General features: G+C 32.9%; 1 protein-coding gene across 1 annotated transcript; it reads right to left on the bottom strand.

The window, feature by feature from the left end:
• Positions 1 to 4,791: 4,791 nt before the first annotated feature.
• LOC127718111 (protein Wnt-9a-like) lies at positions 4,792 to 54,844 on the bottom strand. Its single transcript, XM_052224052.1, has 4 exons — positions 54,070 to 54,844; positions 38,991 to 39,262; positions 16,960 to 17,228; positions 4,792 to 5,682 (listed from the first exon to the last, which is right to left on the bottom strand). Exons 1-4 carry the CDS (start codon positions 54,147 to 54,149, stop codon positions 5,209 to 5,211), a joined length of 1,095 nt encoding a protein of 364 aa, XP_052080012.1. The 5' UTR covers positions 54,150 to 54,844; the 3' UTR covers positions 4,792 to 5,208.
• Between the last annotated feature and the right edge of the window lie 9,519 nt (positions 54,845 to 64,363).

Below are 64,363 nucleotides of genomic sequence, written 5' to 3'. Positions count from 1 at the left end.
ATTACGTTATTACGACGTTATCATAAACTAAACTAGTAATAACGGAAAATTGAACATTCGTTTTCGTGTTAACAGTTGTCTCCCGTGAAATCACCGAGACCACTCCTCCTCCGTTGTTTTTTATTTTTCTTTTTTTTTTTTTCTTTTTTTTTTTTAACTCGATGTAACAGTACTTAAATCATACACAGCATTATTTGTATGAAAATAATACATAGTTAATTTCGTGCGTTTTTCTGGATTTCCTTTCATCGGGAACGCTCAAACCAAAATTTTTAAAAACTAATGATGTATTCACATGTAAAGAGTAGAGACGTTTGGAGCTATTTGATCTAAAGGAACATTACAAAAACCCAAATTCATCTCAGGTCAACTGTGTCTGAGAGAGTTGGAATCTTTGTGTCTTAATGATATATCTTCATTATAATCAACGGAGAATTTTAGAAATTGCGTTATAAATCATATTGGTACCAAAGCTGACTATGTATGTGACGTTAATAACAATGATGAATTTCCCCTGTTTCTTATAGCTGCACACCTTGGAAATAACATTTAATTACGTAGTAACACGGGCTAATCGAACTGACTAATACATGACGAAACAATGTCGCTTGTAAATTAAGAATTTGTTCTGTTAATAAATCATGACTCAAAACAATCATATTGTCTGTGTAGAAGACGAATTCTTTTAATACAATGAACTTAAAAATGTGCGTTCATTACTCAACAACATATTTTATTTTTTCAAAGCTATGATTTTTCTATTAAAAATCATTTACTGAAATTCCGAAATGTCGAAGGTAATTCTCCATATTCATTCTGCTAATACGTGGTTATTTTTGTGCTTTGGTAGCAATAACGAACAAATTATCTGAACTATCCTTTAATAAGTTCAGTTAAGTTCCCTGATAATATGGACAAATTGTAGCAAAATACTGAAATTGCACAATTCGTAAACAGATAAATGGACTCATTACACGTGAAAATTTTCGAATCAGTGACTAGAAAATAAGTAACTGTGGTGTCGATCCAGCTGGAGTTATTTTATATACTAGTATATAAAATTGTTGCTGTTGTTAATTTTGAAAGTTTAATGGGACGCTTTCAACAGGGATACATTACCTTTTGTCTTTTTGGTAATTGTTTTTTGTGGTCATTACCGATCTGATGAGGCAAGCCTTTTCCAACTGATTTTTCACAATTATTTCTTGTTTTGTGCTTGTACACCACTGTCAAATGTTAAAGGGATGGTTAAGCGCTCAGAAGCATGGTTAACCCAGCCACGTTCTTTATATTCCTGTCACAATATCAGCAGCCTGTGATTTAATGATTGTCGTTGGTTGCATTCCAGAGCCTTTTATAACTGACTATACAGTTTGGTTTTTGCTCACTGCTGAAAGCCGTACGGTAACATATAAATGCTTACATCCACGCCTTAAGGTATCTGATGGATAGTTGTCTCATTGGCAATCATACCACATGTCCTTATTTTTATAAAGAAGAGACATATAACGCAAAAGAGAACACCTCATGGTTGAAGACAAATGAATCCTTTTTTTTAAAAGATCACAGTTGGCCACTGACGCTTTATAAGAAATTGTATATGTTATGTTATTTTAAGGAAAGACTGCAATATTTTTTCTGTCTATGAAGAAATAACATAAAAAATGTGGTTCACACTGAATAACCCGCGTAGCGGGTTATTTAAGGTGTGCAACACATTTTTCAGGTTGTTTCGAATAGACAGAAAAATATTACAGTCATTCCCTATAATTTAATTCTAAATTCCATTTTAAGGAGTACATTTTGAAAAAAACGTTGGTGACGTCACGGTCACATGACAAAATTATGTCTATGAGCTGATAGACAAAACACTTAGAGCCAATCAGAAGACGTGTTACATCCAAAATTAAATTATTGTAAAATGTGGCTAAATCGAAGCATTGAATACCTGAGGGATGATACAGATTACGTTTCGTTCGAAGCTCCTCTCTTTATTAATCTTCATTAAGAACGTTCAAGAAAACAATGCGAGTTAATGAAATACTTAAATCAAAATTAACTTTCAATTGTATTTTTCAACGCGGTGTTGCAAAACTGCGTATAACAATTACTATTACATATTTTCAATTCCAGGACATAACATTGTAGAACCTTTGTGTCTTAACAATGAATACAATGTATATCGTAATTAATCAACGGAGAATTTCAGAAATTACGTTATAAATCTTGTTGGTACCAAAGCGTTGACTATGTATGTGACGAATTTCCCCGATTTTTTAAAGCTGCACACCTTAAGTTTAACAAACTAATCGAACTGACTATTACATGACGAAACAAAGTCGCTTGTATTTTAAGAATTTGTTCGGGTAGGGAATGATCGGTTAGGGAATGACGCAAAACAAATATTATGTATGTCTGTGTATAATGACGATGAATTCTTTCAATACAATGAACTTTAATACGTGAGTTCATTAATCAGCAACATGGCTGTTCAATGTTATAGGGAGGGGTGATCGCTCATAAACATGGTCACCCAAGCCACATTCTTAATATGTTTGTTCGAAGTCAGGAGTCTGTAATTCAGTGTCTGTCGTTGGTTGAATACCGAGGCTGACTACACACTATGTGTTTAACTTATTGTTGAAAGTCATACGGTAACCCACAAATACTTACATCCACATCCTATGACCTTTGGCGGATAGTTTTCTCATTGGCAATCCTACAACGTGTCCTTATTTTTATAATGAAGACATATAACAAAAAATAAAAACCCTCAGAAGTCATCATTGTCAGAGACAAATGAACCCTTTTTTAAGATTACAATTGGTTACTGACGTTTAATAAAAATTGTGAATGTGTTATTGTACAATGTGGCTAAAATTGAAGCATTGAGGGATGATACAACAGGGGTCTTAAAAAGTACACAAACAGTAGTATCGACCAATAAACCTCTAACATCCAGATTTGTTTGTGTTCGAAGCTCCTCTCTGTAGTTATCTACGGAAGCGTATTAGTGCCACAAATTTTTTTTATTTCTTCCTATGTTTGCGTTATAACGCAAACCTTTGCGAAATAACACAAACCTTTGCGAAATAATGCAAACCTAGGCGAAATAACACAAACCTTTGCGAAAAAACACAAACCTTTGCGAAATAATGAAAACCTTTGCGAAATAACACAAACCTTTGCGAAAAAACACAAACCTTTGCGAAATAATGTAAAAATTAAGGACAGGACAGATAACACCATGTCAAACCCTTACCCCTGACTATGTTCGTGATATTCGCATCGAAGGACCGACAAAACATGATCGATAGAACATTCATTTGTATAAATGCTCTTATGAACTTCTAACAGAAATCAGGTCCGAGAACTTCAGTTTGGGAGAACATAATTTATTTGTTAGTTGTAATTGGCCTTGAACTAGCTTTCAGTACATGTAACTGCTAGTACTCTTATTTGGTGTTTATTGTTTTTATGTTAGTTGTTTTTGTGTCTTGTACTGATCTTTTGAGTTAAGCCAATTGCAACTGATTTTTACAGTTTGTTCTAATGTTGTGCTGTAACACCACTGTCCTAGGTTATTGGATGGTTGGGAGCTCACACAAATGTTTAACCTCGCCACATTCTTTATGTGTCTGTCTCAAGTAATGAGCCTGTAGTTCAGTGGTTGTTGTTGGTTCATGTCTGTCATATTTGATTTTCGTTAATTGTTTTGTTATGAATTAGGCCGTTAGATTTTTCAATTGAATTGTTTCACATGTGTTATTTCGGGGCCTTTTATAGCCTTTTATACGGTATGGGTTTTTCTCATGGTTGAAGGCCGTATGATTGCCTATAATTGCTAGCATCCAGTTCATTTGAACTTTGGCGGATAGTTTTCTTATTTTGGCAATCATACCACATATCCTTATTTATCTACGGATTTGAGACGACCTAAAGGGTATATAACTGTGTTAAGGAAGATAAACATTTGAATCTGTACGGCATTTGTATCAGTCAGTTTTATAATTGTATTTTAAACATTCACGCGAAATAGAATTAAAATAATCTGTGTTGCACAGAAGCGTAGAATATAATTAGGGAAAAGGTTGATACAAACGTTCAAGTGATTGTTTTAAAAAATTATTAACTTCACCTCTTTTATACAACCATGGGAACGTATGGGCACGAGTTTGTATTTTTCGTGGTAATGTATGTATTTCTAAGATACCAAAAAAGACAGGAGGGGTGAAGAACATTATGTTGTAGATAATAAAAAGCGAACAATATTTAAAAAAAAAATACATAGTAGCAACAACACGACCCTCGCTAAAATAAAACGGTAAACTTATATGCTCCGGAAGTTGGAACTTCCTTGTCCGTATATACCACCTGTCGTGTAACTAACGATTGAAGCAAATTTAACCAGTGTGTAACCAAATATATAGACTTTTGATATTCATGTGATATTACGCTGCAAGACATGATCAATGCTAACTCGAATAATTCAAGCCCTTTCCGTGTCCGATTTTCTCCCACACTTGTAGCCTTCGTAGATCAGCGGAATATAACGACTGAATTATTCGGGTTAGATCAATGCGAAAGTTTGAAATGGATATATTAGTGTCGATGGACAGACAAGTGAACTTCAGTGGGTCCGTCTTTAGAACCAGATTTGTTACGACTTGAATTGAGGAGAAATCAGGTTTTTTTCTGATTTTGTTATTCAAAAATAAGGATTTTTGTTTACAAATTAGCTTCCTGTATTTGAATAAGAGGCCGTTATATCAAAAGAACTAAAACATCATGTTAGTATGGATTTGTAAGCAAGATGAAACAATATCTGGTACAGACAATTAGTTATCCCAGATGACATGAAATATATACAAAATAATGCATCAATGTATAAATTAAAGTCTAAAATGTATAAAATAAATAAATACACTATATAAACATCTATAGATCTTTGGTTTTAAACGGAAGACAGTTTGTGTCATCAAAACTCGATACAACGCTTTGCCTTTTTCAATGTCAGTTTAAGGCTTTAGTCTGACAGGGTAAGTAACAGCTGCCTCAAACGTTTCGATGACTGAGACAATTTTGTCTGATCACAATTAGTAGCACCCATTAAAATGTAAAAAAGCTAACTTTTTATTATTATTTTTTTGTTCTAAGATTCTATTTGGACAACGATGAACATTTTGTTCCCATAATGCATCGCAAAGTTCATTTGCATGAATGTATTTCTTCATCAATAAGACACTGCTGACATCGGAATTGACAGCACCAAACCACTTCACATTTGCATGGCCTTGATACAGTCTTTGTCTGTACATTATAACCACGCCCACAACAAATGGAATTGCAATTACGATCTTTGATACATTCCCGCGCTTTTGTTCCTTCGGAATACCTACTTTGTCTGCAGAAGCTAGGCGAACTGTCTATGTGAATCATTTCCATACGCCTAGGTGGCATTTTGTTAGCCACAACACTCATTTTGGTCGAACGTCTTTTATGCGCTGTTTTCCTATTTGCATGATTATTGTCTATTTCAACTTGCTGTGAATTTTCGTATTTATTCTTCAATATTTCACCTATAATATTGAAGGGCGACAACTGTCTCCAACATGTTTGAACTGTACATGACCCGGAAACTCCATGACATTTACACTTTGTCTCTACATGATTTTTCACAACCTGAAATTTAGAAAAAAATAATATTTCAATTCATGTAAAACAAGGACGGATAATTAATAGTATTTCATAAGTGACGACGCAGTGACGTACGAATTAAATACTAAATCGGATACAAGTGATGCACTATGTATTAAATTCCATCCTCTTTTTAACAGTGATTCGGTTAATCGAGACTCCTATCTGTGGTGTTATTTTGCATGTTTTACATAGAAAAATGGTCTGTTGACCGAGTTCAGTGTTGTTTCTGTTAGTAAAGAGAATTTCATTCACAAAAAAATATAGTATTCAGTAGAACCCATAGTAAATGCATTCTAATTCTAATTTTTGAGGTACAGCGAAATAAAAAATATCAAAGTGATACCCCCCCCCCCCCTCCCCCCTTCTATGCAAAGTCCATGCGCTGATAAGGATAACACCAAAAATGATTCGATAAACAAAACAATAGATGCTCAATGCCATTGTAACGGAAAGAATTTGAGAAGGTTTTTTTTAAATTCTGGTAAAGGCTTTAGAATGAGAGAAGGATACACATGTGCACTGTTGTATCAGGATTTTAGGATGGGAAAAGGGTGCAAATGTATATTGTAGTGTTAGGATATGAGGCCATGTTATGCCAAAGTAAATTAATTGGATGACGATATGACATAGGAGGGATAAAAGTACATCATGTGAGTAAGGTAGCAATACACAGTTAGGAAAAAAACTGACAATTGACACTCATAATTTTTAACCCCCTCTTTCCCTTCCTTTCTAACAAATAAGGCTTTAAGTTTGTGTTATGTATGTGCATATGTATGGAAACAGCATCTTCCATAGATTTGATTTCCAATAGTTAAAATGGTCTAATATAATCTGTTTTTGGTGTAACCATGGCAACAATCTGCATTTATTTGATACAAAATATTGCAAAAAGGGGGGGGGGGGGCGAAAATGTCACAAAAGTCCCCAAAATTTGGTTCAAAGAATAATTTCAATTCATTACAGTGACACCTTTTCTGAAACCATTCACATTTATCTATCAAGAGGGGGAAAAAATCATATGCATTTCACCTCATTTTGTACGGGGTTCAAATTTATGTTGAAAAATACTACAATAATTTCTGGACCTATGGGCGGTACGTATGTGAAATACGGATTATCAAACAGAAAAATGGCCTATAAACATGCAAAAAACAACCTTGATGTTCATATAAACCCTTTTTGAAGGCTATATTATTCTTCAGCTATTAAAAAATCAATTTTATTGCACATGACAAAAAAGCGAAACTAAACTTCTAACTGTGTATTGCTATCTCTAAGATTCTGTAAACTGGTTTAGGAGAAGTAGCGAAAAATTGGGACGGAATGACGAACAGACGGATATTCATATAAACGTCCCCATCATTGTATTCAACAAACTTTTAAAACGGGGTTATAAAAATGCAGACTACTTAATTCAGTGCAATTAGGTTTCTACTACTATCTTTGTAGACAGCTATATTAATTACGTTATATTGTCAAGCTGACGTCACGTGACTCAAAACCACAATGAAACCCGAGAAGCAGGAATTTTTGTAGGATATTGTTTTATTTTTCCAGGAAAACATGAAAACTATTCATTTAACATCATTATACAAGGAAAAATTAATATCGTTGTGCGATATCAAATTCACTATATCCGTTGAAAAATGAAATAAACTCAAACTAAAAATGTTTTTGTGGTTAGCCACAGTAATCATTGCAAGTTTGAGACGTTCAAAACATAAAATTGTTAATAATTTTATAAATAAACATAAGAAAGTAACATTATAAAATATATTTTTCGAGTTTTAACATAAATCGTAAGTTGACGCCCTGACATATTTTGAAATTTTTTGGTCAATTTGGTTTTAATTTTAATTTTTCCCCTTCCCCATACCACATGTTAAACATACTAACTTTAATCCTTGACCAAGTCTGAACATAATTTAATACAAGAATATATAACCGACCAAGTCCCTTTCCGGAGCAAATGAGTTTACCGTTTTATTTTAGCGAGGTTCGTGCTTTTGCAAGTATGTATAAAAAATTGAAAGTTATTCGCCTTTTCTATATCTTAAACATATTGTTCCTTATCTATATTGTCTTTTTTTTTTGTATCTTCAAAATACATCATTTCTTAGAAAAGCTACATTTAATGACAATATTATTATCTCAGAACGAGGCTGTTGCGGGTTTGCCTCTTTCTGCAAGTACATCTTATGGATATGGGACAATGATTGATTGTTGGTTGCTTAACGTCCAGTGGCAAATATTTCATGCATGTTCAGGACGAGAACAAGTTATCAATAAATACAATAGGTAGGTCCTGTAATAGAGGCCGTCCGGGATGAAGGTCGGTGAAATTTGGACTGCCACGGGAAAATGAGGGTATATTCGATAAGGACAGAAATTTGGCCTTGCAACAGGCCACCTACGGACCCCTCAAAGAGTTGTTGCAAGGGTTCTTAACGTGCAAAGAACGTGGCACTCTCTTTACACGAGGCATCGGATTTAACGTCCCCATTCTGACCGGACGTGACTGCGAATTTGTACATCCCGCACAGACAAACGGACGCCCCACTTTAGCGAAGGTTTTACCGCCGGTCGGAGGAAGACCAATGGTGACCATATTTCTATTCCCCAGTCACCCTTGGGGGTGATATGGGACAATGAGAACTACCCTTAACAGGGCCATGTATAAAGTGTAAATATGGGATATATCAAAGTATCTGAGCAGATACTTCGAAAATTGTAAATATTTTAAAGGAAAAAGAATTCGATTTAAAAATACGTCAAATTATATTTAGCATTTTAAAAAAAACTGTGCTAACCGTATTTCCCAAGAGGATGTTTGTTACCGAATGAAATTAATTTCATTGTTTCTTCCGCATAAAAACTTATCTTATTAAACACTTTAACATCAAAAATTATATGTCAATTACAAATGTACACCAAATCCGTGAAAATTACATCTAGATATACATTTAAGCAAAAACTTTCCAGTCAGACTTTTTGGACATTAAAGTCACCAGAACAATTTTAAAATTTATAGCTGCAATTTTCAATGTATTTATATAAATTAACATAGATTATGAGTGTTTTCTCTACAATTACAGAATAGTAAAGTATAACTTACAAACGTCAGACTATCTTAATGGGTGTTTTTGGCCTTCGGCTTGTAGTTTATTTTCGGAAGTCCGACCCTAAGGGGCATTCGGAAACTTTTCGTTTCCATTACATGAACTACATTTTGTACATATAACGGACAATTACGTGAAATTGAACATCTTCTTTTTATGCTTGATATTTTTTTTCTGTAATTTTCCTTTTGGTCAATATCAATGACCAACCCTTGGGGGAATTCGGAATTTATACATGAACTAGATATAAAGGACAATAGAATAGGACAATGACTTGTAATAGTACAATTGCTTTTTAAGCCTGATTTTTTTCCCTAAATTTTCTTGATGTCAAAATTAACGGCATTTTCGGAAACAAATAACCTGTTTTCACTCTGAAAGTAAAATGCAATTTGATTTCAACCTCAACAACGTCTTTGATGTATTTCTTTAAAAATACAGTGTCCATCACCGAAAAGAAGAGAATTATTAGTGCAGTATTTTACTGATTTTTTTTAAGTTTCTCTTACAAAAAATCAATAAAATACTGCACGGAATTGTTATAAGGTTGACCAGTATGTAAATATCATAAAAATTCTCTCGATATTTAGATTCGCGATTATATCTGTTCATTCCTGTCTTATGATGGTTTGGCATTTAACTATATCATGCGCAAGCTTGGACGCGTGTCTGGTAGTTAGTTCTATACCATTCAGAATGCTAGGAAACAGTAATCGGTAACCAGACTGAGTTATACATCAGTTACTATATTTGAGAAAGTGTTGGTAGAATTGATATGATTTTTACGGCTTTATTGGAGTGATTCGATGGCTTGACCTTATTTCTCAAAGATTTGATTTCAGTCAGCAGATGGTAAAACTGTAAAAATGTACAGAATCAACGAAATGCGAAATATACGGAAACTTAGAAAATGCTTAAGATATAGTTTAGGCTTTTAGTCGGTCGCTTAGTGAAATGATAAGCATTTTCTTTTGTGCGTCCCCTAAGTTCTTACCCTTTTATTTTTTACTCTTCTTATAAAGTAAATTTTAACTTAAAGATTGAATGAGATTCCATATGCAGAAAATCACAAGTCGGTGACTGATTGGCCTGTTGCAAAAATAACAGTGCAGGGAATAATGATGGTGATTAATTAAGCAGTCCTGCAGCTAGCCAAATGGCGAAGATTGATTGGACAAGAAGTCGATTTAAGTACATTTTCATGATTCGGTTTGTTAACTTGATCCATTATACCTATTTATGTGTCAAAATATCTAAACAAACAAGTTTGACCGTAGCTGTAATGTGTTTTTAATGAATGATTGCAACGGCGTGTTTATTCTACACAAATATTGCACGATTTAGAGAAATCAATCTTGGTATTTACACAATGCTTTCAAATGCTCGTTCCGTATGATATAAACACTACAAAATGTTTATATGAAATAGTTTAAAGCTCATGTCCTTCAGATCTGCATTATATATGTTGAAACTGTAAACATTTGCCTATGTCTATATAATTTTGCTGCAGGTAAAAATTAATTCTTCACCATTAGTAAAAAAATGTTTAATTAGTTCCAAAATTTTATTTGACCAGACCTAGGTAGGTTTAAAGATAGTTGCTACTGATTTTCAAAACAACGTTACAATTAGATGAACAAACGATGAGTAAAAATAAATGATTTCGATATTGCTACTGTAAAATAACTAGTTGAGAGTCACAATATGAAGCTTTGTATTCGAGTGAGCATCTAGCGAACAATCACATTGTACCGATCATTTTATATTTCACAGTATCAATGTAATGAAAATCTTGCATTTGAATTATTGGATTGAATTCGGGTGTTGTTGCATGATAGCAACATGTGTTTATCTTTGGTTTACCAGCAAACCGGAGTAGCACTTGGGTCAAACTTATCAAAGTAGGGTCAAAAATTACGACGACGATTGATAAGACCGGGTCCAGCATACTAACGTCACAAAACCGTGATATGGAATTTTTTGGAAGAGTTGAGCAGAATGATACAAACAAAGAGAAGACCGATGCATAAAAAAACGCTTTGAATTCAGAGATTGAATTTTAGGATGTAATAGGTCAATAAAAATGGTTCTTACATATTTTTATTTTTTTATTATTAATCTTCATAACACAATTTGGGAAGATGATACAGAAATATTTTGTAAAAAAGTCCCTTTGATATCATTGACGACCAGAGCTTTAGCAAATAGGGTTGTACAAAAGAGCTGATTAGGAGTATTTGAGAACGTTTTAAGTTTCCATTCGTCCATTTGTGCTCCTACTATTTTTCTGAAACCATCAGTTTACTTGTTCTTTTCTGCTTGTTCCGATGTGCTCCTACTATTTTTCTGAAACCGTCAGTTTAATTGTTCTTTTCTATTTGTTCCGACTCCTATGATAACCGTGTTTTGCATCAACTTTGGTTTCTTTCATTATTTCCAACTTTCAACCAAAACTTTTTGACAGAGCTTTAAACCAACATAGATTCTCAAAAAGCAAGTGACTAATTCTTAAAGAAACATTCAATTATTATAAACATCGTTATTTCTTGACTGATTTTTTTCAAGACTTGAAAATCGATATTTCTGTGCATTTTTTCATATAATTTTGATAGTCATTTACTGACTATCTAGCATATATTTCATAATTGCAATCGGTTTATTTAAAATCAAAGTATATATCATCGCTAGAAAGAAAACGATAATTTATTGCAGCCATTTCTACGCACAAACCACACTCTTTCACGTAATTTTACGAATAATTGAAAATAATTGTTCAACGTACTGTCTATACATTTATTCAAGGAAATGCGTTTCTTTATGATAAACACTTGTATTTCTTTTATATAAAGTTGAACAAACCAATTAAATAAATTGCTTGTTTATTTCGACTTGGCATGTCGAAAATGTATTATAGTATCATTGTTGGTAAAATAATTCGCACAATAAATGTGCACCAAACACGTGCATTTTTCAATCACACGATGTACTAGCAAACATTGAAAGCCAGTTAGTTTTACTTATTTTTGATGTTGTGAAAAATCAACTCATGTTTGAAAAGATTATACATATACTATCAGAAATATTACCCTTTTAAGTTCACCTGATGGGAACAAACTAAAGTTATAGGATCTCGGAAAGGAAATACATATTTAAGTATAAGTAATATTGCTCTATTAAGTTTACTTAATCGGGTTACAGCTTAAATATGAAGGTAGTACACCTATATCCCTTCTTCAAATATTACAATCCTAGTTATATACAAACCATTATGTGAGTGAATCGCGTGATTCTAGAGTAGAGGCGATAGATACCAAAGGGATATCCAATCTCATAAGTCGAAAACAAACTGACAATGCCATCACAAAAAAAACAAAAAACGACCATAAAATAAACAACAGTACACAAAACACAACATAGAAAACAAAAGACAGAGCAACACGAACCCCACCAAAACCGGGGGTGATTTCAGGTGCTCCGGAAGTCAGTAAATCCTGCCCCACATGTGGCACCCGACATAGTTATATAAAACCAACATGTGAGTAACACTCATGATTCTAGAGGAGGGGAGACCAAGTCTACTGACAAGGTAAACGCCTGTTATGCATGCATTACCTATCATGTCATAATCAATAGCTAATGTTGCGACAAGGATACATATAATAAGAGGGAACCATGTCAGGTAGACGCTTGTTGGGATCTAAAATCTTTGACAAAATCAACCAGTGTCTGGGTTGGGGTCTTCCTTTCTGTATTCTTTAAATTTTAAGGCTGTTTTTCTCTATTCTTTACTTGTTTGTCCATTTTTCTCTATTCTTTATATTCAAGCACCTCGTTTGTAAACCCAATCTAGACCCTCATTAACTGTCTGTTTACAGATGAGACTGTAGTTGAAAGTAGAAACTATAATGGTCAACCAAAAATGATTAAAACACACATATTTTCGGATTAAAATTATTATTTAGGATTATAAAAATTATCATTCTTGCTATTCCAGTGGCCATAATAATGGCTCTTGTTTTACAACCTTTAAATGCCATTTTAAATATGGCAATCTTTATTGTATCGCAATGTGTCGTGAAAAACAGCATCGCATTAAATTCTGATGCTGCATAATGATTCCAAAATTGCAAAAAATACAAAACCAAATATGATCTTCTTATATAGTATGCACGTTTTTGATTTTCGGGTGCCGACCCCTTGTACAATGTATATAATTTACAATTCTATAAGGGTGCACGTACTTTTGCCAGATGTATTGAGCTGTCTGTATCTAGTTCACCTATATCTAGAAAGGCATGCGGTGTGATCAAAGTTCAAGGGGAGACAACCATATGGCAACTGACAAACAAATTGATAGAAGCTTAACACGTTTGTAGATTTGCCATTTTTTTCCTGATGGATCAAGAGGTTATAATATACACGCGCCTGATAAATAAACATTTCAAACTTAATGTGTTTGGTATATTTAAGAATGAATGCATAATACGTTTGAAATAACGATAATTTGATCACTCAAGATTCTCCACACTCAATCACACATTAATACACGTGAATGAGCTAAAAATACAAGAAAAGAGTATGTTTGTACCAATTCTGGCTGTTTGTTTTTAAATATACGGACTATTTCCTTAACAAGCTAACTTAAGGTGGTACATAAAACTACAGGGAAATAACTCTGTAAAAATCAGCTGAACGTTTTAATCACGTTCTATTGTTAAGGAAATATTAAGCTTCTCAATGATCAAAATTACTAGTGGTGTTTGTTAAACTGCTATAAGCCATTGAAATTTTTCCAATAAAGTGTGTGGTTCAAGTTTTTTGAAATATTTATATTTATGTCAAAAGGTCAAGTTTTGTCCAAATTTTATAAAAATTAAACGAGCCAAATTAATTTTAGGCAAGGTGTTTGGTACCACCTTAACAAAATAAGTTCTGTTTTTTCCTAGCTTTGTTAAAAAGAGGCAGATGATACCAACTGGACTTTCAAAGTCATAAATCGAGAAACTTGGGGTGATCTTTGGTGCTCCGGAACGGTAAACAGATTCTGTTCAATTAGTGGCACCCGTCGTGTTGCTTTATCATTAGCTATGATATAAAATAAAAAGAAGAAGATGTGGTAAAATAATAAATGAGACTACCATCCACCAGAGACCAAATGACGTAGAAGGCAGCAACTATTAGTCACTGTACGTCCTTCAACCAAGAGCAAAACATATACGGCTTAGCAGACTAAAGAAGGCCCCGACATGACAGATTTAAAACAATTCAAATGAGAAAAAAATGAATAACAAATATGATATACAACAACAAACGACAACCACCGAATCACTGGCTCCTGAATTAGGAAAGAAACATATAGAATGCTGTTGGGTTCCTATCTCCCCCTTGTTTACCCTAATTCTTCTTTCATTATACACACCACCAAATTATCCATATTTCGAACAGACATACACATTTATGGATTACAATAGGCAATTAGAGTCGATTGGCAAATATAAATTCAAAAGAAAATGGTGATGTTGGTTACTAGCGTTCGTCACTACTCGGCCGATTCCGTACCTCCATCGTACATATGATAGAAGGAGAGAAGCGGAGTCACCCGAGGTTAGCCGATTGGGGATACTAGTATACGTCAATGAGACAGCAGCCAACGGCACTCACAAAACAAAAGACCATAGTTGCACCCTAAGTATCTTCCCCATCTTTCTCATGTTGATATATACTACTTCATAATTAATAATTTTCTTAGACCATGAGTCGGCTTTATGTGATGTTTGCTCGAAAGGTAACTGTTCGCAGTTTTATATGTTACCTTACTCGGTCACTTAATTCTGCCTCTTGCTACTACTCATATGTGCCGGTTAGTCGGGCAATAAATAGCATTTTACTTTTTCAAACACTTCTGGTTGACCCGGTTGGGAATTAAAACGACGACTTCTCATACTTATTGCGATCACGCTGCCCCGAATCGCCCCCGATACCACCGAGGGGTTTTAAAGTCACGCAAAAAGTGGGAGAGAAAAACGCGTTGCTGTTCATGATTGAGTCATGAAACCCATTACATTGATGAATCAATACTAATGTTAAATAAAAATGACTGATCGGAACGTATTCATTCAATACAAAACGTGGAAAATTTAAGAGAATATGCCCCAAAATCACTGTTAAAATATCCTAAAGACAAAACATTTGTGGTTCGCTTACATTTGTGGTTAGTCATTAATCAAATTCGATATATGCTACTGGCATTTATACTTTTCAATACACATTTTTTACATAAAAATCATTGTTATTTGTCTGATAAGATATATAAATCTGTCAAAGGCAATCACATAAAATGTTATCACGTGATAATATCTTTTTTAAGCAAAAGTGATTTACTAGAATGTAAAAACCACAATTAAAGAAAAATCATATGTATAGTATACTTGAAAAAAAAAGCAAATTGACTATATTCAAGCCCTGTCATAGACACATAATTGATTTTTAATTGCTTTAGATACCATATTTCGAAAAAAAATGTATGTTAAAAATTAACATGTACCCATTGCTTAATCTAAATGTATAGTATACTTGAAAAAAAGAAAAGTGTACTATATTTAAGCCCTGTCATACACAAATTATTGATTTCTAATTGCTATAGATGCACGAGAAAAAATTGTCACCCACTAAGCCATGTGGCCCGAGAACACAGTTATTTCGTAGTGCATTTCTTTTAGACAATAAATTCAAATTAAAAAAAATCGCAACTGCTCTATCTCAAAAAGATTTTTACAGTGTAGTGTACTACTATTGAGAAAAATAATATCAAAATTATAGAAACTTCTACCAGCTCTAACTCAAAATATTGACAATTCTGTGTTAAGGGGGTCTAAAATTCAGTTTGACAGCTTCAGACATACTAATTTTTGACCTTTTTTAACTGGACCAAATCACTACTAACATAAAGATATAGCACCCAAATTTTTTTAACATGTAACTGCATCCCCTAACTTAATATTTCATGCATAAAATATCAAGAAATAACATGGGAAAATGTATGAAAAAAATTGGCAAGTTATACACTGTTCACACACAGGGACTATATTTGTAAAGGACGATAACTGTGTCATCGGACCATGTTTTAAGAGTAGAATATCACCCAAACTAGGACAAACTAACAGATTGATCGACTGTATGTGTCTACCATAATTTCTGCTACTTAATCACTATCATCAATTACGAAATGTAATACGTAATTGTTGAATTTCCAAATCAGAATGAAAAATTAATAGTTTTCATTTTATCCTCTAGTTTGATCTTTCAATTGCATTATTTTTTTTTCCAAAAAAGGTTTGAAAAGAATTTTTATCATCAAATTCCAAAACTTAAAAATCCTGAAAATCGAAAATCAATTTCTATACCAATATAAGATATTAAATCTTTAAGAATTTGATAATAGGTAAGATGTTTCCTATTTTTTTATGGACGTTAAGCAAAGAACAATCAATAATAACTACATTTTGCTTCGACACTCGCTTTAGAAATGGAGCAGTTAGAAAAAACTGCTAAACCTCACTGCAATATAGGGCCATATCAAAGTTATTATCATACCATCTCCCTAGCAACAGAAACAAACTTACTTTCTTTAAGATGAAAAACAAATCAACTCACTTCTGCTTACCGTTCGACTTCACATATATGCAAATGTACAGCTAGCAAATGTTCAGACCATTAAAATAGAATAGAGAACGGAATTTAGTGTTTAAAACTCCAATAGACCTTCGATATGTTAACATAAAAAAGAGGCGAAAGATACCAAAGGGACATTCAAAATCAAAGTCAAAAATAAACTAACAACGTCATGGCAAAAAAAAACAAAAAAAAAAACAAAAAGACCAAAAGATAAACAATTGTATACAGAACACAACAAATAAAACAAAGGGCATAACTCTTTTAAAATAATTGATCGGCACTGATTTTCGAACTCGTCCAAGACATTGATGATATAAACCTATGATACAAGTTCCATAAAAATCTGGCAAGAATTGTACTCGTGAGACAGCTAACAAAACCGGACGGACGGACGCCCTATATTTCCATGTCCCCCGCATCGCGTTACGCGGGGGACAACTAAAGACGCAATAAGAATACATACCTTTATACCTAAATGGCTATTATGTCTGTTTACTCTAGCTAAAACATCCTTTCCATTTCGTTTCGCACGTTTTAAAAATCGTCTTGTAAATTTAAGTCCGAATTTTATATTATCTCCACAGCCACCCCACCGCCATGCTTCTTCGTTTTGTAAATTTTTCGACTCATCACACGTGCACCTATCCAGACGACCCGTGCTACATCCACGTGAAATCGAATGTACAAGTCCAGCAGACGACACAGCAAATAAAAATGACGTTTCTTTAAAACCTGAAAAAAGATAAATAAATTTATTCCAAATTAAAAGGGCAAAATTGTATAGGCAGTCATCTTCGATGTAATATTAGTATGAATATTTATCCAAGTCTGTTATAATGCATGAGGGTCTACATTGAGTTAGGGTCTAAATAAAGTGACGGTCTTTATTTCTGTATTGTTATTTTATTCAATATTTTCTATTCTGTATACTCTAGCACCCCATTACTCTTTTATCTTTTGCCCCATTTTACTATATTCATTATGTTTTGGTCTATAATCTTCTGTCCTGTAAACCCCATTTTAGTACTTCTTCTCATCCATTCTCTCATGCATAACAACTTGTGTTTGCGAATTTCTAGTGACGTAGGACTTTGAACACACTCCACTCAATCAATCGGACTTATTTGCTATTTTCATAATTGTGGTTTATTGGTTCTCGAATTCATCGCAAACCTTTAACACGGAGTTGATTTACAAGATACAATTTGATAAAAGCTCCTATCTAGAAATTTTCTTAGTTTTGAGACTAGGCGAAATCTAAAGTAGACGGTTCTGATTATGCTGTAGTGATCATATTGCATATTGGTTTATCTGTTTTCAATATCTATTTCCTAGACATGTGATCTGAAACCTTCTCTGTGATGCCCATATAGAAAAAGACCTTTCACATGGTAAATAAGGCATTAATGAATCGCCTAGTGTATATATATATATAGATCGCTATCATTTTAATAGATCATCTTCTGAAAACTTCTAATTTTCTTTTTTTTTTGGGGGGGGGGGGGGGGGGAGGGGAGGGGAAGGGGTAATATAAAAAATTAATGTAATCTTTTCAAGATAATTTCTGAGATGCTTTAGACGATTAACAATACCAAAGTCTCAATATTTAAATCTTAAATAAGATAACAATCTTTCAATGGTATTTTCAAACGTGGTGTATGAACATAAACAAGATTTGTAATAAAGATACCGTAGCTCACTGCTCTATATAGCTCTTTTGCAACGAGTCATATTGTCAAAGGAAAACTAAGATCATTTGCACTTAAAAGCAGCAGACATTTTTGAAAATAATTATATCTAAGACCATCAAATTTAATATTTTAATACATATGCATTAAGTTTCTTTGAAGGTTCGGTATATCTCGCAGACAACAAGTTATACTGCAAAGAAGTAAAATTGATTGTTGAATACCTCAAAAATGCCACAAAAGTGCAATAACATTTCAAATATGTAAAGCGTCATACATCAAGATGGAAATTCCGTTTAGGTGCATTTTGTTTAATAAATGAACAAGAAGTAATTCCAGCAATCAGTGTAGCGCTTAAAGCTTGTATGATCAAATTCTTAAAACTTTTGTATAATCAAATTTTTAAAACTGTTGTTGTGTGCAAAACTCACTTTCCCATATTTTGTCACAATTAACATCGAATTTATTTTAACTTTCATCGTGTCGAGGGTGGTCTATGAGGGTTGACTTTGTTAAACCGCATAATTACTTTGTAATTTGCAAATAAAACGTTCATCATTGACCGCGGATGAGAATGTAAGTGATTGTCTCCTATTTAGTTAAGTTGTTCGCGCATGAATACATTAGCAAGCAAATGACATTCGGAACAACTCCTTTTCTATTGTCACCGTGCCATCTGTCTGGGTTAATGCGATGTTTGTGACAATTTATCCGACATGAACAAGAGTTTAGTCATCTTTTAATATCAATATATTTGAATAATAATGTTTTTGAACGGTCTTAGCTGCACTCAAATCCTCTCAAATCGTTTAATAATATTTTATATTTGCCGTACCTTAAAATCGATCTTAAATACGGTAATAATGTGAAATGGCATTCAGTGCATCAAAAAATATTACAAGTGCAATATTCTAAGACATCTAGTAAGTTTACTTTACAGATGTATACTTCTGCGAAATTTTAAGCTTTTAATTTGTACCATGGAAAAAACGAGGTATCAAGGTGTATTAATTCATGAAACTAAATCCCTACACTCACTTGACAAAACCCAAAGCAGAGGTTTTACTCTTGGTTTGCCAATTTTTAATTACATCAATCTATCTTTGCCAACATTCAATTACACCAATTTTCTTTGCCAGCTTTTAATTACACCAAATATCTATTAGTTGAATGAATAAAATGAACAAAGATTTGATGAGCATACAATTGTATAGTCTATTTCAACTTCATAAGTAAGTTTGTAAATTGGTAGCGAAAAACACCATCAATCAATCATATCTAGTTCAAAGAAACAAAGACACATACATGTACATGTAATTGCCTAAAAGGTAGCTATTCTCTGAATTTGCCCGCATCCGCTTTTTAAAAGTTTGAACAGCTTAATAAACAAAAGTCACTAAGCAACTTTAAACAGGAAGGATTGAAATTGGACAGCCATACCCTCTTTGTCTTCTTTATTCAAGGGAGTTGCAATCTCAATAATTTTTTTTCTTCAATACTTTTAATCGAAATTTTATTCCTAAATCATGTCGATCAGTGTTGAAGCACCGACATTTTAATTAAACTTGCATTCGAACATATAAACGATAGTATATTTGCAATAAACTTTTGTATAAAGCCAAACAATTCTACAAAAAATATCTTGATTTAGTCTGTCTGAAAAACAGACATAAGCACAAAATTGATGGTAATTGAATGGGACAACCTGATTAATCTCGCGCAATACTTGTTGTCGGCTCCATAAATATCTTCTTTTATCTAGTGTGTGATAACTGCTGTTATCCACAAACAAAAAATGACCATCAAATTAAAGGTGATATTTATCTCACAAAATAGATGTTAGTTTAAGTAGTTCCAACAGTTTATTGTTCTTGAGATTTACTATTCAATATCGCTAACGGTATAACTTACTCATTAAAGGTTAAAGTTTTTTTTCAGAGAAATCAGATAATGATTGATTGTTGTTTGATAAACGTCCAGTGGCAAATAGTACACAGACGTTAACTTTTATGTGTTTAACCTCCAGTGGCAAATAGTTGAAAGGAGTTGACTTTTAAGTTTGCTTCACTTATATACATGTTTTAAACACGGTAAAGACGACTAGAAGAACGAAGACACACGATGTTAGAGTACAACCCCGAGACGACTAGAAGGACAAAGATACACGATGTTAGAGTACAACCCCGAGACGACTAGAAGAACTAAGATACACGATGTTAGAGTACAACACCGAGACGACTAAAAGAACTAAGATACACGATGTTAGAGTACAACCCCGAGACGACTAGAAGGACAAAGATACACGATGTTAGAGTACAACCCCGAGACGACTAGAACAACTAAGACACACGATGTTAGAGAGTAACTGACTCTTTCGGTGATTGAGTGGATTGATTGTGATCAAAGTTGCAGGAAAACATTTCCAGAATGTCATTTTGGATAGTATGAATTTAACTCTAAATCACTATCATATTGCAGACAAAAGAACTGGTTCTCTTCAATGAAGAGCAAGGACGAAAAGTAAATAAAATTCATATAAACAAAATAAAAACATATAAATTCACATGCAAAATCTGCTATCGACGTCGCTTTTCATTGCAGCGAACCAGTTCTTTCAAGAAAAAAGGGGGAATTTGTATCATATTATAATTTTAAAATCAAATTTGGGGCTTTTGGAAACGACTTCAGGAATAAATGACTTTCTATAATGGGCTTTAAAATAAAAAGAAAAGTTTTAAATTTCGTGTGTCCGAAGCGATTTTCTGGATTTCCTTTCTTCGTCAGAAACATTTGAATCCAGGGACGTAAACATACGTGAAACGCTATGATCTATCTGACCAAAAAAGATCTTAAAAAGAAAAGCCTAATTAATAGAAGGTCAACTTTGCCTGGGAGATTTGGAAATTTATTTCTAAATAATTTCTTTAATATTTAGAATTAACTTCAATAGCATATACGCACTGTGTAACTGTACCTGAGGGAGTTTTAAAAAATCGTTTCTAAATAGTTTCTTTAAGTATTGAAGTTAAGGTCAATAGCATATATGCACTGTGTAATAGACAAAATACGTTATATATAAGTGTTTATCATCGGTATGTGTACAACAATTTACCTTACAAATGATATATCATATAGACAATAAAGATACAGTATAAACTGTAGTGTTTTGACTTCGTTCAATTAGTTGTCAATGTTTTTCATTCTTGTATGTTTTTTCACACATACCGCGCACTGCAGGTGTCCCAATTATTCATAGAATAGATACATCTTAAATACTTCTCTCATAATTTCTATGAGTAACAGTTTTCAAAGTATACTGTATGGCAATATAGTGTATCCACTTTAAGTTTTGTTCAATAAACGGGGAAATTTTATTTTATAAATGTTCTAACAAAATTAGTAATGAGGTACTAATATTTTTCTACGCGAGGATCTGGATGGGAGTTTTTCATTTTTGCATTCTTATTTAAAGAAGAATTTCTCTTTTTTCAGTTTTTTTGCCCAAGTTATCATTTTTTTTTTTAATACTTAAGCACCCGATTATTCTCTATTCTTTATTTCGTTTGGACCATTTTTCTATATAATAATAACATTCTTTATTTTTTCCCCTATTATTCTCTATTCTGTAAACCCCATGAAGATCCTCTTTTATGTCCAACCTAGAATAAGGGACATAGCTCTTAGAACGACTGGTACGTTTGTCAATCGCCTAATCTCGGGTGAGTCCGCTTCTCTCCATCTGTACGGAATCGGCCGAGTTGTGACGAATGGAACGTTTGTGTCAACCATTTTCAGATATTTATTGAAGGCTTCTAAGTTACACAGATCATTTGAATTCAGTTTCAGATGAATGCTTTACAATCATTGGTGAAACATACAACCCCAAACGCATTACAGATTGAAAGAATTATCTCCAGGTTTACCCAGGTCTAAACATTTCGCTACAAGTTCCATTGTCCGTAATGAATTTATATTTATCGAGCCATTTGGACAACTTATTCATATATTAGTCTCTGTAACCTTTAATCCAATGTTGGGGATTCGATTGCGTATTTTTTATGCTAACAAATGGTGAAACTGGTTGAAGCAGTCACGAGCTAGGTCATTTCCGTTTTCGGTTCAGCTGCAGCAGATGCACCTCTCTATCTAATTTAAACCTCTAACAAAACTGACGGTAATGCATGCTGTACTGCGTGATACTTTAAGACATAACACGGATTACACAAATATTATAAACGCATTCCATTTTCATTTCTGACTACAATGCAAACCGTTGTTTTTATTACTTATACAATCAAGAAACTATGCCAAAATATTAATTTTATTCAATCTTGAGCGTTAAATATTTGTTATCTCAAAACTGTGACAACCAAACGCATTCTGCCCTTTGTTATCAAAATATGATACACCGCGTTTCAAAACACCGTTGAAATTGTATGACGGGACTACAAATCAGCACATGTGGCTGTACGATGGCTGTTTGTTCTTACAATAAGATTAAACATTTAAATACTGTAAACAAAATAATGTTCGCAGTTGACTAATTTACGAGACTTTCGCGAGTAGAAAAATTATCCGAATATAAATCGTTACGAAATGTCATACTTGGATCTTCCCATTTATGACTACAGAAAATCGCTCGAAAGTCAATCGATGCGAAATCGGTTAGAAAAAGTTAACAGGGAAAAGTAGCCGTGGAAAACAGTTGGTTTACAGTATTCATTGGTCGTCGTTTCATGGAGCACGATATCATCGAGAACACTTACACGATTAAATCAGTAGTTATATCCCACTGCTCTGTGAATGCTACCTCGCGAGTAGGAGTGATCGATTACGGTGAGGGCCTGAATTATTCGGGTTACGAGGACGCCTGTCAGTGAATTGCGTATAATAGAAGTCTTATCAATCTTGCCATAAAACGAATGCAGTTTAGACAGATAATAAACGTTTCTATTTCCAATTTAGACAGATAATAAACGTTTCTATTTCCAATTTAGACAGATAATAAACGTTTCTATTTCCAAGCGCGATGTAATAGTTACAACATATGTCATTGTGCTTAATAAGGAGACGTCAGGTGTTGGTTATCGCAGTCTCAGAATACGTTTTTATAAAATTTATAAGAGGATGTGGTATGGATGCCAATGAGACAACTCTCAACCAGAGACCATATGGTGTCCAGTTAGGATTTTTTTTTCTATGTCAGATTTCACTTATATCTGGTTAAATTATGTTCAACTTGTCTAGTCTCTTGAAGGGACCGATTGGTCTAAGTAATTAATCTGCAGCTATTAATAACCTGTCAACACAGGTCCAGTCAGTTCGAACCCCGCTTTTGGCAAGGTAATTTCGACTCCAATTTTCTTTGAAAAGTACGGAAGCCTTTTAGGGCCATGCCAATTTACTTTTTACAATTGAAAAGGAATGCCAGTTTTGCTGTTGAAGGTCGGTAGTTCTCTCCGGCTACTCCGGTTTTCTCCTCCAATAAAAATTGGCCTTGATGGATGGATGATAAACAATAAGAGTGCAATCTTTCAACCCTTTTCGGGGGACAACATGTTAATGTGATATGAAATCTGCTCTTATCCAATGATACGCTAAGCAGTGAACAAGAAAACGCTCAGCATGGATTTTCACGTGCTAGTTTTTATAAATGAAAACAACAGTCAACAGGATGAAACGTAACCCTATCTAGACAAAATGTTTCGACTACGAATGGACCCTTCTTTGCTCTTATTCAGTAAAGCCGGTTGGTAAATCAGAGCAGCAAGTATCAAGTTTTAAATATTTTCATGACGTCAACGAAGATGGTGGCCGAAACCATCGAATTAAGTAAGACATTAAAAGAGGGTCTGGATGGGGTTTACAGAATAGATAATTATGAGCAAAATGTGCAGAATAAAGGACTAAAACATAAAGAATAGAGAAAAATGGGGTGCTAAAATATAAAGAATAGAGAATAACAGGCAAAATCTATAAAGAATAGAGAAAAATGGCCTAAAAATTAAAGAATACAGATATGAAGGACCCTATCCATACCCTCTTAAAACAGACTGAACATTGAAGCTAATATTAAAATTATTAATGTTCAATATCTTAATTTTTGATATTGTTAAAAGCAGACACAGAAAAGCTGTGCAGCCATGATTAGAAAATGATGTCGAAAAAAAATTCAATTAAAACAATACTTGATATTACATATTGATAATCTAATTGGGTCATTTTTCGCCAATCACGCATGCGCAGCAACATGTATTCTTCAGTATCGAAGCCTTGTTGATCCAAAGAAGAAGGGTCGAATATAATAAGTTCTTCGGGTGCATTTACATTGAATGTTAAATAATTACAAAGATGATTCAGCTCTTCAATCTTCAAAGAAAGCCGCCGACAGAATGTCATAAAATGTATTGATTAATTATATAACTCTATGCAATATACTAGTCGAAACTTTGTGTTTTGATCATAAAACAAAAGCGATTTAGACAGATAATAAACGTTTCTATTTCGAAGCGTGATGCAATAGTTACAACATATACCATTGTGTTTAATAAGGAGACGTCAGGTGTTGGTTATCGCAGTCTCCGAATACGTTTTTGTAAATAAAAATTATAAGAAGATGTGGTATGATTGCCAATGAGACAACTCTCCTCCAGAGACCAAATGGTGTACAGTTCAGATTTTTTTTTCTGTGTCAGATTTTACTTATCTCTGGTGAAATTATTTACAACTTGTTTAGTCTCTTGGAAGGACCGATTGGTCTAAATAGTTCATCTGTAGTTATTACTAGCCTGTCAACACAGGTCCTGTCAGTTCGAACCCCGCTTGCGACAAGGTAAGTTCGACTCCAATTTTGAGTGAAAAGGAATGCCAGTTTTGCTGTCGAAGGTCGGTATGTCTCTTCAGCTACTCCGGTTTCCTCCTCGAGTAAAATATGGCCGTCACAATAAAGACAAGGGTGTTGAAAGTGATGTGGATAGTTGACTCATTGATAGTTATACAACATCTCCTTATTTTTATATTTTACACCAATAAAAAGCAACCATTAGTTTTTGAGATGATGACTGGTATGAATAAATATGGTCCTCACACTTGAAAAGAGATAGGTGCACTTCAAGAATGGATCTAAAACCTAGCAAAACATTTTATAGCATAGCAGCCACTCTATGGCATAGTTATCACTCACATGGCATAGAAACCGCTCATACACAAAAAGAGTACTTTTCATTCTCAATTTTATCTTGCATAAAAAACCGGAAAAATTGAAAAATGGATGACCAATATTAAGAGTGCAATCTTCCAACCATTTTCAGGGGAAAACATGTTAATGTGATATGAAATCTGCTTTGTACAAGAATTACGTGCTCCTTTTTATAAAAGCTAACAACTGTTATAGTCAACAGAAAGACATGTCACCCATTTCGACTCCGAATGGACCCTTCTTTTCTCTTATCCATTAAAGCCGGGTGGTAAATCAGAGCAGCAAGTACCAACTTTAAAATCTTTTCAAGACGTTAAAAACGTAGTTAGTAGTCGAACCTAACACTTCCCGCAATCGATGGTATAGCCAGAAATTACTACGCAAAATTGAGGCCGGTCATAAAACTATTAATGTTCAATATCTTAATTTTCGATATTGTTAAAACGCAGACAGAGAGAAGCTGTGCAACAATGATTAACAAAGAAATGTTGAAAAAAGTTTAATTAAAACAATGCTTGATATTACTTATTGATAATCTAATTGGGTCAAATATAATAAGTTCTTCGGGTGCATTTACATTGAATGTTAAATAATGACGAAGATGATTCAGCTCTTTAATCTTCAAAAAAAGCAGCCGACAGCTTGTCATAAAATTTATTGATTAATTATATAATTCTATGCAAGATACTAGTCAAAATTATGTGTTTTGATCATGTCAAGAAATAATTTTTTAAAATTTGTAAATAACAGTACATGGATTCCTATTTGTTTCCGTGTTCTATTGCGTTAAAATTAATTACGACAGAAGGCGGACATCTTGTTAAACAGACAAGTAATAAGTTTTTCGCAAATGTAAACGTCTTATAAATAAATTAGAATTGAAGTCATATCATTTATTCTGTCAGCTTTTTAAATTTGTAACCTTTTGTCAAAACATTGTTGAAAATAACGACATCAGCACCTCAATTGCCGTAAATGGTCACCTTTAAGGTCGTGAAATGACAAGTGGCAAGAACGGTTGATATGATTTGTCTTGTCATATCTCATCATGTTAAACGTCACATTTTTATAGTTGATGAGTTTATTTGGTTGTAAGCTAAGATTGTATATGATACAAAATGTTACACTAAAAAAGGGACCATTACTAAACTGTAATCGTACAATTTATTTCGTTGAAAGCTATATCTCTAAATTAGTTTTTAATCGTGTTTTTTTCGAACTGTAGTACTTTTGATTTGATACTATAATACAATAATGTCCGCAACGCGTATTATAATGCAGTTAGCTTCATCGTCCGGTCACACCACTTAAGGGTCGGCATGACCTATTGCAAGCAATTCGCTGTTTCCGAATCTAAGGGATTATGGGTAGTTTCATTGTTCGTAAATGAAAACAACGTCACACCATTGGTTAATATTCCATTGTTTAGGACGTTTTATGCCCATCACAACTTTCCGGTGTGCGCTTTTGAAAATTTTAACCCAGAATGCATTAGATTATGAAACGGCATATCACAGTGTCTGTCGTCCTCTTCGTCAACTTTATCAAAACCCTTCTACTCAGAACATGCTTAAATAAAATTAGCCTTACATGACCACAATTAAGCTTTGGTTTCAAAAAGTTTGACGAATTTTTCTGCCGATGACTTGATTGGTTAATGTTTGTTTAACGTCCAGTGTCAATCAGTTGATATAGATAAAAAAGAGAGAGAGAGAGATGTTGGGAAAAAGTCAATTGACACAACATCCCAAAAAAAAGCTAAAAAATGTATATTTTTCAACAATAAATTGACTGATTTATTTTTGCTGTTAAACGCCACTTTCAGCACTATCAACTATTTCGTGGCGGCCAGATTTATTGATGAAGGAAGCCGGAGTGCTCGGAAAGAACCACCGACCTTCGGAAGGAAAGAAAAAGTCCGTTAGTGACTTTTTTCCAGGCAATATTTCCATCCAAAACCAACATGCCCTCCTTTTCAACTGGCAGTCACATTTCTCGCTTTCATCCAGGTCTACTCACTTGAGTTAAGTTGTTCTTCTTGAATGTCATGAAATATTTGTCACTTGACATTTGCAAACATCAATAAATCAATCAGAAACGAAAAAAAAGCGGTGTTTTGTTTCTAAATTGCTTTATTTGGTAAAAAGTGAAAATTGAATTACATGTTGGCATAATTGGGATAAAATTAGCCCGAATAATGACAGTCGATATATTCCACCGATCTCCGACTGGAGAACGATTAAACGATAGGCTATTGACTGCTACAGGGCGCAGAATTATTCGAGCAAGGTTGAAATAGACACCTGTCGTATTTCGTATAATTCAATCACTTGACATTCTCCGTCTAAATACTGATCGGGATTAAGGGTATAAAGTTTTAGAATGACCCACACTAGGAGGGCGTAACACAGTGACAAATGCCATGATAACCTGGACATTATAGATAATACAGTGGACAGTTAAGTCCGAACTTAATTGCATGCTATGACACTAAGACGTATTACCTGACAAGTTTAAACGTTATTTACCCGAATTTAATATATTATCAGACCCGATTAAACAATAATTGACCAACACTTTACCTTAGTTGAATAATTGACCATCACTTTACCCTACTGTAGAAAAATTAATTTCTCTGAGTTGTCAGTGGTCATTAAAGAAATAAATAATTTTGTTCTAGCTCCAAAACTTTAAGGACATATATCAATCTGGTTAAGAAGTTGTCAATTAAATAACCAAATACATGGATGTTCAAATTTTCATATCAAATTCTTTCAAATTCTCATGTTTTTTGAGGACGAGAAATATTTTCCAAAAATTTCCCATGCGCATTGAAATTGACTTCTGTATATTTTTTTTATTATTTTTTTTTTCATTTTACCTCCCGGCAAAATATCTTTTGCTATACAAATTCAACATATTAGGGATAATACATGACGTATAAAATTTAATGATATGTTAAATTTAAAGCCTTTTTTCTACAGAATCTCCATCAATTAAAAAACACATAAATCATACATGTCATTTTGGTATGATAAATAAAATTAAGTTAACACACTTTACAATTTAAAAAAAAAGAAAAGAAGAAGACATATTAACATGTGAATTAATTGAGCGGTTTTGCAGGAGTATCGTTGTAAAATTGAACAACATAAATAAACAACAGCTTTCATATGCAATCAAATCGAAAAATCCAGCACCATGTTTAAAGCCTAAAAATACCTGGGTTTCCGCTTAACAAAATGATTCCTGACCTAATTTTAAGTGCCTACTTGTGTACCCTTAAGATTTTTTTTGTCATTTTTGAACAAGCACTTATTAAAGTCAGACTGTTCCCCCTGTATAAACCAGTCAAATACTTTTTTTTTTAAGAAATTTTTTTTTTGCCTAACTATCGACACTATTTTTTCAGCTTGTTTGCGAAAACACTGATGTTTTGGTATTTTTAGGACTAAATCTAATTATTATCTATGAATAATATGTTATTGTTGTATTACTTGTAATTTTGGAATTTTTATTAACTATGCAAGGCATGTCCATTATCTCTCTGTGTGTTTCACTCACTGAGTCACTTTTGGAAAGAAGATTTTGGTAACTTGTTATAAAATACTTTCAGAATGAAAATGGATAAGTTCTCATTTGAAAGACCAAAATCCGAAACAGTGACAATGTTGCTTTGGTAAACTTACAGACACGAGGTTATCCACTGTTTCGGAGTAAGTTGAAAGACAACAATTCGTTTTACATTACATAGAATTTTGGTTTTAATTTGCAATGACTTTTCTATTCATTTAAAAAAATACAAAACAAAGTAAAACAAGCATTCTGAGAGTATTGCATGGCAATACATAGTCCCCTACCGGTTAAAAATTCCTTGTACTCCACCTCAAAATGCTAACTTGATCCATAACTTATCATGGTGTAAACTATATAACTAATAACAAGTCAATATCTTCAAGCTTGACGAAAAAAAAGTGAGGAAAACTGATCATTTGCGTGAATTTTTTAAGTCCAAGGACCATACTTCTGCACAAAATCATCAAACCGGAACAAAATTCGAACTTGATCTGTAACTTGTCATGATAAAACTATAAACCAATTTTCAAATCAATATCTTCAAGCTTGACGAAAAAAGGGTGAGGAAAACTGATTATTTGAGTGAATTTTCTAAGTTTAAGGACCATAACTCTGCACAAAATCATCAAACTGGAACAAAATTCGAACTTGATCTGTAACTTGTCATGATCAAACTATATACTAAATATCAAATCAATATCTGCAAGCATGACGAAAAAAAGTGCGGAAAACTGATTATTAGAGTGAATTGTCTAAGTCAAAGGACCATAACTCTGCACAAAATCATCATACCGGAACAAAATTCGAACTTGATCTGTAACTTGTCATGACAAAACTATATACCAAATATCAAATCAATATCTTCAAACACGAAGAAAAAAGTGTGGAAAACTTATTTGCCGGACTGACGGATGGACAGACAGACAGACAGACAGACAGAGTGCAAACCTAAAGTCCCCTTCGACTTCGTCGGTAGGGGACTAATAACAAAACTTGAATACCGAACTCCACGGAAAATTTAAAACGGAAAGTCCCTTATCAAATGGCATAATCAAAAGCTCAAACACATCAAACGAATGGAAAACAACTATCATAGTACTGACTTGGTACAGGCATTTCCTTATGTAGAAAATAGTGGATTAAAACTGGTTTTATAGCTAGCTAAACCTCTCACTTGCATGACAGTTGTATAGCATTCCATTACGTTGACAACAATGTGTGAGCAAAACAAAAAGACATAATAGGTAAAAATGTCAAAAAATTGGGGTACAGCAGTCAACATTGTGTTATAATCTTAATCTCTATAAAAAAACAAATAACTATTAAAACTTTTCCAAAATCTATCGAAACTGCATTTTTGAGTCATATGTAAATATTTTATACATTGAATAAAAGAGGACAAGGAAGTTATCGCCATAGACACAGACGGTAACAACAAGACACAGAAAACCAAACTATACATCTAGGTGTTCAACAGTAGACTTTATATGTCAAGTGTATGCTCTACAACGTCCCTGATCTATATACGCTGTGAATGAATTAAACTGAGAATCAATCAAAGATCTGCCACTCATACCAAATTCCCTAAAAGACATAGTACATTGAGATATAAGTTAGACAACCACTGGCGAGGTTCCTGGCTCCAGACAGTGATATAAACAAGTGTCAAATTCAACCTAGTTTCAAGGGGGTATTTTCAGATCTCATAAATGCTCAGAAGTACGCCACAACAATATCATAACCTCTGTGTACTCGCATGAAGCTGTGATGCTATGAATATAAGGCTTTTTCAAAATATATTATCCTGTGTGTTAAATAAACATATAATGAATTGGTCATATATCTTACACGAAACATTCACACAGAATCGCATGTATTTTCTTTGGTCTCAAAATATGTTTGGTTTTTTTTCAATCATAACATGGTTCGAACTTATAACAAATAAACATTCGTATACTTAAAACAAGTCTTAAATTACAAAATCTTTTTTATCCAATTTAAATCTTATTTTAAACAAATTCAGTGCTTTGATCAGATAAGATTTGTTAAATTAATAATCTAAGATCTTTAAATAGATTGATTGATGGAGTTTTCGTTCATCTTTGATGTCAGGAGTACTTCTTTAAAAACAGAGGATTAATATACATATAACATTACAAGAATTAAAAGAAGTATGTTACTACAAGGGCGTGTTCAATTTTCCTCAAATTAGTTTAAGTGTGTATTATATATGCAATTTCGATATAACTATAGAGATAACTTAAAACCACCCACCGAAAAATGTTCGGTAAACTTTCCGGACTTTTGAAAAAATAAAAGAAATTAGAGTATTTTTTTTAAGGTCTAAACCAAATTCCGATCCTCTATTTAGATCGAAATCTGTAACCTATTCCTTTCAAAATATTGCATATCTAAAATGAAAATGAAATTTAAATTTGATAAAAATTAATAGTCATAAATTCTCGCATTTGCGACATTTACTGACGTTCTCTGTTTTTAAATAGAGATACTGTGAACAAGAAAAACACGTTAAAGACGAAAGTTAAGCACATTTCAAAACATATATATAATATTAACGAAGATGAAAACACCAGACAGAAAGCTGAAACGGACTATTACCTGTACTTTTAATCGATAAAGTTGAGAATGGAAACGGAGAATGTGTCAAAGAGACAACAACCCGACCAAAGAGCAGAAAACAGCTCAAGGCAACCAAAGGGTCTTCATAGATATAGGAAGATGTGGTATGAGTGCCAATGAGACAACTCTCCATCCAAGTTACAACTTATAAAAGTAAACCATTATAGGTCAAGGTATGGCCTTCAACAAGGTACGGCCTTCAACACAGTTCTCAATCAATATGAAATTGAGAATGGAAATGGGGAATATACCATATATTGTACAGAACTTTATAAAAGAGAAAAAATGAGATTCAGAATCCATTTAATCTAGCAGGAGTTCAATTTTTAAAATATACAAAAAGGACAATTATTTACCAGCTGATCCAATAGTTATCCACTGGACGTTAAGATATAAGCAACCAATCAATCAATCAGTAGCTTATCAATTGTTTAAATCTAACAAGCCCCGGGGCGGATCCAGCCATTTTTAAAAGGGGGTTCCAACCAAATGTTCCCATTCAAAAGCATTGATCGTCAAAAAAGAGGGGTTCCAAACCCCCGGAACACCTCCCCCTCCTGGATCATCCACTGAGCCAAAACTATTCATACCTTATTTGCATAGCAACCTGTGTAACTTAAAAATCAGATCAATGCGATAAAAACTTTCTACTGTAAAAAAAATGTTTAAAGCAATAATTGGTTCGTTTGCTCCGCTAACGTGCAAGAAAAGATTGATACGTGCATGTATTTCAGCCAAAACTTGTTTACCTAGGCATATCTGACTTATATGGACCCAAAGAGTTTCATCAAACAGTGAACTTGTTGCCCTGCATGATTTGTAATAAGGCCAAACAAAAAATATGAATGTAAAGGGTTTCCTTAAGACAAACAGAGAAAGCAGAAAGCAGTAATTCTTTTTTTTTATCTAATCTGTCATTTCTTTATCAAGTATATGAGGTGACCTGCAATTTTTTCACGATTCACTACCAAATACAAATACTAACTTTAGGGTCGGACTTTTGAGGCATAAAAATAAGGTGTATATATATAAGCCCTATACACACGTATTTGTTTATTTTGGCCTGAGAAGGTTAAGTACAAAGTGATAAGTTTACCCACAGAAACGAGGCAGTAACATGACAGACCTATAGTCAATGATTTACTATACTAATATCTCTGGCTAATTAAATCTGAAGTATATCATTATATGAAGGCTTTATAAAGTCTGGATGTTTACCCGGTACATGATGGACTGTGTGGCTTTATTAAGTCTGAATGTTTACTCGCTTTTCTTGTTTCTTACTGTTTTGTTTATTATTAGTTCATTGATAGAATTCAAAAAGCGAACTTTAAAGTTCTGTTGTTACACCACTGTCCCAAGTTTAACTCTATCGTAATATATACAGACAAATCAAACAACCTTGCAAGCGACAGGTATGCCAATTCCTTTAACACTATTGTGATAGGGAAATATCAGACAATCATTCCCCTAACAGGTATGCCAATACATTGACCACTATCGTGATAGGGACAAATCAAACAATCCTGTAACTAACATGTATGCAAATTCCCTAAGCACTATCTTGATAGTTGCAGGATTGTTTTAATTGCCCCTAAAAAGTATGCCAATTCCTTCAACACTTTATAAGGGCGATATTAAGAACAGGAATTGACGTATCCTCGATCATCCTTCAAGAACACCCAAGTAAGTGGGTCTCATTGGGGTCTAAGCGTGACGCGGGATTGCCGATTTTTTGTAAGCGTGACATGTGAAAGTCAAATTATTGTGCCGTGAAAACGGGAAATGAAGTCTAGTGGGATACGGGAAATTACAAAAAATGAGAATTGCTTACGTACATAGTGTAAGCGGGATACGGGAATCTGACAAAACAGTAAGCGGGATCCGGGATCAGAACCCCCCAATGAGACCCCCAAGTAAACCTCGGTTTCTTGTTCTAGCGTTGTTCAATCTTCAGTATCCTTACATGTGTAGTTTTTTGTGGATGGTTGTTTGTCCTTTCTTGGTATTTTTGCAATGGTATTGTCTGTCCCTTAGACTTAGGGAGCTACCATTTGATTTTTATGGGGGGTGGGGCTAGGATGAAATTTGAAAAAAATAGGCAGGACAGGAGTTTTGAGTAAAAAAAAAAGGCAGGATGAGCAACTTGGTAAAAAAAAAAGGCAGGATGACAATTTGTGTAAAAAAATTCAGGATAAACTAGTAAAAAAAAGGCAGGACCAAATAGAGTAAAAAATAAAAAGGCAGGACAGAGTATACAACTAAAAGAAAAGCAGGACAAAATTTTTCATCCTAGCCCCTCCCCCCCCCCCCCCCCATAAAAATCAAATGGTAGCTCCCTTATGATCTTTTTATTGACCACTTGATATCTTCTTCCCCCTTCCTCAAAACGAAGATTTTAATTCGTTAGAATTGGTGTGGCGATAATAGAGGGGCCTGATGGGTTATTTTCGTTCTTCGTGATCGGCGCATTTTCGCTATCGTGATCCGTTTTTCTACAGATTTATTTTTTTTTTATATTTTCGTGATCCGTGATCATGGAAATTTATTTTCTGTGAATCGTGATTGACAAAAAAATCAACTCGTGAATCGTGATGAGACCCCCCCCCCCATCAGGCCCCTCATAATAAACTCTAAATTAAAGAAGCGCATTGAATGCAGAAAATTAGATTTCTTTTATCTAGCTCTAATTAAAAAAAATGAAATTACATTGTGTAGGATGAAAAAAATCATCTAATAACACGAAAGAAAACGAAAGTAAGATGATTAATAAAACATGAATATTCAAATTTTTAACTGTTGTATGATGAACATTCAGCACAAAATATTTAAGAAATTCATTCCTGGCTGATTAAGGTATGCTGATCATTCAGCGCCAAATAATTCAGGCAATCTTCCTGACTGATCTTTGTATGCTGAATATTCAGCGCCAAACATTTCAGTCATTATTTTCTGGCTGACTAATGTATGCTGAACATTCAGCACCAAATATTTCAGGCATGTCTACTGGCTGATTGTTGTATGCTGAACATTCAGCGCCAAATATATCAGTCATTTTTACTGACTGATTGTTGTAGGCTGGATATTGAGCACCAAATATTTCAGACATTTTTTCCTGGCTGATTATTGTATGCTGAATATTCATCGCAAAATATTTCTGACATTTTTTTTCAGTTCGAACATAAATTATAAATCTGCAAGAGAGGTTCTTTAATTACGAAGGACTGGAAGTTAAAACTGATACTTGAAAAGGGGATATGCTGCTTGAGTAAGGGCAGACATCTGATTTGTAGTAGGTCATTTCAAAGGTTTTTTAAGCACGTTTAATTGATAACAATCTGTTCCTTATACCCGAATTTACCTTAACTGGTCATTGTGCAATACTGCCCAAACAAGTGCATGCAATATCTCGTTCCCAATTCGTATACATGAAATATTCACCACTGGACGTTAAGCAAACAATAAGAAAGTTAACCCAACCCAATCTGTCTTTTCTTCGTTTTTATACATCTAACAAAAACATCCAAACAACCAAATCGTCAGCCGGTGTCACTGTGATATCTGTATGGAATCTTTTTTTTTAAACTAAGCCATAATTATTATTTTCAAGTCGATCATTCATAATTTCTTGTAACTTTGCCTGTATAATAACAGCTATTTATACAATTTTATTTTTTGTTCAGTGTTGATGTTGGATCAAAATTTCAAAAATTTGTTATCATTTCCTATATTTACGTAAAACCTAGGCTTTATCTACATTTTCATTAGCATCTTAATCTTTAAGTATCATGTAAAAAATATTGATTAAAACATGATAATGATAAATATTATGAAAATATTCCGTTTAATAAGTGATTGATGTCTTAACCAATTTATTAATTTATACGAATTTCAAACGATTGCACGTGCTGCACGCGCTGTCTTCAATACTCAACGATACGATCAGAGCATTTTATTATATACTAATTCAAAAAGAATATTCAAAATATTGCCAGGTTATTAATTACATTTCTTCACACTAAATATTTTAACAGGTGTTGATAATCATTATCATTTACATCAGAATCCATTAAATAATGTTTCACGTACTAATTTCAAACATTTTATTTACTGTCTTTTTATTGATATAAACATATATAATTATTTACAGTCTTTTTATTTATATTAACTTATATATATCTTTTCACTATAAACCTCACCCGAGCGGAAAAGTGATAGAGAATGTTCACTATACACATGACAGTTTGACAATGCTGGATTGATTGATTAATTGATTGATTGGTGTTAAACACCACTTTAAGCAATATTGCGCTAATTCGTGGCGGTCGGTTTTTATTGGTGGAGAAAACCAGAGTGTGCTCGGAGAAAACAACCAACATTCGGAAGGAAAACTGACAATCCAAGGCAATAAGATTGGAGTCGAACGCACCAGCCACGTGTCGGATTCGAACTCAAACCTCAGTGTTGACATGATAGTGATGCTGTAGTTAAACTACTAAGATCACTTTGCCACTGAGGCCCCTGATGATGCTGGACCTTTTCCGTCTAATAATATCATGCATGTGACACTTATTGGTTGCTGCAACGAATTATTACGGAAGCTTGGTCCTCAATTATAAATCGAACCAATGACTCCCGACCTATGTTTAATATTTCAGTTTAAGAATATGTCTAGATTTTTAGATATTATTGAAACCTTTCAACTACATGATGCAAAAGATGAAGGTTTGTTATAACTATGATTGTATTCTCTTTTGTTATTCGGATAAACACTCTATCTTGTCATTTTAGTAAACATTCAATCTTGTTATTAGGGTGAACACTCCCTCTTGTTATCCTTGTAAACATTCTCTCTCGTTGTCTGGGTAGTATTTATCTATCTAGGTAAACATTCTCTCTTGTTATAAAGGTCAACATTCTCTCTTGTTAACCTGCATGGTAAACATTATCTCTTGTTTTCAAGGGAAATATTCATCTTGTTATCCGGGTAACATTCTCTCTTGTTATCCGGGTAAACATTATCTCTTGTTATCCTTGTAAACATTCTCTCTCGTTATCTGGGTAGAATTTTTTTTATCCGGGTAAACATTCTCTCTTGTTATCCGGGTAGACATTATATCTGGTTAACCTGCATGGTAAGCATTATTTCTTGTTATCGAGGGAAAATTCTATCTTGTTATAAAGGTCAACATTCTCTCTTGTTAACCTGCATGGTAAACATTATTTCTTGTTATCGGTGGAAACATTCCTCGTGTTATCCGGGTGACTTTTAAAACATAAGACAGACTTGTCAAGTTTCTTTCTCTTTCTTTCTCCAAAATATTTGGATAATGCAGGCTTTGATTTCTTTAATATTTATATACTTAATCTGATATTTGCAGTCACGGTCGTGATTTCTAAAAGCAACCGTGAAAGGTAATACTGTCACGTACATTGCACAAGAAGAGAACAAATAGGATCATTTTACTCACTTCCTAAATATAACTTTAAAACATGAGACAGTATCAATTTCTTCTGTATTTGTTTCATTCACATGGTCAATATAAAAAAAGTAAAAACCTCCTTGAATTGGAATATCAAGTTCTTTAAAACATACTTTTAAATCATTTCATCAATGTTACACTATTCGATTAAATCAACTGATTTAGAACTGTTTTCAGCCCTGCATATTACTTGTGAAGACAATATACAATTTCACATTGGTTTTTTTTGTGTGTGCAAAATTTTGCATCAATTAAAGATATCTTCAACCAAAATTAATAAAATCTTATTTGAAAGACAATATCATAGAACTTTTGTTTTGCTAAAGAATGTCCTTCTTGTACATATTTTGGATAATCAAATACCCCTCGGTGTGTTATACGACAAGAAAAGCCATAAAATATGCACTATCTATAACTTAAAACATTAAATTATAAGCAAAGAATGAAGGACCGACTTTCAGAAAACTGTCCTGGTGTGAAAATAATTCAGGGGAAACTATCGGTATATCTCTTTGTACCCAAACATATTTCGGATTCATCAAATATTACGTAGAAAAACAACGTTTGATGTCCCTTTGAAAATATTGCAAATACAATTTCTTTTAAGATATATATTGCATTAAAAATAGCAGATTTACAAAGACCCGAATAATTCAGGCCCTCTCCGTAATCGATCTCTCCTACTTGAATGTAGCCACCATAGAGATGCGGAATATAACGACTGCATTATTCGGGTTATCAAGGAAGGGGAAGGTATTGGACTTGTTTTCTGTAAACTGGGGTCAAAATCTGTCTTCATCTTTACTTATTATCGTCTGCTCTCTATATCAATATCTGATGCTTTGTTAAATGGCATCTTTAATTGATACTTACTTAAAGACTTGAGGGTATTGGCAGAATTCTCAATATTTGTTGTACCTGTATATCTTATCTTGTCTGAGTGAAGATTTATTGTGAAAACAATTGATTCTAACATGCAAAGTGATGATGTTGTATTTAAAATTTCTACACTCTTTGATAAACTTGCGGTAATCGCGGTTTACAAGACATATTATGCCAATTAGAATACTTTCATGGCATTTAAGATTTCGTAAGATGTAAAAGTGTCAATTCTTAAGATAGTTTCAAAAAAGAGTTGAAATTTGAGGAAAACAACAATTAAAAAGCGATGTGATGTGTGGTCAGTTTGTCAGAGACTATTAAGAACCAAACTTTTTTTTAATAGTTAATCTAATGAACATTTCAAAATTTACAAGAGTTGCCCAATACAGACATTTACAAAATGTACAAAAAATAATGAGGAAACTGTCTTGTTTTTCCTTCACATTAGAAAGCATATGCATCAAAATTGAAGGATTAGTGCTAACATACGCCAAAATCACTCAGAAGGATCATGTCAACATTCGTGATTGGTTAACAGTGTTCTTTCTGTTGTACATTCAAACAACAATGTAAATACAAATAGGAGCAATTGTCCAAAACAGGAAATCTCAATTTCATTTGGTACTACGCACATTTCTGTACTATTTTCTGACACACAATAAAGATCAGACATTTAGATAATCGAGGTCATGATTTGTTGTTGAAAGAGACAAAAGAATAGATGATTACAAAAAACTATAAATTCCAATCCATGCTGAAGAGGCGTCCCTTTGGCTGTGCGGGATGCATTAATAAGCAGACAGTGCCGATCGGAATGGGGACGGAATCAATGCTTCTTAAACTGAAAACATGTCATTAAACATGCCAATGGCATGATGGTAAAAAAAAACAGACAAATTTAAAAATATGACGTTAGAAACCACAAAAATTGAGTAGTACCTGCTTGGACACAGAAAAAATTAAATGGATCAGCGTAGCCTACTTTAATAAGCGATAACTGAAAGAGTTTAACCTTATAAAAAAATACCTTTCTGTAGAATCTTCTGTCTGTATGGATCAGCTAGAGAACAATTCCATCTTTCATACCGGAACTGATAATGGCATTCTATCACAGATATTCTAATGGCTTCAAGCAGAGCTTCAGCAATACCGGTACCTCGCCGACACATTCTTTTCTGCTTCTTATGTAAGTTTAACATTTCACAGAGTTTGTCTTTCTCTATCATATTCGTTCTCTCTTCAATACTATTTTGTTCCCAGTTTGATAAAAAAGAAATTATTGGATCCCGAGAAGTCAGCCTAGAAATAAAAAAATGAATGAAAAGAATAAGAATATAGTTTTTCCACTTTAGTGATTCTTAAAAGTATAATGAACATTATTAAATTCCGACAAAAGTAGGACTGCACTTCCAGAGTCGAGACGAAAGATTATTAAAAAAAAAAACAAATGTATTTAATAAACGATTTCATAAGAATCTAAAATAAAAATAAAAAGATTTGTATTTAATGATCTAACCTCATGATTAGACCGAAATGAGTTGGTCTTAGGAAAAAAATATCTTTTCCAATTCGTCTTATATTTTAAAATTTCACGTACTTATTTCAAAGACTCCCGACAGGTGAAAGGCTGACAAGTTATGTCGAAATGTTATTTCCCTATATTATCTTAATTGTTGACGAGCGGTCGAGCTTTGCTAATAGAAGTTCAAGACGAGAAATGTGCGTATACTTAATTTCTTATTACTTATTACTTCAGTGCAATTGTTCGTTTCAAGGGACACCCGAAATTTTCTTGGACACTGATTTTCGGTCGTTTTCTGTACATTTTGGAGAAAAATATCATGATTGTCTCTTCTAAAGTACGCCCTAGCTTCTTTATTTGTGATAATCTATGATTTCCGTTATTTTCCACCGGAACAAAAATTCATAGATTTCTTTGATTGATCTTTGACAGAAACCTATTTGGAGATATTCTTTTTAAATATGAATAGTTGCCAAGAGTGTGTTTGATTACCATTGTCCTTCTCATTAAATCTTCCTATTAATCAAGTCTCCTTGGATTGACTGGGGAATAGATACATGGTCACATGGTGTGGTCACATGGACTTCTCCGATTTAAGGATGTTCGCTCCTCTCGTTTTTGAATGTTTTGCCAGATATTTTGAATCCTCTAGTTTTATCCATGTAGTGCCATGTAGTGCCAATAAAAATTTTGCCCACTGACCCATACTTTTCTTTTCATAATTTGTAATAACATAAGCAACACGACGGGTGCCACATGTGAAGCAGGATCTGTTTACCCTTCCGGAGCACCTGAGATCACCCCCAGTTTTTGGTGGGGTTCGTGTTGCTTAGTATTTAGTTTTCTATGTTGTGTCATCTGTACTATTATTTATCTGTTTGTCTTTTTATTTTTGGCCATGGCTTTGTCAGTTTGTTTTCGATCTATGAGTTTGACTGTCCCTCTGGTATCTTTCGTCCCTCTTTTATTGCATATAGTTTTAAAAGTCATTTTTGAGAATTTTATAAAATCCTTGTTATTTTGAAACAGAGTAGCGAACATCCTTAAGCTGTCTGTGGTTGATCGGTTGGATGTGTACGATGTATAATTACCTAGCCACTTTCGGTTGAATGTCATTTTATAATTATAGTAGACGACGTTATCTGTTAAGTATTATGTGTTTCCTTATCTAGAAGCAGGTTCAGTTGCTCTTATGTCAAACCATTCTTAAAGGTTTGTCAGACTGTATCAAACACACTTGCAACAACTTCCAGCTTATCGAAGGGGGTGATCTTAATTGACCTTTGATCGCTTTATCATCAAAGGACCAATCAGGATGAAAAAGAATGTTAGCAGCGATAAACTAAGTACTTAATGACAGGTAATTATCAAAGTACTACTTGATTATTAATGAAAACAAGATGTCCTAAGCAAACAATAGAACCGATAAACATATAAACAGACGACAATGTAAATTTTCTGTATACCTTGCTGCGAGAATGTGGAAACTTTGAATAAAAGCTTTTAAGACATAGCGGACACTTTGAATAAAAGATTTTAAGACATAGTGGAAATTTTGAATCAAAGATTTTAAGACATAGTGGTAACTTCGAATAAAATCTTTAAAAACAATGTGCAAACTTTGAATTAGAGCTTTTAAGACAATGTGGAAACTGAATAAAAGCTAAAAAGACAATATGGAAACTTTGAATAAAAGCTGTTAAGTCAATGCTGATTTTTTAAAATATGATCTTTTAAGACAAAAATCAAGAAAAAAAATTATTTATACATCTTTTAGATGAATTTGGCTATATTCCTATTAGGTCCCTTTTGGACATATTGCTCGTAACGTGTAGACCTACGTATTAATACATCCCTCACTTTAGGTTTAAGTTTGTATATTCCTGGTGAAGGTAAATCAAGAAAAAACATTCGGGGACACGAAATTTATTACGTGTTATACATGAATAGAATTTTTAAACAATAATCGTGAAAAAACCAATCATAGTTGCATTTCAAAGCGACTGGAAAGCTTCTCCTGTGTCACAATATTTGCTGGAGTAAAAAATCCGTTCAAGATACCCAATATACCCCAGATGCATTTATTAGCAAAATCAAAGCTTGGTGGCAAAAAAACTTCCTCTAACTCCTTTTCGAAGTCTTTACAATTAGCTGGTTCTTATTCGTGTACACCACAAAGCCATTATGTGTAATTGAATATCTTGTATTTATTATGAGTTACTTTAAAATAAGGACATATTGCAGGATGACCCCCTAAATAAATACGCACCCACGTCCAGCCATAATGGGGGCGGTCATTCTGATGTCTCGAGAAGGGGAAGTACCAATATGCTTGTACGTATAGAAACTTTGCAACAACTCTATGAGATGTCTGTTAGTACCGTCGTATGACAAAATTGCTTCCACCATTCTAAAATACCAACATTTTCCAGAGGCAGGCTAAACTTCATAAATAGATTTATTTGATCAAATATCAACATAAAACATTACAAAAGTAATGTAAAACAATAGCAGACATTATTTCCAATGGGGTCTCTTTATGTTACATTCTTAAAAATATTAAATATAGTTATAAGATATCACGATTTTGGCAGGCTTTATACTAATTATGCTAAAATTAAAAATTTACGATGACAATGACAATGACTAGAATATAAAAGCCAATCAATAAAACAAAAATTTGCTATTAAAATCGTTGCTTTCCTTTTTTGACAGATAATCTTTAACACCAAAATATAAGATTCAAGGTTTTTGTTGCTCTTTAGTTCATTTGGCAACATCATCCCATTCGATTCGCTTTGCATACCCTACCTATTGAATTTAACACTTATAGTTTGTTCTTGACATAAATATGCATGAAATAGTTGCCACTGAACAAATGTACATGTAGTCAGATTGCTAAATAAACTTTGCTCTCGATCATACCTAGAGAAGGTTGTTTTTTGTTTATGTTTGTTTAAAAAGAAAAAGAAAAAAAACACGAGTCGTGCACCCTGCGATTGGTATAGGTTTATATTAAAAATATGTTTATGCTTTAAGAGTGTCTTGTTTTCAGCGAAACACTTTTAAATCAAATACATAAATCTTCCTGGTCTATCCCAAACAATATAGTAGTGTAAAGAGGAGAATAAAACATTTGTTTTAATGTAAGAATTTCTTGTTGACTGCGAAACACTTTCAAATCAAATACAGTTACCTACTTAGTCTACCTCCAACAATTTAGAAGTGCAAAGAGGATAGTAAGACATATATTCAGAATACCATGATACACGTATGTGTGATACTATCAATATACATGTATATGTTATGTACCTGTCCGACCTTGGGAATCAATTACCGATGTAAGTCTAATGAGAAAGCTTAATACGCATTTAATTACGACAGGATTATGTTTCTATCAAATATAATTGATTAGGACGTCACAAACTCTAGCACAGATCTTGCGATAATCCGCTGCAACTGCTGAGATGAAGTCTTGAAGATGCATGTAGTTATGCATCCGCCCTCACCTTTTCTGCTTTTTTGAAAATACGCTACTGCAGAATAATGGGTATTTAAGGGTATGATTTGAATTATAAATTACGCTTGACGATAACCTGCACCGTTTTAATTTCACAAAGAAAGCCTCTGAGCAATACTCATCCGTAGAATGAAGGGGATTTTTAGTAGATAACATGCGTTTGTTTTAATTCACAAAGATACCTCTGAACAATACAGAAGGAAGCTAATGAATTTCTTTCAAATAAACACGAGATTGTTTTTGTTTTTTTTAACATGTTTGAACACTTCGACAAACACTTATCTAAAATTTGAGGATGGAATATTAGAAAATCCTGCATCAGTCAACAAAAGATTTCACTTTTGATAAGTTCGCTGCAATAAAAAATCTAACACTTAATTCATAAATGGACATTACATTAAATTTTATCCATATATGAATATTTATGGGGTTCGTGTTGCTTAGTCTTTAGTTTTCTATGTTGTGTCATCTGTACTATTATTTGTCTGTTTGTCTTTTTATTTTTGGCCATGGCGTTGTCGGTTTGTTTTCAATCCATGAGTTTGACTGTCCTTCTGGTATCTTTCGTCCCTCTTTTATGGAAAATAAGCAGGACTGATGAAAGTGAGTCTAGAAAAATGTACTGAAATATGTATTTGGTCAAACTAAAATATATGTGTGTTAAGCGTTTCCTTCTTGTGGAACAAAGGACGGATAGGTGTGAGAATGCTAATCTTATGTATTTTTTTGGTACAATTAATATAACTTGTAATTTTCTCACAAGTCACTTCCAAATCTGCAAATAAAAACTTGAGGGAAGCATTTTGAGGCATACAATTTGGGAAGGTAGGGGAACCCTTTACAAAAGTTTTTTTTGTCTTAAATATATGTATAGGAACTCCATTATGTCGACATTGCTGCTACTTCATCGTAAATCTTCGTGGGTTCCATCTTGCAAGAAACCCATGTATTGTTAAGGGACATGACTAGTTTAAATGATATTTCATAATTGATTGTACATTTTCACTTAATGAATGAATTAACTAAAACATGTAGTTGCCACTCTTGAAATTACAGCTGAACTTAAGATTTTTTTTTTTATTGCATGTTATGTGAAATGGATAATATTCAATGCATTTATAGGGCTAGAACAAATTAAACAAAAACCCAATAAGTTCTGTTCTAATGTGACGTGATAAAATGGTTAACATCAACGTAAAAATGCCATTGAAAATTCATTTCTGATTAAGATCAAGATAACTACGTGTTCTAAATATAAGCTGATTGCCCTTCCGGAGCACCTGAGACTAACCCGGCTTTTGGTGGGATTTGTGTTGCTTAGGCTTAAGTTTTGTATGTAGTGTCTGTCTTTATGTCGTTTTTCGTTTTTTGCAATTACCTTGTCGATCTCCATTCGTTTTTCGTTTTTTGCCATGACCTTGACGATCTCTCTTCGACTTATGTGTTTTGATTCTGATTTTGGTATCTCCTGCCTCTATTTCTATAATAACACGTGTTTTGTATTCTCTGTAATTGATTAACATCTGTTAAATTTAAAATCGAGGTCAATTTCTATTCTGGTCAACTTGAAATCGAGGCCAATACCTTTCTGTTCAACTTGAAATAGAGGGCAATACCTTTCTTCTGTTCAACTTGAAATAGAGATCAATACCTTTCTCTTCAACTTGAAATAGAGGCCAATACCTTTCTGTTCAACTTGATATAGAGGTCAATGTCTTTCAGAAACTGAATTTTCAATTATATTTAAATACGCGTTGTGTATAAGGATTTAAATATGATATAAATAAAAGGAGATGTGGAAGTATTGCCAGTGAGACAACTATCTTCCATAGTCAAAAAGTCAAAATGACTTGGCTGTAAGCAACTAAATGGTTTTAAAGAATGAGCAAAACCAATATCGTAAAGTCAGCTATAAAAGGTCTCTACATGACAACACAGGACAATTTCTTTTCTTGTGGATAGCGTAACTTACAAAGCGATCTTATATTCTGATAGCCTTGGCGTGTACAATCTTGAGGCCACGATAGCCGAGTGATCTGTATAGCTGGTCGGCATTTACGTAGTTCGTACTTTGTGATTACATAATTTGATGCATGTGAGTTCACCATGTTCACGAACAAAAGTTACAGATCAAAGTTGTGTGGAATTAGTTTGGTCGATTGGAAATCGTGTTATTTATTTATTTATTTATTTAAATGAAAGCGTTAGGTTGAACCAGCTTATATGCTACGCCAAACCTCCCAGTTACATAAAAGTGATTCAAAAATCTAACATGCCAGAAGAGTAGTTGTAAGAGTTCTTCATATTTCAGGAATAATTGCCAGACTCAGACATGTATAATTATCGAATAATATAGAAGTTCCTTATGAGCTATATGTAGATATGTTTAAATTCCAAAGAGAAAGACGAACATGTTTTTATTTAAAAAAAGATGCATCATATTGGCAATTATTTAGGCACTTGAATTCGAAAATCTCTAAAATATTTGATTTCATCGAAATCATTCTTCATATATGTCATAGAGATTAGCCTGTCAGGTGTTTAAATTATTTTCTGTATGCTTTTCCTTCGGCCTTCACTTATTTTTCATTTTGGCAAAAACATTGTATGTATAATTAAAGACTGTTTAAAATTCAACACATTCAATTCAATTTTGCCGTCTTCCTGTTCCGGTAAATCTCCGAATCGCTGTTCATCAGAATATCAACTATTTAATACATTTAAGAATTATCCATGTTAGAAGTAGAAAAATATTCGTTTGTGTGAAAAGTTTTTTGATTGTTGTTTGCTTAACGTCAAGCTGTAAATATTTCATAGATATAGGAAGATGTGGTATGAGTGCCAATAAGACAACTCTCCATCCAAGTTACAATTTATAAAAGTAAACCATTATAGGTCAAGGTACGGCCTTCAACACGGAGCATTGGCTCACACCGAACAGCAAGCTATAAAGGGCCCCAAAAAATTACTAGTGTAAAACCATTCAAACGGAAAAACCAACGGTCTAATCTATATAAAAACGAGAAACGAGAAACACGTATGAACTACATAAACAGACGACAACTACTGTAATCAGATTCCTGACTTAGGACAGGTGCAAACATTTGCAGCGGGATTAAACGTTTTAATGGTACCAAACCTTCTCCCTTTTCTGGAACAATAGTATAACATCACAACATAGAAAAACACATGCATGTTCAGAACGACTTTTTTCGAATAAATACATCATCTATAATCACACAACATATACGAGTACACGTGTACTATACTTTGATTTGATACAGATCGAAAGATGATGTTGATAGACAGGCATATAAATATTTATAATGTAAACTGTAAGTAGTTTATATATATAAATGTATATCAAAAACATTTGGACTTCTTAAATAATGTGAAGGTTAATACAGAATACCTATAAAACGTCAAAGGTGAGGGAAATATATTTACGATGCAGTGGCGTATGATTAGACTAAAAAGTGGGACAAAGGGGAATGGGGGGTATACATTTCTGAAAGTGACAAAAAGGTCTAGAAAGTAGTCAGAGTCCTCTTCCATCTTTTCGGTTTCAATACTGGTTTTTTTTGCCAAAAATTTATGGGTAATTGGTTCCGTTCAAACCCCACCCGATTTTTTGTTGCCCCTGAGAAGATACCAACGATCGTCAATCGAGAAAATACACCTCATACTAGTTTAACTTCTCTTTTTTTTTCTCATACATTTAATGTACAAATACATATTAATATAAACTATGCTTACACGATATGTATATATATAATTATAGATTCCTTCAAAGAATTTTTAGACTACACGTACCACTTAAGGTGGTACCTAACACTACAGGGAGATAACTCTGTAAAAATCAGCTAAACATTTTAATCACGTTGTATTGTTAAGAAAATATAAAGCTTCTCAATGATCAAAATTAGTGTTTGTCAAACTGCTATATAACCAATGAAATTTTTCTGATAAAGTGGTTGGTTCAAATTTTTTGAAATTTTTATATTTTTGTCAAAGGGTCAAAGTAAACATTTGGTCAAAATTTTATGAAAATTAAACGAGCCAAATTAATATTAGTCAAGGTGTTGGGTACCACCTTAATGACATTACAACAGTTCATGTTTTGACGGTTAAAGGCTGAAAAGTAAGGAATAAAAGTGTATCGTTTTCTTTAAATTTGTTGGATAGTTTTCCATGTGACTTCTAAGATAGCTTTCTGATTAATAAATAATTGTCATTCTCCGATTATAAATTCATCGGTGCTCTTCTAAAATGTTAAAAATACAATATATAACACCTTTGGATGGCAACGTTTAGTGGGGCAAGATTTAAATTTAATTTAAGATAGCATAATGATTATTAGTCACTGAAATGAAAAGTAAAGCATACTGAAAAATGGCGTAACAGACTTGGTTTATTTTAAATATTTGGTGTATAAAACAAACAAAAATACTTTACGAAAGAGGCATAATACTGTTACAGACCTTGAAAAATATACAATGCATATTTTTGGACGTATTTGCAAAATACACTATTGATTTGATTTCATTTCGTTTATTTATAAATCAAACTGTTTTTCTGTCATTTTGTTTTATTTGTTCTTGAATCTGGTATGTCACTGTATGTACGAGAGGAAATTAAAAATAAATCGGCGGTAGAAAAAGTAACCTGCTGATTAGCCTTCGATAAAAAATGGCAAAAAATCCATACAGATTTATGTTGTCAATACTATCACCTATGTTTATATTCTTATCATAATAAAACTGACATGCTGATTATAAGATAAATAAGTAAGTAATCAAACATAATTATATCTACTTTATATACTATGATTTCTACTAATGTGTTTTCTTTTCTTTTCTTTTTCTTTTTTTTTTTGTTCCAGATGGAAATTATCGCGTGCACATCTCCCAGTGTAGTATGTGCTTCCCTTGCAAAACGAAATCCCCTAATCGCTATAAACAAACACACCATATATATATATAGATACCAGGATTAAAATTGTGTACGCCAGACGCGCGCTTCGTATACAAAAGTCTCATGAGGGACGCTTGAAGCAAAACAATTTAAAAAGCCAAATAAAGTACGAAATATAAATTTCTCAATATTGTTTCACATATTCTTGTTATGGAAAAATACATGTACCATTTGGAAAAAAATGAACGTTTCGCATGCAGCAAACAATTAATTAATGATTAGATAGAGCCATTCAGATAAATGAAAATGGAACTACTTTACTACGAAATCATATTTGCCAGATTTTCTCTTTAGCCATCCGGATGACTTTGATGCCAGGGTACAGTTTATGTTAGGCAGGATTGTGGAGTTAAATGCTGGGAGAGAGTAAGTTTGTCTCCATATAAGAGATCATAATATTTAAGAGGCTCGTAGGTGGTCTGCTAAAACCATATCTTATTTTACCCATTGCAACCTAGTTTTACGGTAACAGTACACATTATATGTTCGCATTCCCTATATAAAATACCATTAAGCTCAATATTGTTTAACCGGTTCTTGTTATGATAATATATACATGTAATACTTGAAAAAGAACGTTTCGCAATCAACAACTAATACATGAATCATAATATCGTTTTTTGTCAAACAGTTGCCGGGTCATCAAACTTAAAAATGTATATATAGATATAAGAAGATGTGGTATGAGTGCCAATGAGACAACTCTCCATCCAAGTCACAAATTATAAAAGTAAACCATTATAGGTCAAAGTACGATCTTCAACACGGAGCCTTGGCTCACACCACACAGCAAGCTATAAAGGGCCCCAAAAATTACTAGTGTAAAACCATTCAAACGGGAAAACCAACGGTCTAATCTATATAAAAAACCAGAAACGAGAAACACTTATGAACCACACCAACAAACGACAACTACTGAAGATCAGATTCCTGACTTAGGACAGGTGCAAACAATTGCAGCGGGTTTAAACGTTTTAATAGTACCAAACCTTCACCCTTATCTGAAACAATAGTGTAACATCACAACATAGAAAGTCGCACTATAAAATATCAATTGATATGGCTTAACTTAATCAAAAGACATATTAACACAAGTGAACATACACTGAACGAATAAATTTGATCTATGATACAAAATACAAAATCAATAAAATAAGGGATACCCTGTTTAACTGTTCGTTAGATTACCTATATTTTGAAAACTTTTGGCTTAGTATGTTGTGGAGATTATGCCAGAAACACACGTAGTACACAAAGAAAATGTCATCATATATAACTTTTTTTGTTTATAATGGCGATATCGAAACAACATGTTATCATTGGGTTATTACATAACATCCTAAAATGAAATTTTCAATTACCATCATTTCATCACTAGCAATTATATAAGACAAGACACTTCGCTTTTTTTCTATGTTCCTGATTAGTCTTTAAGGAATCAATTTAATGTGATTTTCTACCCTGTCATCCGGGTATTTTGGATGCCACAGTTCCTATATTTGTAAAAGCCTTTCACTTTCAGATTAATAAAAAGAGGAGCAGTCTACAAAGAAATCAAATTAAACGGACTATCTCCCTTATCACCCGGGTAACTTGAATATGGATGAAATATTTGTCAATGGACGTTGGGCAAACAAATATCAATTATTTTTTTAAAGAATAAGATTAGCTAATACTTTTGGGACGTTACTATTTAAAAAAAAGAAAAGATATATAAACAAACACTTTACAAAAGGGAGAAAAAAAACACGGGTATTATATTTTTAGGCTTTTTTTTAAGTTTTGCTTTGTTAAGATTATACTTAATATTTTCTGCTTAGGAAGATAATATTTAAATAAAATCAAACAAATTCATATATTATTAAAATAATAATGTATTTACAATTTTTAATTTTTTGGAATTTGCTTGTCATACTATTTACTGTGTATGAATTAGCATTAAATATATGTACGTGGGTCTCGATGTGTCCCAATCTTTATATCTTTGGTCTAATTTTAAGCCATTTTTTTCTGTTTTTATCTATTTGGTGTTTTTTTTCACATTGTTCTCATTCTTTATCCTTTTTTTACCCACTATTCTCAATATATTACTATTTTGTCACCTTTTTATCCTCTGTTATGTAAACCCTATTAACATATTTTATATACAGCCCCTTATATATATTGCTCCTATATATATTTTGTATACCAGTCATTCAAAGGACAAGGAAAGTTCGATGATAACTATATAGTAAAATGGATTGAATTATTAAATATGTCAAATGACAAATATTGTTATATATTTCCAGTGTGGTCTAGAACAGAGCAACTGTATCGAAATTCTATAAGTTCAGTGTTTCATACTACTTTGTACCAGGTTTGAAACTGAAATTTTGTTTTTACATTTTAATAATTACAAGATTTGAAATTTTTACTTTATAAATCATTTTAAAAAAAAATTTTAAACTGCAAATTTTTTAAATTATTCCTGTATTAGTGCTTCATATATATGTTTTGGCATTTAGCAAGATACATGTATATGCTAGAGTTAAATGTGGTGCTGTTTTTTATTATTTATTTGCATGCTGCATGCCTTGTTTTATTTGTTATTGCATATGTTTTTATATTCGGTGAAAAGCTCATTAGAGCTTATGTTTGTATGTTTGTCAATATGCCGAATCAAAATAAAGTTTTACTTACTTACTTTTTTTTTAAATAAACACTGAAATATTATATCATTCAAAAGGTATATTTCGGATTTTCGATAAAATATAACTCTGTTGTATTGTTTTGAGTTCAGAATGATATAACTTATCCGCGGGAAATTTACACGATGACAGAAATCGTGTTATTGTTGCTTTGATCAAAGTATTTTGTGTTGTTACTGTAAATAATGTTATGAAAGATAAATATATTCAATGAAAATTTATAAATTTTAAACCTAATTGTTTAAGGTGCCAAAATTATGGGGAAATTAGACAATATTGAGAAAATCTAAATACTTGTCATTATTAATTTGATTGATGTTTGCTTAACGTCCAGTTACAAATATTGCATGCATGTTCAGGACGAGTATGAATTTGAATTGAGGAAGAAAACATTAAAAGCAAATACAAAAATTCAAATTGTTGAATGTAATAAATGTTTCTATAGTTTATGGACACACCAGTAGTTTGTAATTTAGAAATTTTAAATCTTAAAAACTATAGTTTGAAGGATTATGACAAACGTTAAGACTCACAGACATGTCTAACCCTGCCACTTTCTTTATATGCCTGTCCCAAGTCAAGATCCAGTATTTCAGTGGTTGTCGTTGCTTCATGCCAGGCATATTTGTTTTTGGAAAATAGCTTCATTCTAAATTAGGCCGTTAGTTTTCTCTTTTGAATTTTTTCAAGTCGGGGCCTTTTATAGCCGCCTATATATACGGCCTGGGTTTTTCTCATTGTTGAAGGCCGTGCGGTAGCCTATAATTGCCAGTTAGATCAACTTCATTTGAACCCTGGTGGTTAATTGTCTCATTGGCAATCATGCCACATCTTCTTTTTTTTAATTAAAATTGCACAAAAATCACTACCACAGTTACAATATTTGACCTGTTTTTTTTTATTGCTATTCGTTCTGATTTAACAAAGATACTAGAACAACTAACAACCAAAAAGACGCTGCCAAGAAATAAGAACATACGATTGTCTTCCAACCGATAAAAGCCAAGACGTAATATTTCTTTACGAACACTTGTCAAATCGCATCAATTGGGTAAATGATTTTTCTAATCAGACATGAAAGTATAGTCGCAAGTAGTGTGTAATTTATGATTAAGGTGTTTTAGCCCCCAATAGACAAAATGATAGAGCGCTTTCTAAAAATGTAATTACAGAGTTAAATACGATTTCTACTGGTCCTTGTCCAATTAGAGCATGCACGTAGGAATATTTTGGAACTGCAAAGCTTTAAAATTACTTCACTTCAACTTTTTAAACGTCTTTGAGAATATAATTTGTAGTTGTACTGTAAAATTGTTATTCCAGTGGCATAGACAAAAATTCAACGTTGATAAATCTTCAGTGTGTCATGACTTTTCTTTTTATTCTCTCGACGGAACATTTCTATCCCTAAAATTTAATTGACGGAATCAAACTAGGTCTCCACCAAACGATGTATGATATTATAATTTGTGGACCAATGCGATGATGACAATAATAATGGCTTGTTGGCCCTAGTTGAGTTTTAAAACTTTTTTTAGATGGAGGGTGTACATTTTTTGCTTTCCAAATAATGTATATGAGTTCCATGCACACACCGCGTGCTTTTTTTAAAACCTTCATTCGTATCGCTCGAGACATGGTGTGGAAAGCAAAAAAAAAAAAAATGTGTGAAAGTTTTTAAACTACAAGTTCCAAACAAAACAACCAAAACTCTCTACGACCAACCTTAATTTTATGACAATATCTTAATTTCATAAACTGGAAACTTACAGCCAAACGTATTTCAAGCAAGTACATAAGAAAAGCTTCTTAGCACACACAATGGGGGGTTGGGGGTTATAGTTTAAACCAGATGTACTAATATTCATCGATTATTAGCCTGTAGAAAACCACAAGTAATCATTAAGATATATGTCTACTGCAGACAATTGTCAATGTATATTGGGATAACATAATAATAAAGCCAAAAATATCTCACCGACTATGAATGTTACCTAAATGCTACAATACATAATTTCGTACATTTATTACGACAATTTTAGATACTTGCTGTCGCTTTAAATTACATATTTAACTTCTTACATTAAATAAGTTGTTATTTTAATAATTCAATGTATATTTTTTGTTATTCATATGCGGTTCTTTCTCCTTGTGTAAAAGGGTTAAAAAGATCAACTCTAGGTTTATGAAAATGATGACAATTCAAAATTTTTCTCTGATGATATGGTGTGAAAATTAACTAGGATATTATTTTATCCTCGAGAATGGAATGTTTCTTTTTTATGACTCGCCCTGAATGTGCATAAAATAATTTGGTACTGGATGAACAACAAATAACAATCAATCAATATATTTATACTTCTGACAGAAATTACATAACAGTTGACGAATATTTTCGTCTAGTTATGCGTGTAATATTGGCCAAAGAACCGATAAAAAAAAACAACAAACAATGGACCATTGCAAACAACATACGAAATTTCCACAATTTCCATATTTCCTTAAAACGCCTTATTTAATAAACAATAACAAAAATAAAGATTTTAAAAAATAAAATCGCTACTTCTCACATTTCTACAATAATAAGGTCACAATTCTTACATTTAATTAGAAAAAATAATAATACAGTAAAAAAGTGTTTACTCTAAACAAGGATTTGTATAGTATTGTTTACTATACAAATCCTTTCTCTAAAGCTTAGGAAATATTCTTTTTATAACAATCTTAGCAAATTTCGTTGTGATCAAAGACCCAGAAACCTCACAAGACACAATATTTAGTTTCTGATGGAGCTTAAACATTAAGTCTTGTAACTGAATACATTAAAATCGAACTAATAACATTTTTCTTGCATTTTTAGTGCAACGATTACTTAGCCTATTAATTTAGGATTATGATTACATTCTAAAGTATTTATTGATTATTTGACATATTAATTTAAGACTATACAATGTATGTGATTGCATCCTAAATATTTTATTGTTATTTGATTTCAGGGGATAGATTTAGGCGCTATCTGCTTACCAAATTTACCTCAACTTTTAATAGGTGATTGCTATTGCCAAAAGTATTGTGATAATAAATAATAACTTTTTTTGTCATATAAGCATGAGACAGCTTAATTAATTGTGACAAAATACAAATAACATACAACACATACATACAACAAATCATTTCATTAAGATTCTTTGATGACCAAGGTTCCCTAAGTAGAAGCCGCTGTTTTTGAATGATAAAATATACATACCCAAAGGTTAATTGTGACAAAATACAAATAGCATAAATGTATATAAAACATATACATATAAAAAATCATTTCATCAAGATTATTTGATGGAAAAGGTTCCCCAAGTATAAGCATAGATGCAATAACCTCTTTTTGGAAGATAAAAAGTATACATACCCAAAGTACGCTAAAACCGTCGGAGATGATGATATTGAACAAATAATCCCAAAAAATAACAGAACTTGATTCAGTAACATCGTGTGGACCACCTATTATGCAAGTACATTGTTCCAAATTTGTTCATGATATCCAAAATTTCATCCTTTGTGGTTTGAGCATTCACAAGATTATTTTATTATGTAAATTATCCGTGGTATTATATTAAACACTCCAGATTCATTTTACATTTTTGGAGCAAGGTATAGTGTCACATATTAATATAAACTCCTAAATATTGTCATTTCTTTTATTTTCTTGCTGCTTTCAACTTTTAAAATCAAAATTTAATATCATTCTACAGGGTCACCAAAGATCGCCTTATCGCGAATTTATCATGTTCGCTGGAATATTAATATAGACTAAACTTTAAATATTCCGAAGTTCAACACAAACAAAATTTTGTTTGATTTCTCGAGTTCCTGTCGTGAAATTAAATTTATCAAATTTCCTTCAAAGAATCGTTGGATTAACCTTTAACAGAAAAAATCATGAATAACAAAACTTTTCGAACATTCTGTGCGTGATTTTCTAGCAGCGCCACACTGCGGGAGATTGTTACACATCCAGGTTTCACTAGCACGTGCTATCTATCGTCTGTTGGTTCTAACATGTCGTAAGTTCGTTGATGTATTTAATCAATGGACGTACGTTGTATCATATGGAGTGAGATAACTTTCCGTCTTGCGTTGATTGATTCGCGGGCAGTTATGTCACCAACAGCTTGTTGCTTGTCGCTCTCATGTTTACATAGATGTGATGTATGGGTTGGAGAGGTTACAAAGAGATATGCGAAAAAAGTTTTGAAATTTTTCGCTTAAGTAATTTTTAAAACGTAGATTTTTATCACAGGATTTATAACATTGTCCCAGGTAATTCGTATAAGATTATATTTAAGATTTATGAAATCTGGGCGGTCATTGGAGAGTCATTATTAATGGAAGTGACCGCCATCAAACCCGCCCCCATCGCTGTATTAGGTGGCAGCTCTCAGTGAAGAGGAATCATTCAAGAATTCACATAAAGGCCATCACGATTAATTATAGAAAGATCGAACTGTTAAGGTGCGACTTTTATCTCTTATTATAGGAGTGTATATCGTGATGTTCAATTCTACCAATCTATTTCTCTCAAAATAGCCATTAATCACGAAGAACTTGATTTATTTTGACAATTTCTTCTTACTTTTATTAAGATGTGATGATATGTCTACATATAATGGTCAGCTATGATTTCGGTATTTCAGTCAAATTAAAGAATCTTTAATTTATTTTCATCATGAAAAACTCAAGTTATTTGTCAAATATATATATGAATGATATTTTACGCGACATTCTTTTATTTTTCGTTATCTGACCACAAAAAGCTATCTATGCTTCTATCTTTTTTTATTTAATTCCGAAGGCAATACATTAAAATTTAACTGTCCGTGTTGCTATGTATTTTCAGAAATCTACACTTAACCAATGAAAAAATCGGAAATAAAAATAAATAAATCTCTCTTTATCAGTTTAAAGCAATTACTTTAGTTACTAAAAGATTATAAAATATTTAATTTGACGCGAATAAATTTTACGCCGAGATGTACGTTTCATTCATAAGATATATTAACTCCGCTGTTTAGTGATTTAGTATTTATTTCTTTCCATGGCAAAATACATCCATTTTAATGATGCATGATACATGCACGAAGGTGCAGTTTTGATGTAAATACAAACATAACAAATGGATAATAAGAAGAAGTAAATTAAGCCACAGAGCGTAATAATAAAAAAAAAAATTAGAAAAATATATTTATGAACCAATGATAGGTGCGGATCCAGAAATTTATAAAATGGGGATTCCACCTGGGAAAGGGGAGGTCAACGTCTATTTTTCGTCGTTTCTTTATCTGACGAAAATTGCGGATAAGAAACCCCTGAATCCATATCACAATTCGCCAATGATTCACATGATGCATTAAAAAGCAGGTTTGATGTTGTAAAAAAATAATTTTATTACAAACGGATAAACCGATGGAAAAAGTAACTTATTTACAGAGCATACCGCATAATAAAGACTGCGAAATATATTGTAATACAACATTGATTGATGAAACCAGAAATAGGGAAATATATTGGGTGTATTTGTTAATGAGACAACAACCCATCAAACAAACAGGAAAATAGGTTAAACATAGAAAAATGTAGCATTCCATTAGATGCATTCAATGTAGATATAGAAAATAGATGTCAATAAGGGAGCTACCATTTGATGTAGAGGGGGGGGGGGGGGGGGCTAGGATGAACAATTTTGTCCTGCATTTTTTTTTTAGTTGTAATCTCTGTCCTGCCTTTTTATTTTTCACTCTATTCGGTCCTGCCTTTTTTTTATTAGTTTATCCTGACTTTTTTTACATAAATGGTCATCCTGCCTTTTTTTTTTGGCAAAGTTGCTCATCCTGCCTTTTTTTTTACTCAAAACTCCTGTCCTGCCTTTTTTTCAAATTTCATCCTTATCATGATTATTGATACATTGGAGGGGGGATTCCAAAAAGTGGATGTATCAGTATAGCAATAAAAGATTTAATATCGTCAATGTCTTATTTTTTTTTTTTTAGATTTAGTCTTATTCGGACTAAACGTGGACCTTAATTAAGCTTCCAAAAGAAGTTGCTCTATTTTTTCTGTCGTTTTTTTTTATCACCAATTTGATTATAAATCTTTCTTTCTCCTCAGTATAAACTTGTCTGCAGCACTTCTCAGAAATCGTATGTCAGGTGTTTTCAAAACTGTAGGACATGCTAGTCCTAAGTCCCTATTAACATAAGGTAACAATTTTCAGACTGGGGCTTTTTAAAGTATATTGTATATATAGAGGGATCACATGGGGGTGTAAATATAGATAATCCTGCTCCAATTGAAACCAACTCTCCACTGGATTATACACATACTTTTGCCTCATACAATACAATTTCTCTTTCGATTCCTATTTTTTGTAAAGACTCTCAGTTACATTTTCAGAAATCTATGTTTGCTAGGTGCTTACGCTATCATAATTGTTCTAAGAGGCTTCCAGTAAATTTCACAAAATGGGAATCACGTTCTTTTGGAATTCAATTGTTCCATGTCAATGTTTGAGTCATAATGTTTCGAAAATATATTTTTTCGAGTCGCTTTTCCTTATCGTTATTGTTATGATAGACTTCCAGGAGATTTACTTATACCATAATTGGATATACATTCTTTTGAAATTCAAATTTAACTTGTCAATGTTTAAATCATAACAATTCCAAAACACATATGGTTACTAGGTCCTTTCCATTTTATTACTTCTAGGAAATTAACCATAACTGCAATCCCACTTAAATCCTTCTGAAATTCAGTTGTTTCAGTTAAAGTCTGGGTTAAAACGTTTAAAAAAAAACTCGGTTGCTAGGTTCTTTTATTAATAATTATTGTTCTAATAGACTTCCAGGAAATTTAACAAAACTGGAATTACATCCCTTGAAATATTAAAGCTTGGGACAATATTTTTCCCCGAAGTTATATTGTTGCTAGGTACTTTCTTTTTGAAAAGTGTGGGTCTGAGAGTACTTGTTCGCCCTTGTCCCCAACATTTCTGGGACCAAAACTATTTCGCATACATACATATATACTTTTTTGCGTGCTCTTTCGTCAATTTTATCTTGAAATTGAAAATCCAAAGATAAGTAGTTATTGATTAAATCATATAAAAGATGTATCAGATAAAGCAAAAGATCACCATTACACAAGGGAGATAACAACATTACACAAGGGAGATAACAAAAAAGCCAATATTCTGGGACAACTTCAAAGCACTAAATGTTTTACATTTCATGTTAATAAATGGCTTAAGAGATATTAGGCTTTTACACTTCATGATTTTTCAGTTTAATCTGGTCAGTAGGATTTTGTAGAAACGGTGAAGTATTTATTAACTTAAAGACATTATATACAGTATGACTAATTTTACTTAGAGGAAAAAGAGCAAAAGTGTCGTCTTAAAGTTATTATAATTGAACATCATTCATTCGGTACATGCATGTTTTATACACCTTTTTTATCAAAGATATCGAAATCTGCCAAGGTGTGTCAAATGTGACGTTATTGTGTCCATTTTGGCATAATTTCGCTCCAAATAACAATATTATAAAACGATACTACGCATGGAATTCTCAATTGTGGGTTCGCTTAAAGTTCGATAGGAAATCTTTTTTTTGTGTGTGCAAATTCAGAACAAAACAGAACAAATTTATAAAACATGCCTAGTTTCGATCTTTATTGATTTGTAGGAATTGATTTTGGGGTCGGGTTATACATGTTTTGGTTTTGGTATGTAGAGTGCAACAATGCTGACAATAAATGTCAATAATGGGAAAAAAAATCCAAAGTTTCAGTCAATTAATTGCTGCTGTTATCGAGACCTTTGATAAAGTGACCTCAAATTTAAAGTTTTGAATTTATTCTAAGGCATATTATCCACAAAATATTGGTAAAGATCTAATTGATGACCCAAAAGATATTGTCCCGTAAAGAAACTTGTCAAAAATCTTAAGTCAAGATACTATGACCATGACCTTTGCCCTATCGACCAAACAATCAATAGGGATCTGATTCTTTCCAAGGGATATTCTCAAGCTAAGTTGGCGAAGGTTTTGTGTATAGTTCAAAGGAGAACCAGAAACCAAACTTTTCCCTAAATATTAGTCTATCAATAGCTGCTTTGATCTTAACCTTTGACTTATTGAACCATAAATTAAAAGGGGTCTTCCTCTTCTCACTGGACATTATCAAACTAAGTTTATGGTATAAAATATATTACCTAGAAACCAAAATATTGCCTGAATCAGACTGCTGCTATGGCCTCGTGACCTCGAAATTAATAGGGTCTTCTTCAACCTATTGGGCATAATCAAACCAAGTTTAATAAAAATTAGACATGGTTCAAAACATAACATTCGGAAACTAAAATATAGTCATTCCAGTCAATCAATAGCTGCTGTGACCTTGACCTTTGACCGATTGACCCAAAATCCAAAAGAGGTACTAGTATCTTCTCATCAGCATTATCATACTTAGTTAGCAAAATATTCATTTTTTCCAGAAACCAAATTGTGATGCTTAGACGGCATCCATCATATTATAAGCCGAGTTCGACTTCGTTGCTTCTCGGCTAATACCAGGTGTTCCAACAGATAGGTTCTGTAAATTAGGTCGGCCGGGGTGAAGGTCGGGATTGCTACTGGCAGCAGAAAATGCTTACATCAGGCCATAAATTTACGAACTCATCAGAGAGTTTTTGCAAGGGAACTGTAACGTGCATAGAGCTTGACATTTAACCTGCACGAGGCTTTAAATTTAACGTTTATAGTCCGACCAGACGCGGCTGCGTATTTATACATCCCTCACAACCAAATGAGTGCCTCTTTCTGGCATGGGTTTTACTGTTGTGCTTTAACATCCTGGGATAACAGTTTTTAATACTATAGTAAACCTTTCGGCTGATCCAGGAAAAATATCCAAGTTTTTGAAATAAATGAAATAGTTCAGCTAACATAAAAATCTAAAGTATTGTAATATGTTAATGTAGATGTAACTGGTGGCCTAATGGTACATGACACTTGTAATTTGTAACGTTGTTAATTTACGACCCGTGAAATTGACAACAAATTATTTATTGTTCGTGGCAGAATGTATCTTAATTTGTTATCTTTTTATCTGCGATTAAATGTAATAAAATAACACATTGAGAATATGAGAGGGTATTTGGTACTTTTATAAAGAGGTTTGTCAAATGTGACGTTATTGTGTCCACTTCGGCATAATTTCGCTTCAAATAACAATATTATAAAACGATACTACGCATGGAATTCTCAATTGTGGGGACTCGCATGACTATAAGACGGTTTCAAGGTCAGATGTAAACTTGCTTACATCTCCTTAATAATGTTTGAGTAGATAAACTCATCATAAATTCCAGGATTTTTTTTTTCGCCAGACGCGCGTTTCGTTTTTAAAAGACTCATCAGTGACACTCGAATCAAAATGGTTAAAAATTACCAACATGAGAACGAAGTTGAAGAGCATTGAAGACCTTAAATATTTGATGAAAGTTGATATAAAAAGATCGTACGTATATTCTAACCTTGGTATTTGGCTTAACGTCCAGTCGCAAATATTTCATGCATATTCAGGACGATATCAAGTCAATGAGAGTAGAAATCAAGTTTTAATGGTCTGTTCGGGTTAAAATTATATTTGTACAATTATGTATATTCGATTTGTATGTATTTTCTCTGTATTTTGTCAGTCTCGCCTGCTATCATTTATGTATATAATGTTAGTTTATTTTCCTCTTGTACACTCAATGTGTCTGAGATTAAATAAAGAATTTGAATCTTTAATTTTATAAAAGATTTCATAATTGTTTTAACAATTATTAATTAAGGTGTCTTCTCAATTTATTTGCATGTCAGCTTTAATTACTTCACTTTAAATATGTAAATTTCTACTGCATGATATTTGATTTCGTTTGTATTTTTCCCTAAATTCTCTGGTCTAATTTTAACAATAACGGTACCAAATGCACTGCACCAGATGCGCATTTCGACGGTTACCGTCTCTTCAGTAATTCTCGAGGCCGGCAGTAACCGACACCGAGTTATACTATAAATAGAACAAAATCTGCGCCTTGTTATAAGGCAACAGAAATTACACTATTTTTTTTATAATAAAATATATTTTATTCATATCGCTTGTATAGTAGATTGAACACATTATTTGTTTCGTGTGAAAAAATAATATGACAATATAGTGTTATTTTTTTTATCCGCATTTACTATAGAAAAACAACGGTTATCGTGATCTTACAATCTAATAATTTAATTTTGGATGTAACACGTCTTCTGATTGGCTGAAGTCTTTTGTCTATAGCTCATAGACATAATTTTGTCATGCAGTGGCGGATCCAGAACTTTTTGTAAAGGGGGGGGGGGGGGGGGGGGCACTGACTGACCTAAGGGAGGGGCGCTCCAGTCATACTTCAGTGATTCCCTATATAATTAACCAAATTTTTCCCCCAAAAGGGCCCCCCCCCCCCCCTCTTTGGATCCGCCTATGTCATGTGACCGTGACGTCATCAACTTTTTTTCATGATTTATTCCTTAAAAATTAGAATTAAATTATAAGGAATGACTGTAACATTATTTCTGTCTATTCGAACTAACCTCAAAAATGTGGTGCACACTTCTAAATAACCCAGGTAGTGTGCTCCACATTTTTGATGTTATTTCTTCATAGACAGAAAAAAATTAACTAGACGAGCTTGTTCATGAGAATGTTGTTGTATGAATGTACGTCCTGTGTTTCAGTTTCAAGCAATATATGAGGATCTGCATCCTCGTTCATGCTTCAACACCTCCAAACTGTTTACTTTATGAAAAGTAAGGAGATGTGGTTTAATTGCCAATGAGACAACTATTCACCAGTGTTCAGATGATACCTTTTATGATTGAGTCACGGTTCTATTGAGGCGTTTTTATATTATATCATTGGTAGTTAGTATGCTGCAGACATGCATTTTAGTTTTAAACAGATTGCAACACCTTGTACCTCGGACATGTTTCAATGACTATAGAATTTTCACATTTATCAATGCCATGTCATCAGATTTGGTGTAATTCACAGTTTTAGAATCTATTGCGTTTTGGGTAATATTTTTAAACGCGTTCACCAAAACGTTTTGAATGGCTAACAACGTCCTAAACAATGTAAATTCAGCCAATGACATGACATCATTTTTGGGGTCTGAACCAATGAAATCAATCACCCATCCTCTTCAAGATTTTGGAACGCCGAATTATAAAGTAATACTTACAAAAAATCTTGCTTTGTCATCATCAAGTTTTCATCCACTATATTTGGTTTTCCAGCGGAATATTAGGCTGCGCTCCCTACCGGGATTATGCCTCATAGTCTGGAATTTTTCACATTGTTCTAAGATTAGAATTTGTGATTAAGTGGGTCTTTAAAACGAACATACGAAAACCACAGATATATTTTGGTACATTGCTCTCATATCGCCTATGCATCTTAATTAGATATAGTTTATGAACCCCTGTCTTAGTCATGCTTGAGTAATAGTGTTTAAATATACAAAGAAAATGTATGGTGTATTCAGAGTGATATTGTATTGTCAACGCATATTTATTCTGCCTAATAGAAATTCCTCTGGAAACTTTGTTATAAACAATGCCATAATAACTGTTCTGGTTGGAACAAATATGCTATATCATTTATTCCGTAAGGAACAGATCCTATAATATTTGTTCCAGTGGAAATAATATTAAAGAATATTTCTTTCTTGCACATGGAACTCATATTATGAAGGAACTTATATTTCATTAGAAAATCGACTATCCTGGATATATAATATATATTGCAAGCATGTATATACAATATATGTACATTGTTGGAAAATATAAAATTTATTTGTACTCTCTGCGAAACAGGAGAAAAGCTCGACGAGCCTCGCTTTTCGTCCTGTTTCTAAAGCTCATACAAATAAATTTTATATTTTCCGACAATGTACATACATTGTATATATATGCTTGCAATATATATTATATTTCCAGGATAGTCGATTTTCTACAATTTTACTTCTGTAAGATTATTTAAAATTTGTTTGTATTCAATGTATTGATGTTATTTCTTCATAGCAGATTCATTTGCGTACCTTCTCATTTTAACTAACTTGAGCATAATTGCATGCATGTAATGGTCCTCGATGGTGTTTTTATACTCATTTTTCATATAAATGTCTTAATATAAAAAATGTTAGTAGATTCTCAGTCATATACGTTTATATATATATTTTTTTCACAATCCTGGACATTTGAGGTTACTCTCTTTTTAAGTTTCTATTAAAGTGCTGGAAAAAATACACTTCGTCGCTATGGAAATTATAATATGCTGTTCAACTTCATACTTTATTTGGCGTTTATAACTGATTCGAGTGTCACTGATGAGTCTTTTGTAGACGAAATGTGCGTCTGGTGTATACAATTTTATCCTGGTATCTATGATGAGTTTATTTAGAAGTTTTATATATTATAACCGCATATAAAACGCCAAGAACGGTGCACTGTATTGCCCATGTGGATGTTAAAAATAGATAATGTTAGTTAAAAGACAAAGTTACTAAATTGACCAAAAAAGTACATATTTGCACCGATTTTAATATGATGTTAAAATAAACACGTTAGCTTAGTTTTTGTCACCTATATGATTTTTTTAAGGTAATATTATCACATTCATACATTTTTTCCAGTTATCCATCACGTTATAAACAGTCAGTGGCAAAGGTTAATTGCACAATTGAAAGGCATCGATCGATTAGATGGTGTTTTTTTTGGTTCTATTCATTTTATTTGGCATTCTTTCTGACACTTGTTTCCCTAAAGCAAGTTGCACTACAAGAATTGCATTCCTTAACCAAAATATTTCCAAAATCAAAAATTTGTCTCGTAAAAATTTCCGCTGATGGTTACAGTATGTTATTATCTTTATATTCAACGGCGTTTCTTGTTTAGTTTACTTTTAAAGTGGAAACTATTTTTTCTTTCAATATAAGGTCAAAATGTGTACGGAAAACTGTAATATTTTTTTCTGTCTATGAAGAAATAACATGAAAAATGTGGTGCACACTGAATAACCCATGTAGCAGGTTATTTAAAAGTGTGCACCACATTTTTAAGGTTATTTCGAATAGATAGAAAAAATATTACAGTCATTAATTTCATTCTAAATTCTATTTTTTAGGAGTAAATCATGAAAAAAACGTTGGTGACGTCACGGTCACATGACAAAATTATGTCCATGAGCCGTGATAGACAAAAAGGCTTTCAGCCAATCAGAAGACGTGTTACATCCAAAATCAAATAATTCAACCATCATCAATGCTTTCTTTCCGACTGACGATTGCAGTGTCAAATTAACTTTGAAACGGTTTCAAAAAAACAACTAAAAAAATATACCTGAGGATCGGAATGAGATAAAAGGGGGTCTTCATTTTTATATTCTTTAATTTCTAGGCCATTTTCTTTATCCTATCGATGCCATGATTTTGTAAGTGTCGCGCTTTCCCCTTGCAACAACTGTCTGCTCCTATTCAAGACAGCTTTTTGAGTGAAAACTTCGCCATTCTACAACTATTATATTTTGTGAATTTGTTTTTCGTCCTGACTGTGGAAGGG

Source organism: Mytilus californianus, unplaced genomic scaffold (genome assembly GCF_021869535.1).
Source record: "Mytilus californianus isolate M0D057914Y unplaced genomic scaffold, xbMytCali1.0.p SCAF_10, whole genome shotgun sequence".
NCBI lineage: Eukaryota > Metazoa > Mollusca > Bivalvia > Mytilida > Mytilidae > Mytilus > Mytilus californianus.
This window is presented reverse-complemented; position numbering and strand designations above follow the sequence as displayed.

Coding starts and splice junctions, on each gene's coding strand:
- LOC127718111 (XM_052224052.1), bottom strand. CDS start 54,149: ATGTTACTGAATCAAGTTCTGTTATTTTTTGGGATTATTTGTTCAATA. Junction 17,229..38,990: donor ACAGAAGATTCTACAGAAAG/GTATTTTTTTAT, acceptor ATCTTTTTTCAG/GTTTTAAAGAAACGTCATTT. Junction 5,683..16,959: donor ATAGCCATTTAGGTATAAAG/GTATGTATTCTT, acceptor TCTAAATTTCAG/GTTGTGAAAAATCATGTAGA.